Source organism: Hyla sarda, chromosome 1 (assembly GCF_029499605.1).
Source record: "Hyla sarda isolate aHylSar1 chromosome 1, aHylSar1.hap1, whole genome shotgun sequence".
Taxonomy (NCBI): domain Eukaryota; kingdom Metazoa; phylum Chordata; class Amphibia; order Anura; family Hylidae; genus Hyla; species Hyla sarda.
In genome coordinates, this window is record NC_079189.1 from 401136248 (window position 1) to 401189347 (window position 53100).

A 53100-nucleotide genomic window follows, 5' to 3' on the forward strand; every position below is an offset into this window, starting at 1 on the left:
TACCTTTCTTCTTGCTTGCATAGTGCATTTTCCCAGTAGGAGAAAGTGGATGTTTCCCAGCAGGCATGACATCACTGAAGCCTGCTGGGGGACCACTTCTGCCCTCACATTGTTGCAGCATTGTAATGGATAGAAGACCTCAAGCTCTGTGCATGTTTCAGTCTGTGCATATTTCAGTGAGGCTCTCCTGCAGCTTTCAGTCTGTGTGGCTTTCTGAGAGAATCTGTGGAGCATTCACTTTCTGTGCAGCTGACAATCAAGCTCCGTGCCGAGAAACACTTCCTGTGTTCGGACTCCTGTCAGGCCGGCGTGCACTTTTTTGCTTTTATCCCGTCCGGGCTGCAAAATAAAAGAAAACACACTTTCTTTTACCTGCCAACGAGCCCCTGGAGCTCCAGTACACTCCGGTACAGGTGTTCAGTCCCCGGGCTGTATTCTTCTAACTTCCTGTTAGCCCGGCACGTCACACGGAGCTTCAGCCTATCACCAGCCGAGGCGGGACATCGCTGCGGCCGGTGATAGGCTGAAGCTCCGTGTGACATGCCGGACTAACAGGAAGTAAGAAGAATACAGCCCGGGGACCGAACACCTGTACCGGAGCACCGGGGGAGCGTATGCAGGTAAGAGAAAGTGTGTTTTCTTTTATTTTTCCTGACATGGACAGAGGTGTCAGCAGAGAGCACTGTGGAAAGAACTTCCTCTGGAGCATACAGCAGCTGATAAGTAGTGGAAGGATTAAGATTTTTTTAATAGAAGTAATTTACAAATCTGTTTAACTTTCTGGCAGCAGTTGATTAAAAAAAATTTCTCCACTGCCCTTTAACAAGTATCTGCTGCTTCCACTTTTGAAAATTACTTATCTTTTTTCTTATTTAAAACCTCTTATATATTGAACTACTGTTATCAGTATTATTAAATGTCAAAGCATTTACAGTGGTCCTGTATACAACCCTGGTTATACTAATGCATCAAAGCAACATAAAATAAGATAACATAAGCCTCTGTTCTCATGGCCAGGACACAAGATCCAGTGCATTCCTTTGTCCATGAGCAATCTGAGATTAATAGAGAAGAGTTAGACATTAGCAGACAGTGGGTGCAGGGGAATTAGTGAAGTAGAAACAGAGAGACAAAGCAAAGTAGGAAAAACACATAAAGAAAGAAAATCCTCAGGGACTTGAACAATATAACAGTCTTGGATGACCAAGACATGAATGCAAATTTTGTGTAAACCTCTCTAAAGGAATTCGTGGGAATGGAAAAAAAGAACATTGTGAGCTGAAGGAAAGGAGGTCACCTGTTTGAAATAAAGTGACTGGCAGAAAAGGAAGCTGAAACATTATTTTTTACAATGGATCGAAATTGAAATATATATATACATATACTTTGGGTCATTGTCCTTCAGCCCAGTCTGAGGCAAGAGTACTCTGGATCAGGTTTTTTTTATTAAGATTATTTCTGTACTTTGCTCCATTCAGTTTTCCCTAACCCTTACCAGTCTCCCTGTCCCAGCCACTGAAAAACACCCCCACAGCTTAATGATGCCACCACCATGTTTCACAGTAAGGATGGGCAGGTGATGAGCAGCGCAAAGTTTCTTCCAGACATGACGCTGAGAATTGAGGCAAGAAAGTTATATTTTGGTTACATCAGACGAGAGAATCTTGTTTCTAAGAGTCCTTTTGGTGCTTTTCTGCAAACTCCGGGTGAGCTTTCATGTGTCCTTAAATGAGAGGCTTTTTTCTGGCGACTGTGCTAGAAAGCCCAGATTGGTGGAGTGCTGCAGTGATGGTTGGCCTTCTGAAAGTTTCTCGCATTTGCATATGGGCTCTTTGGAGCTCAACTAGAAAGAAAATGGGGGTTTTAACCCTTCTTCCCCTATTGCTTTAGTTTGGTGGGACAGCCAGATCAAGAAAGAGTCCTAGTTGTTCCAGGCTTCTTTCATTTATGTAGGCCACTGTGCTTGGGTACTGTCAGTGCAGCAGAAAAGAAGAAATCCAGCTCTGAAGATGCTAAAATCTTGGCTTTATTTCGTACCAGCACAAATGGACGAGGTAGACAGATTCTGTCTACCTTGTCCATGTGTGCTGCTACAAAATAAAGCCAAGATTTTAGCATCTTCAGAGCTGGATTTCTTCTTTCATTTGTATCGGTATGCTGTCCATTATTTACGTCCATGCTCCGGCCGATATGCTTGGGTGAGCTGGAACTGCCTTGTTCAGAGAATATTGTTATACCCTTCTCCAGATCTGTTCCACCACACAATCCTGTGGTGGACAGTTCTTGTTACTGCATGTCTTGTTTTTTGCTCTGACACATTGTTAGCTGTGATACCTTATATAAACAGGGCTGTGTCTTTCTATATCATGTCCAACCAACTAAATTTTTCACAGGTGACTCCGATCAAGGTGTAGAAACATCTCAGAGATGATGAAGAGAAATGGGAACCCTCCAGAGCTAAATTACAAGTGCCATAACAAAGGGTCTGAATACTTATATCCATGCAAAATGTTAGTTTTTCCTTTTTAATAAATGTGCAAAAAAAATTCTAATTTTGTTTTCACTTTGTGATTATATGGTATTGAGTGGGTATTTTTACATTTTAGCAGAAAGATGCAAAGTAACAAAATGTGGAAAAAGTTAAAGTGACTGAAAGGTTTTCAAATGCCTTGTATATACTGACAAACCATATAAGTTTTAATGCCGGACTGAAAGCCGTGGCAGACCACTGTTTTCAGTCAGGCAACAAACCATGTACAGTCCAAAAATGAGCCGACCGGAGTCACTATCTTGACTTCGTCTGGCTCATTTAAATGAATAGGATGCGGCGCGGGTCTGGCGGGGATACAGTATTGGCCGATTTTTTTATTTTCCCGCAGGATCCAGCAGCTGTATGCCCAAATCGTACTGGGAATGTAGCCTAAATAAAGAACTAGCAATATCTGGAGAGAATAGCTGCATTGTGGCCTGTAAAAGAAAAGAAAAACAGCATTAGAAAGCAGCATACAGAAAGGAAATTAATGCCGAGAATATTTATGTGCAAACACAAACAAGATCGGTCGTGCAGTGTATATGTGTATTTGGAAACATGTAAATAGTCTAATAGTCTAGTTTTTCCATTAACACAAGATTTAATCACAAAAGCAAAACTATATTTTTTAGCATATAAAAGAAGAGAGTAACTCGTGGAATGTAAAGTATCCCCATTGTATGGCGGCCTCTTTGTAATCATTGATTTGCTGTCTTTATCTGTCACATTAGATGTCAAGCTTTTCTGTCTTTCACTGACCTATCCCATATTAATTCTGTTACAAACTATACTTTTCTTGACTCCTACCCTCAATAAGATTCCACATTGTCTAATACTTTCTTTAAAAAATTTTAACCTTTCACTTTTTGACCCTTTAGTGTTTTCAACTAAAGATCAGACCATATTTCTGTCAGCACAATAACAGTCCTGTAGAACTACTGGTGCTTGTGTTCTGTTTCATAATACATGCTTTTATCCGTAGATCCTTAGTACCCGACAGAAGCAAAAACAATGTTATTTTGGCCTCTGTTTTGGCTGTATACACTGGAGTTTGTTTTTATCTGCCATATCAAACAGATTGTGAGGCTTCCTGTAAAAAAGCATACCATGTAATATACTTTTTTTTCAGACACAACAGGAGTCTATTTATAACTGCAAAGATACAAAGTGTTACTGTGATTTAACCCCTTAACGACCAGGGACATAAATTTACATCCTGGTGCAGAGGTACTTCGCGCACCAGGACGTACATTTACGTCCTGTACATGACCGCGAGCATCGGAGCGGTGCTCGTGTCATGCACTGCAGGTCCTGGCTGCTATCAGCAGCCAGAGACCCACTGGTAATGGCGGACACAAGCGATCGCGCTGATGTCCGCCATTAACCCCTCAGATTCCGTGATCAGTACAGATCACAGCATCTGCGGCAATGCACACGTTTAAATAGATGATCGGATCGCCAGCGGCACTGCCATGGGGATCTGATCATCCAACATGGCAGCTGGAGGTCCCCTCACCTGCCTCCGGCCGTCTCCTGGGGTCTACTGCTCTGGTCTGAGATCGAGCAGACCAGAGCAGAAGATGACTGATAACACTGATCAGTGCTATGCCCTATGCATAACACTGAACAGTATTAGCAATCAAATGATTGCTATAAATAGTCCCCTATTGGGACATAAAAAGTGTAGAAGAAAAGTTAAAAATAAAAAAAAATAAAGTTAAAAAAAGTTAAAAATCCCCTCCTCCAATAAAAATGGAAATTGTCCCTTTTCCCATTTTACCCCCAAAAATAATTTAATAAACATATTTGGTATCGCCGCGTGTGTAAATGTCCGAACTATCAAGATATAATGTTAATGATCCTGTATGGTGAACGGCATAAACGTAAAAAAAAATATATATATGCAATATGCAAATGTGGTATCTCGGCATAAGTACAGATCTTGGCGCAAAAAAATGAGCCCTCATAGTGCCATATATGGAAAATGAAAAAGTTGTAGATGGTCAAAATAGGGAGATTTTAAACATACTGAGTTTTGACCCACAGAATAAAGAAAACATGTCATTTTTACTGTAAAGTGTACAATGTGAAAACGAAACCCTCCAAAATTTGGGTTCGCCTTACATTTTATGAAAAAATTTGAGGTGTCATTACAAAGTACAATTGGTTTAGCAAAAAACAAGCCCTTATATAGGTCTGCGAATATAAAATAGAGTTAGTGCAGCTCAATCAATATTCTAACCCGAGGTTAACTGGTATGGTCTAAGAACCCCAAAAGACCAAATAGTAGGCAGAGAAAAATTATATAATAATAAAATATTATATAACCAGTCCTCAAGGGGTAGTGGAAAAAAGAAAAAAGGGAAAAGGAATAGGAGAAAAGGGGGTGACAATAAACAATAAACAGTAATAGTGATAATGAAAATAAAAATGGTAATAAAAAGCCTGAAAGGGTAAAATGAATTAAATAATCTTATACATTTATTACATTTTAATAATACAATCAATACCCGAGCAGGGCCCTTGCTCAGGTATTAAAAATATAGACTAAAATGTCCTAAAATATGATGCTAAAAATTGCCAGCCATCTCAAAAAAGAAGAAAAAATAGTCTATAGTAGCAAAAAATTTACAGCAAAAACTTGACAGATTCCACAAGTTTACATGTGCGAATTGAGGTAGACTTAAATGTCATTCATCAAAGTGTTAAGAGGAGAAGTTTGTAAGATGCCGGTAATTGTATCCAAAATGTAACAAGATTGTGATAGAATGCTGATACAGTTAATGATAGGAATTAAAGCGATACTTTACCGCTGAGTAGACAGAGCTTGTAGGCAGCCGAGTGTCCCTGAAAATGGCAGATTCCAAAGAGCAATAGCAGTAAGTGTCCGCATGGACGATGTCCGGTGCTCAGATGAAAGTAATAAGAAGGGTATATATTAATGAATGAAAAAAGGAATATAGATGTCAAGAATTAGATCACAGTGATATGGATGAATGAAGGGGAAATACTACATTGGTGTGTGGATATGAAAAAATTATGTGAAATATTAAATGAAAGGAAAAAAGTGTTTGAATGATAAATAAATGAATATATATATATATATATATATATATATATATATATATGTCTATTTTTATAATTCAAACACTTTTTTCCTTTCATTTAATATTTCACATAATTTTTTCATATCCACACACCAATGTAGTATTTCCCCTTCATTCATCCATATCACTGTGATCTAATTCTTGACATCTATATTCCTTTTTTCATTCATTAATATATACCCTTCTTATTACTTTCATCTAATTACATTCATTCATTTACAGATATGCGATCATATTCTATTTAATATATCCTTTATCCTTACATTTCTTTCCATCTTTACAATTTTATTCCACACATATTCACATCACCTCTACCTACATTTTTTTCACCTGTCTATTCCGTGTTTTCCTTTTCTCCCACTCACCTTGCAGTGACATCACTTGATTTTGCCTTATTTAAGCCTGCTCTGTATGTACTAGCCCCTCAATATATTTTGGCTACTGAAGAATGCGACACTAGTTGTGAAACGCGTATAGCCCTTGGTTTTTTACTACTGCCATATCCATCTCACTGGCTAATAGCCGCTATACTAGCCCATCCAGTCTTGACAGCGCTGCAGTACCCTGGTTTGAGGACCACTGCAAATCGCGCACATTTCACATTTCACACTGCACGCGGACTCACCTCTGCTGAAACTCCCCCATAGGCCAGCTGCCGATCCGTGCCAAGCAGAGTGATTTTCTCAACGCACAAATATTCAAAGCCGGTTACTGTACCGAAAGCGAGTGCTTGCCGCAGGAGAAGCGCACTCATACATTGCCACATCAAGGTATCCACATGCCCATGCCAGGGCAGTGAAGATCTGAGCACCGGACATCGTACATGCGGAAACTTACTTCTATTGCTCTCTGGAATCTGCCATTTTCAGGGACACTCGGCTGCCTACAAGCTCTGTCTACTCAGCGGTAAAGTATCGCTTTAATTCCTATCATTAACTGTATCAGCATTATATCACAATCTTGTTACATTTTGGATACAATTACCGGCATCTTACAAACTTCTCCTCTTAACACTTTGATGAATGACATTTAAGTCTACCTCAATTCGCACATGTAAACTTGTGGAATCTGTTAAGTTTTTGCTGTTAATTTTTTGCTACTATAGACTATTTTTTCTTCTTTTTTGAGATGGCTGGCAATTTTTAGCATCATATTTTAGGACATTTTAGTCTATATTTTTAATACCTGAGCAAGGGCCCTGCTCGGGTATTGATTGTATTATTAAAATGTAATAAATGTATAAGATTATTTAATTCATTTTACCCTTTCAGGCTTTTTATTACCATTTTTATTTTCATTATCACTATTACTGTATATTGTTTATTGTCACCCCCCTTTTCTCCTATTCCTTTTCCCTTTTTTCTTTTTTCCACTACCCCTTGAGGACTGGTTATATAATATTTTATTATTATATAATTTTGCTCTGCCTTATATAGGTCTGTTGATGGAAATATAAAAGTGTTATGGATTTTAGAAGACGAGGAGGAAAAACAAAAACTCAAAAAAATTAAATTGGCCTGGTCCTTAAGGGGAAAATGGGCTTGGTCCTTAAGGGGTTAAATGAGATATCCAGTCCAAAGTGGGAAAATGAAAACCTTAAATAAGATTTGTTTCAAAATCAGACCCCACAAACAGCCTTTGAAAATCCAGCTGAGAGCTGCAAAAGACTACACAAACAATCAGCCATGTCATCATGTGTGCTAAGAACTACTGGACTTCCTGCTTGGAGAAGCTGAGAGAAACAGGGTATGTGCTCATCAACGGTTTCATTTGTACATTACAAAGTTATATAACTTTAACATGTGCAGCTATATAAAAGTAATTTCATTTGGCTGGAGTTCTCCATTAAAACACTTTCAACATGCCCCATAGACATGTCTGAACTTTGGATCATTTGGGGTCTCAGTGCTGAGATCCCCACCAATCATTAGATATATATAATATGTGTGCAGTTGTGTCCTTCCCTCATATACACATACATACATACATATACATATATATATATATATATATATATATATATATATATATATATATATAATGCATTGAAAACCTTTTAACGGTTTAATTTGTTATGTTGCCACAAGGTGAAAAAAAATGGCCGCCTAATACATTGCAATAGGGGTCACAAGTGTCACTAACTACGAGAACTACTGCGGACGCAAAGCAGCAGGGCGGCAAAAAGATGTATGGGTTTAGAGATTAAAACGCAAGTACACTGCACGTATGTATAGCTTTTGCTTTCGTTTTATTTATTGAGATATAGGGGGATATTTATCAAAACCTGTGCAGAGGAAAAGATTCCCAGTTGCCCATAGCAACCAATCAGCTTGCTTCTTTCATTTTTAACAAGGCCACTGCAAAATGAGAGAAGCGATCTGATTGGTTGCTATGGGCAACTGGGCAACTTTTCCTTTGCACAGGTTTTGATAAATCTCCCCCATAGTTCTGTGTTGCAGTAATCCTTTAAGTATTCAGACCCTTTTCTATAACACTTAAAATTTTGATCTGGCTCCTCCCATTTCTCTTGATCATATCTTAGAAGTTTCTACACCTTGACTGTAGTCACCTGTGGTAAATTCAGTTGATTGACATAAAAAACACAGCCCTGTCTATATAATATCTCACAGCTGACAATGTATATCAGAGAAAAGACATGAGGTAAAAAGTACTGCCTGTAATGCTCAGAGACAGAATTGTGTGGAGGCACTGATCTGGAGAAAGATACAAAGAAAATTCTGCTGGACGGAAAGCACAGTGGACCAAGAGCACAGTGGCCTCCATAATTCTTAAATGTAAGAAACATGTCTGGAGCAAATCAGGCACCGCTTATCACCTGCCAAATACTATCCCTACAATAAAGCATGGTTATGGCAGTTGATGTTGTATGGGTGTATAGTCAGTGGCCGGGACAGGGAGACTGTCAGGGTTTAGGGAAAGATGAATAAAGCAAAGTACAAAGAAACATTTTTGTTTTACCTTTTCAATAAATAAGCAAAGATATCTAAAATCTTTTTTCATGTTCTCATTATAGTGAATTGAATGCAGAATGATTGGGGAAGAAAACGTGACTTTTTTTCTACATTCATTTTAGCAGAAGGCTGCAGCATAAAAAATGAAAACTTTCCATATGTACGGAAAGGAGAATTAATTAGATTCAACAAACATCATATAATCACACCTATAGTCACACCTGTATTTAATAGTTTTTAAACTGAGCTGGTTTTAGAATTATTTTGTATTTACATAGGTCAGTGTAATAAAACAGCAGCAATGTGGAGAATAGCAAGAGATTTGTAATTATTGTGTTACAAGAGAATTACTACAATTTTCTAATTATAACTACAATAATAATCTTTATTTCTACAGCGCCAACATATTCTGTAGCACATTACAATTCAGAGGGTGCATGTACAGACATCATCAGACTGGGTAACAAATGAATAAACATTTCAAACAACAAAGGCCAGGAACCTGCTCACAGGATCTTATAATCTATGAGGAAGAAGGAACATAAGCTTGATCTGTACAATGATCCAGCCTTACAGAATAATGGAGTGGTAATAAAGCTGCAAGGAACAGTAATCTAGCCAGTGTCTGTGTACGTACATTCATGAAGTGCATTAGGATGCAAGGAGTGTGGATGCTACTGCTAAATAAAGCGGGGGTGTACCGTATATACTCGAGTATAAGCCGATTTTTCGTGGTGAAAACGCCCCCCTCGTCTTATACTCGAGTGAACTCTCCGCCTGTCAATCCCTTCTCAGTGGTCTTCAACCTGCGGACCTCCAGATGTTGCAAAACTACAACTCCCAGCATGCCGATGGCTGTCCGGGCATGCTGGGAGTTGTACTTTTGAAACCTCTGGAAGTCCGCAGGTTGAAGACCACTGTGGTCTTTGTCATCATCCAGACCCACCCCCCTTTAGTTTTCTACTCCCCTCCCCTCTGTGGGAAGGAAGAGTGAGCTGGTCCGGGCCAACTGTGCTGCAGGGACCGTCCAGTGGGGAGGGTTAGTCGTTCTGGGCTGTCCATCTTCACCGGGAGGCCCTCTTCTCCTCTCCAGGCCGGCCCCGGACTAGTGACGTTGCCTTGACGACGACGCACAGGGACGTTCAGAGGCAGCCTCCCTGCGTCACTAGTCCGGGGCCGGGCCCGGAGCGGAGAAGAGGGCCCCCCGGTGAAAAAGGACAGCCCGGAACGACTAACCCTCCCCACCGGACGGTCCCTGCAGCACAGATGGCCCGGACCAGCTCACTCTTTCTTCCCACCGAGGGGAGGTGAGTAGAAAACTAAAGGGGGGTCTGGATGATGACGAAAGCCGCACTGGTCTTCAACCTGCGGACCTCCAGAGGTTTCAAAACTACAACTCCCAGCATGCCCGGACAATAGATGGCTGTCCGGGCATGCTGGGAGTTATAGTTTTGCAACATCTGGAGGTCCGCAGGTTGAAGACCACTGATGAAGGGATTGACAGGCGGTGATGATGAAGGGGGGGGGGTGATGACGGGGGTCTGGATGATGACATGGTGGGATGATGTATTTCCCACCCTAGGCTTATAGTCGAGTCAATAACTTTTCCTGGGTTTTTGGGGTGAAATTAGGGGCCTCGGCTTATATTCGGGTTGGCTTATGCTGGAGTATGTACGGTATATGTCAGATTAAGGAATATGGTAGCACTGACTAAAAAAATGAAAAGATGTAAATTCAGGGCACACTCAAACAGATTGATGTGGAGAATAACTCTGAATGTCTGAAGTATCACATTTTGGAGAACGTGTAAGGTGGAGCTTTGAATTTTGAAAGTAATTAGTTTAATTGTCAGAATGTAGAAGCTACGTAAGATGGTAGACAGAGATGGGGGAGGAGGCACAGGAAGGTGCAGCACAGTGGAGAGCTTTGGTGGTGACAGGGCAAAGTTTAAAGGGTTACTGTCATATAAAAAAAACAAAAAAACTTTTCACATGTTGCCCAGTCATGTCAAAAGTCACACCAGGTCTCACTCCTGAGTCCTACAGTGACAGCTAGTTATAACCTGAGAAAGTAAAATTACAATTTTTTGCTGTAGAAGCAAAAGGTTCAAATCTGCCAGCAGGCCAGGGAGTGAAGTTAGAGACCGCGCACTTCCCCGGCTTATAACTTGTGATCAAAACTTTTAACAATGTTTTTTTTTTATAAGAATCACCCTTTAAAGGGTTACTCCGCTCCCCAGCGTCTGGAACTCAATGTTCCAAATGCTGGGTGCGGGTTTCCATGTTCACGCCTGTCCCCTCATGACGTCTTGTCCCCTTCCATAGACTTGCGTTGAGGGGGAGGGCGTGAACACGGAAGCCCGCAACCAGCGTTCGGAACATTGAGTTCTGGAAGCTGGGGAGTGGAGTAACCCTTTAAGGCTGGGTTCACATGCCAAGAAATCTAAAGAAGAAATCCAAGGATAGCATTAGATAGCTACTGAGCATTTTGGATAAAGATGTCACTTACCATATGCCATTTATTATTTCTATGTTAAATATGTTACAAGATATAACCTGCAGGCCAAAGTGTGAACTACATGCATTGCATGTATTTTGGTGCATATTATGGACAAGGGAAAAAGGGTGAAATTGTATTCTAAAGTCAACAGGCAACCCAATGGCTTATAGAGTACCTGTCACTAAATAAACTTTTCTAAACTTACTCAGGCGATGTTCCCTAACTACTCCTAACATCCCCCCTGCCCTTTAAAAAATGTTTAAGAGCATTAAAAAGCTCTGTATCTTTCCTCTCTTCTTGCTCACATAGTGTGAGCTGCCGGCAGGAGAATGTGGGCATGCCCCAGCAGGCTCTGCGTCACTGAAGCCTGCTGAGGGGACTGCTTCCACCCTCACTTCGCCAGGGTGGGAGGCGGGGGGCATTTGCAGAGCCCTGCTTGTCCTCAATGCACAGATCCCTAATTTTTCTCAGTGTAAAGAGCCCTGCTTGTCCTCAGTGTACAGAGCACCACTTGACCTCACTGCAGAGGGCTGCTTGTCCTCACTGCACAGAGTCTTGCTTGTCCTCACTGCACAGAGCCTTGCTTGTCCTCAGTGTACAGAGCCCTGCTTGTCCTCACTGCACAGAGCCCTGCTTGTCCTCACTGCACAGAGCCCTGCTTGCCCTCACTACACAGAGCCCTGCTTGTCCACACTGCACAAAGCCCTGCTTGTCCTCAGTTGATAGAGCCCTGCTTGTCCTCACTGCACAGAGCCCTGCTTGTCCTCAGAGCACAGAGCCCTGCTTGTCCTCACTGCACAGATCCTTGCTTGTCCTCACTGCACAGAGCCCTTCTTGTCCTCGCTACACAGAGCCCTGCTTGTCCTCAGTGTAGATCCCTGCTTGTCCTCAGTGTACAGAGCGCCACTTGTCCTCAGTGCACAGAGCCCTGCTTGTCCTCAGTGTACAGAGCCCTGCTTGTCCTCGCTGCACAGAGCCTTGCTTGTCCTCGCTGCACAGAGCCCTTCTTGTCCTCGCTGCACAGAGCCTTGCTTGTCCTCGCTGCACAGAGCCCTGCTTGTCCTCGCTGCACAGAGCCCTGCTTGTCCTCGCTACACAGAGCCCTGCTTGTCCTCAGTGTACAGAGCCCTGCTTGTCCTCACTGCACAGAGCCCTGCTTGTCCTCACTGCACAGAGCCCTGCTTGTCCTCACTGCACAGAGCACTGCTTGTCCTCAGAGCACAGAGCCATGCTTGTCCTCAGTTCACAGAGCCCTGCTTGTCCTCAGTGTACAGAGCCCTGCTTGTCCTCAGTATACAGATCCCTGCTTGTCTTCAGTGTACAGATCCCTGCTTGTCCTCAGAGCACAGAGCCCTGCTTGTCCTCAGAGCACAGAGCCCTGCTTGTCCTCAGAGCACAGAGCCCTGCTTGTCCTCAGTGTACAGAGCGCCGCTTGTCCTCAGTGTATATAGCCCTGCTTGTCCTCACTGCACAGAGCCCTGCTTGTCCTCACTGCACAGAGTCCTGCTTGTCCTCACTGCAGAGCCCTGCTTGTCCTCACTGCACAGAGCCCTGCTTGTCCTCACTGCACAGAGCCCTGCTTGTCCTCAGTGTACAGAGCCCTGCTTGTCCTCAGTGTAGATCCCTGCTTGTCCTCAGTGCACAGAGCGCCACTTGTCCTCAGTGCACAGAGCCCTGCTTGTCCTCAGTGTACAGAGCCCTGCTTGTCCTCACTGCACAGAGCCTTGCTTGTCTTCGCTGCACAGAGCCCTGCTTGTCCTCGCTGCACAGAGCCCTGCTTGTCCTCGCTACACAGAGCCCTGCTTGTCCTCGCTACACAGAGCCCTGCTTGTCCTCAGTATACAGATCCCTGCTTGTCCTCAGAGCACAGAGCCCTGCTTGTCCTCAGAGCACAGAGCCCTACTTGTCCTCAGAGCACAGAGCCCTGCTTGTCCTCAGAGCAGAGCCCTGCTTGTCCTCAGAGCACAGAGCCCCGCTTGTCCTCAGAGCACAGAGCCCCGCTTGTCCTCAGAGCACAGAGCCCCGCTTGTCCTCAGAGCACAGAGCCCTGCTTGTCCTCACTGCACAGAGCCCTGCTTGTCCTCACTGCACAGAGCCCTGCTTGTCCTCAGAGCACAGAGCTGAGTGGTTCTGTGCACTTAGGACAAGCAGGGCTCTGTGCTCTGAGGTCAAGCAGGGCTTGCTGCACAGAGCCCTGCGGGGTATGCCTGTGAGTACAGTGCTCCCGCCTGTCTGATTGACATGTACTCAGCCAGCGCTGCGATTTCGGACTTTCTGCCAGGCCGGCGTGAGTCCGAAATCAATGAAAAAGCTTGCGGCCAGGGACTCCTAGGGAGACCCCTAGTGGCCACATTTTCAAAATGAAAATACACATAAAAGGAAGCAATTGTATTAATTAAATCCAATTACAAAGTTGTTCTATATACAAACAGCTCTAACATATCAAACTTTTTTTTTTAATGAAAGGTACTCTTTAACCCCTTAAAGACTCAGCCCATTTTGACCTTAAGGACGCAGCCGTTGCTTGCAAATTTGACCACTTTCACTTTAAGCATTAATCACTCTGGGATGCTTTAACTTATTAATTTGATCCTGAGACTGTTTTTTTGTGACATATTAAATTTTTTCTTGGTGAAAAAAATCCATAATTTCATGAAAAAATTGAAAATTTTGCATTTTTCGAACTTTGAAGCTCTCTGCTTGTAAGGAAAGTGGACATTCCAAATAAATGATATGTTGATTCACATATACAATATGTCTAGTTTGTGTTTGCATCATAAAGTTGACACACATTCACATGGCACACTATTTTGGAAACTACACCCCTCAAGGAATGTAACAAGGGGTATAGTGAGCCTTAACACCCCACAGGACGAATTTTCGCTAAAGTTGGACGTGAGAATGAGAAATTATATATTTTTCACTAAAATGCTGGTGTTATCCCAAATTTTTAATTTTTACAAGAGGTAATAGGAGAAAAAACCTCCCAAAATGTGTAACACAATTAGTTCTGAGTATGGAAATATCCCATGTGTGGACGTCAAGTGCTCTGCGGGTGAACTACAATGCTCAGAAGAAAAGGAGCACCATTGGGCTTTTGGAAAGAGAATTTGGTTGGAATAAAAGTCGGGGGCCTTGTGCGTTTACAAAGCCCCCGTGGTGCCAGGACAGTGGACCCCCCCCCCCCCCCCATGTTACCCCATTTTGGAAACTACACCCCTCAAAGAATTTAATAAGGGGTGCAGTTAACATTTACACCCGACTGGCATTTGACAGATTTTTTGAACTGTGGGCTGTGCAAATGAAAAATTTTATTTTTCATTTTCACAGACCACTGTTCCAAAAATCTGTCAGACACCTGTGGGGTGTGAATGCTCACTGTACCCCTCATAACATTCCATGAGGGGTGTAGTTTCCAAAATGGGGTCGCATGTGGGGGGGTTCCGCTGTTCTGGCACCATGTGGGCTTTGTAAACACACATGGCATACAATTCCAGCCAAATTCTCTCACAAAAAGCCAAATGGCACTCCTTCTCTTCTGAGCCCTGTAGTGCGCCCGCAGAGCACTTTACATCCACATATGGGGTATTTCCATACTGGTGTTACAAATGGTGTTACAAATTTTGGGGGGCTTTTTCTCCTATTACCCCTTGTGAAAATAAAAACTTTGGGGTAACACCAGCATTTTAGTGAAAAAAAATCAGATTTTTCATTTTCATGTCCATCCTTAACGAAAATTTGTCAAACACCCCATGTTACGTTATGTGAGGGGTGAAGTTTCCAAAATGGGGTCACATGTGGGTGATTATTTTTTTTGGCGTTTATGTCAGAACTGCTGTAACTATCAGCCACCCCTGTGCAAATCACCAATTTAGACCTCAAATGTACATAGTGCGCTCTCCCTTCTGAGCCATGTTGTGCACCCGCAGAGCACTTTACACCCACATATGGGGTATTTCCGTACTCAGGAGAAATTACGTTACAAATCTTTTTTTCCTTTTACCTCTTGTAAAAATGAAAAGTATGGGGCAACACCAGCATGTTAGTGTAAATTTTTATATTTTTTTACACTAACATGCTGGTGTAGACCCCAACTTTACCTTTTTATATGGGGTAAAAGGAGAAAAAGCCCCCCAAAATTTGTTCGGCAATTTCTCCTGAGTACCGAAATACCCCATATGTGGACCTAAACTGTTGCCTGGAAATACGACAGGGCTCCGAAGTGAGAGAGCACCATATGCATTTGAGGCCTAAATTAGGGATTTGCATAGGGACAAACACGGCAGTGTTTCCCAAACAGGGTGCCTCCAGCTGTTGCAAAACTCCCAGCATGCCTGAACAGTCAATGGCTGTCCGGCAATACTGGGAGTTATTTTGCAACAGATGGAGGCTCTGTTTTCGAAACACTGCCGTATGAGAAGTTTTACATTTTTATTGGGGGATGGGGGGGACAGTGTAAGGGGGTGTATATATGTTTTACCCTTTATTTTGTGTAGGGTAGTGTTTTCAGGGTACATTCACACGGGTGGGGGTTCACAGCGAGTTTCCACTTGGAGTTTGAGCTGTGGCGGAAAATTAGCTGCAGCTCAAACTTAAAGCGGGAAACTCGCTGTAACTCCCCGCCCTTGTGAATGTACCCTGTACATTCACATGGGGGGGGGGGGGGGGGGGGCTAACCGTCAACTGTTGCAAAACTACAACTCCCAGCAAGCACTGACAGACCATGCATGCTGGGAGTTGTAGTTATGCAACAGCTGGAGGCACACTGGTTGGGAAACACTAAGTAATTTGACGCACCAGTGTACCTCCAGCTGTTGCAAAACTACAACTCCCAGCATGCATGGTCTGTCAATGCATGCTGGGAGTTGTAGTTTTGCAACAGCTGGAGGCACACAGGTTGGGAAACACTGAGTTGGGAAACAGACAGTGTTTCCCAACCAGTGTGCCGTCAGTTGTTGCAAAACTACAACTCCCAGCATGCCCAGAGAGCTGAAGAGCATGCTGGGAGTTGTAGTTTTGGCCCTTCAGATGTTGCTGAACCGTAACGCTCAGCATGTCTGGACAGTCTCAGCATGCTGGGAGTTGTAGTTTTGCAACATCTGGAAGTGCACAGTTTGGAGACCACTATACAGTGGTCTCCAAACTGTAGCACTCCAGATGTTGCAAAACTACAACTCCCAGCATGCCCAGACAGCCTTTGGCTATCTGGGCATGCTGAATTCTGCTGCCGCCGGTCCTCCCCGCCGCTGGTCCCCGCTGTCTGCCCCCGATAGCCGCCACCGCCATCTTTGCCCCGCTCTGCCCGGACTTCCAGAGTGGGCAGAGCGGGGATCTCAACTTTGAACTCCCCCCTAACATCCAGTGCAGTAACTGGCACAGGGTAGGGGCATAGGTGTAAAAACCGGACAGATTGAGGAGTCTGGCTGCTGCATTCAGGATAGGTCAGAGAGGGGGGAGTTTTTGCTGTTTCTACAGTAAGAAAAAAAGCAAATACGCGAGAGGTTTTAGAGGTGCTGGTGGCAGATCGGAGCCTAACAATAACCCAAGGCAGCAAGCATGCTATGAGTTATGATGCTATTGTGGTGGTGGGGTGTGTGGTACAGGGCAGATGTTGTTACCCTAGGGGCAGATGGCATTAACCCCTTGTATTCGTGACGCCAGAGCGTGGTTTAGCCTATAACCACCTGAAGGTATACCGCTGGATCCTGGATTTATAGGCACGGGGGCAATAAAGACTCCGACGCCAAGTTACGGACAACGGTAGCTTTACTGAGGGTAGACAGTTGGTACAGTCTATACAGTTCAGCCAGGGCCCAAGGAGGTGACCAGTGATGCATAGACCTTAAGGGCTTGCTGGGACTTGTAGTAGGACTGGACAATTGAATGCAGAGCACGCTGACTTGACAGATGACAGGGACTGACTTCACTCACAAAGCTGTGACTTTAGATTACTTGACTTGATGGTGGCTGCAGGACTTGACTTTGAGGTCTCCAACACTCTGGACACACACACTAGGCGACTGCACTGGACCTCAGCCGGAAGCAAGAGCTCAAAAAGAGAGAGGCTAGCTCCACCCAGGGCTTATATGGGGGAGACTAGCAGGGAGCCCATAGGTCACTCTTGGGATCACCTGGTCACTGGTACCTCCTGGGTGCAATCACATGACATATCACATGGTATAAATCTTAAAGCAACATTACATTTTATAACACTTTACATAGTAAAACATATTTACAATGCGCAAACAAGTGCAGGAGGCCTTGGGGACACTGAAGGAAGCTGCCTGACTGGACAGCAGGAGCATGGGGTAATACCTCCCATACTGGGCAACCACACTAATGTACACTCAGATGGAAAGGTCTGGTTTAGGTAGACAGTAGATGGCGGAAACGAAAGTTCAGTTTTAGAGATATTTAAATTTCAGATAGAGAGAGGATATGATGTTAGAGACAGCTGTACAAATTGTCGTTCAGCAACAGCAACGAGCTGTGCACCTTTTAGGCTATGTTCAGACTGCCTAATTTTTGCAATTCCGCAAAGGTTGCTAAACGTAATTGTGGAACTCCACTGAAATTCAAAGCCCATTGACTTTAATGGGATTCCGCCATGGAATTTTGCATAATTAAACACTGGTCTTTAAATTTTGACGAATTACGGAATTGCCTTTGTGAAAATTCTGCTGTGTGAATGGGACAGCGGAATCCCATTAAATTCTTTGGGGAGTAAATTTCGGCAGAATTTTGGGTGGAATTCTGCCCAGAAATGTTGCCATCTGAACATGGCCTCTAAGGCTATGTTCACACGGCGGAAAATTTCCAGCTGGACATTCCGCAGACAGGGACACTAGGACCTCATAGACGGCAATGCATTTCCAAGCGAAATCTGCAGAAAGAATAGACAAGTCAATTCTTTCTATGGCACAAAATAGAGTCCAAGCAGTCGGCACTCCTGCGCTACCGCAGGTGAGTAATAAGTATAGTGGAAGATTAAGCAGTCCTAATGAACCGCTAGACACTGAAAATCCTTCGGTTCCAAAAACCCATAAGAAGCAAATCCATGCAATACAACAAACAGGTAGAAATGAAGGGCGTAACTTACCAGGAACCAGTGTCACGGATCCTTTATTTCATCGGTGCATAAAGACAGGGTGTACACGGACAATATTCCAGGGATGCAGCTAGTCAGCCATGAGCTGGGTGGCAGCTATTGCGCATGCGTCAGCACACTTCATCAGACCCATTGCCACCATTGCCTCTTGAGAAAGCAGTTGTGACGGCGAAACATGTAGAGGCGGCAATAGTTGATTTTTTAAGAGATACAAGAATAATCAGAGAATTGGCGGCCACTGCAGGGCTGCACTACCATTAAGTGATGAGTGTTCTCTTATTACAAGTTGCATTTAACACTTGATCACCTGGTTATCAGTTTTAACCACTTTTTTGTTGGGATCTTGATATTCTAATCAGTAAAAGTAAAAGTTATGTTTTAGGGGCTGCATTATATAGGGGTTTCATACCACGGGCTAAGGCCCAGGGGTTAAGTATTTTTGGTCTATTGGCTTCTTAATGCCCTCGGGTAGTTTGTTTTGCACAATACTCGTATAGTCATACGTGACTGAAAAAAATCCAACCATAGTTGATTTTTGGCAACAGTCACGTCACAGTGGCGCTGTGTCACAAGTCGCAATGTGACACCAATCGCTAACATTACATGTGGCTTTCAAATCAAAAGTCGCCATGTAGCCGGAGCTGCCATCTTTCAGCAGCTCTTACAGCCTAATAGCTGCCACCCCTTATGTAATGTGCTCAATGTAAAATATTTCACTGCTCAAAAAAATGAAGGGATCACTTAGGCTAAGTTCCCACTTGTTTTTTTTTCTGGCAGTTTTTGGATATCTGCCACTGCAGTTTTTGAGCCAAAACCAGAAGTTAATTCAAAAGGAAATTATAAGCAATTAGCAAGACACCCCCAATAAAGGAGTGGTTCTGCAGGTGGTGACCACAGACCACTTCTCAGTTCCTATACTTCCTGGCTGATGTTTTGGTAACTTTTGAATGCTGCCTGTGCTTTCACTATAGTGGTAGCATGAGACGGAGTCTACAACACACACACAAGTGGCTCAGGTAGTGCAGCTCATCCAGGATGGCACATCAATGCGAGCTGTGGCAAGAAGGTTTGCTGTGTCTGCCAGCGTAGTGTCCAGAGCATGGAAGCGCTACCAGGAGACAGGCCAGTACATCAGGAGACATGGAGGAGGCCGTAGGAGGGCAACAACCCAGCAGATGGACCGCTACCTCCACCTTTGTGCAAGGAGGAGCACTGCCAGAGCCCTGCAGAATGACCTCCAGCAGGCCACAAATGTGCATGTGTCCACTCAAACGGTTAGAAACAGACTCCATGAGGGTGGTATGAGGGCCCAACTTCAACAGGTGGGGGTTGTGCTTACAGACCAACACCATGCAGGACGTTTGGCATTTGCCAGAGAACACCAAGATTGGCAAATTCGCCACTGGTGTCCTGTGCTCTTCACAGATGAAAGCAGGTTCACACTAAGCACATGTGACAGATGTGACAGAGTCTGGAGATGCTGTGGAGAACATTCTGCTGCCTGCAACATCCTCCAGCATGACTGGTTTGGCAGTGGGTCAGTAAGGTGTGTGGTGGCATTTCTTTGGGGGGCCGCACAGCCCTCCATGTGCTTGCCAGAGGTAGCCTGACTGCCATAAGGTACCGAGATGAGATCCTCAGACCCCTTGTGAGACCATATGCTAGTGTGGTTGGCCCTGGGTTCCTCCTAATGCAAGACAATGCTAGACCTCATGTGGCTAGAGTGTGTCAGCAGTTTCTGCAAGAGGAAGGCATTGATGCTATGGACTGACCCACCCGTTCCCCAGACCTGAATCCGATTAAGCACATCTGGGACATCATGTATTAGTCTAGGTCTGGGAGGACATCCCTCAGGAGACCATCCGCCACCTCATCAGGAGCATACCCAGGCATTGTAGGGAGATAATTTTGACTTGTTTTAAGGACATTACATCAGAGTTGGATCAGCCTGTAGTGTGGTTTTCCACTGTGATTTTGAGTGTGACTCCATATCCAGACCTCCAGGGGTTGATAAATTTGTGTGATTTGGTTGTCAGCACATTCAACTATGTAAAGACGAAAGTATTTCACATGATTAGTTCATTCAGATCTAGGATGTGTTATCTTAGTGTTCACTTTATTTTTTAGAGCACTGTAGTATTTGGGATATACACAGCAGCATTTCACAAGGTCTAAAATAAATGTTTTTTAAATCGTGCATCCCCAGCTGTTGCAAAACTACAACTCCCAGTATGGAGACACAACAGTATCGTGGTCCTACTAAGGTTGTACTGACATCTAGTGGGCAATATAAAAACTGCTCTCATAACATATGCAAATATAAATATATATATATATATATATATATATATATATATATAAATATATATATATGGAGCCTTACACCGGGTGAACAACCGCGCCTGACCGCACTACTACACCCATCCTCCACCACAGAACGCAGCATCAATAACCCACCATTATAACATTGCCAGTCTACATCCTATTCTGTGACCAATCAGAGGCCCTCACTTGCCGCCACGGAAAGTCGCACCTCTATTGGATAATTTTTCTCGTCAGTCTGTTTCGTCACTTCCGGCGCTCAGTGGCAACATCCGGTTTTCTTTCTCCCCGTGTTGCAGTCGGTAAAGCGGCGCAGATTTTGACTTCCGTTGAGTGGAGAGGCTGTCGGGGAGGAGGATAGCGCCCCCGGCAGGGCTGCACCATGTCAGACACATGGAGCTCTATACAGGCCCACAAGAAGCAGCTGGATTATCTGCGGGAGAGGCTGCAGCGGAGGAGGAAAGATGTCACCTCTCAGCTGGTCCTGGGTGAGGAGGGTGCTGTGCAGTGCAGGGACATGGAAGTCTATTCACCTCATTTAACCTGTTTCTTCCTCAGATCTGCAGAACCCAGAGGCAGGCCTGGCCCCATCCTTCCGCAGTGATAGCCCAGTCCCCTCAGGGGCATCACAGCCACCTAAAGGAGCCACAGAGGTGACCCCCGACCCCGAACTGGAGAGAAAGCTGCTGCACCACCTGTCAGACCTAGCGCTAGTCCTACCCGCAGACTCCGTGTCCATCCAGCAGGCCATTAATACGGTATATACCTTACCAGCTGCTACTTCTGAAAGGCCCTGTACCTATCACGTATTGGGGCTATGTGCACGGTATACATTACATTATTGGGGAAAAGGTCTTATTGTGTCTATTGCAATGGGCCCATTCACTCTACTTGCAAAACTACAACTCCTAGCATACCCGGACAGCCTTTGGCTGTCCGGGCATGCTAAGAGTTGTAGTTTTGCAACAGCTGGAGGCACCCTAGTTGGGAAACACTGTGCTAGTGACTACTTTCTGTCTATTTCCCTCTGCGTGCTATTGTAGAACTCTCATTATTAAAGCGTACCTGTCAGATCCAACAAAAAAAACATTTTCTTTAATATATCACTCAGTACCTAATCCTGACCATGTTAATCTAATTATGTGTCTAGCACCTTTATTTATTTATTTTATTACACTTTTAATTTAGCTCACTAGTCTGAATTCCTCTCAGAGGGAAGGGGCGTGGCCTCACTGCAGGTCTCCGCCCCCTCCCTCAGAATGTTGTCTACTCACATCTCCCTTAGCATTAGCAAAACTACCACTCCCAGCTTGTCCTCACTGACAGTAGCGGGACACAAGCTGACAGTGGGAGGATTTTTCCTCCAACTATGAGCCCTGCGCTCACAGCTGTCAATCAAGGAAGGGTGTCCATGACGCATGGACACAGCAGGACTAGTATATGTCCAAGCAGGCTGGGGGGGGCAGTTGTTTGATTGCCTTTTACAGTATGAAATACTAAAAAATGTTTAATGATAGCAATTGCAAAAGCTATTGGTTATACATGCTTTGCAACATATGAAAAGTTTTTGTATCTGACAGTGCCCATTTAAGTGCAGGACCCAGAAGAGTGAGTAACAATAGATACTTACCCCATATAACTGGCGGCAACACTTTATATAGGGTAAAAGGTTTATTACTGGGTCGTGTACCATATTCTAATAAGGCATAAGTAGTGGTAGGGGCAAGCAACATTCACCAGTTGTCACTGTGCCACAGGCTGTAATTACTCCTATTCAGGCAGGATTGACAGCCCTGGCGCCGCCAACATCACCGCATTTTGCTGAAAAATCACGCAGGCCCAGAAGCAGTGATATCTTTGGGCAGAAAGAGGCCTCTGGTCCTGCTCGAGATTACAATGCTGGTTGTGTTCTGGCTGTCAATAGTGCCTGAGTAGGCATGATTACAGCCTGGGGCACGGTGACTACTTGGGAATGCCAAAAGCCTAGATAACTACTTGAGCCTCAGGACACTTTTAAAGCTCATTTTCTACATATAGGAGGAGATGTATCAAAACCTGTCCAGAGGAAAAGTTGCTGAGTTGCCCATAGCAACCAATCACATCGCTTTTTTATTTTTCACAGGCCTTTTTAAAAAAATGAAAGCGAGCTGATTGGCTGCTATGGGCAACTCAGCAACTTTTCCTCTAGACAGGTTTTGATAAATTACCCCTATATTATTTATAGTATTTCTTCATTTTGCGGCTGCTCAGAGGACATTTGGACGTGGTTACAAACCTTAATATACCCTATATTTAACTTCCATTTAAAGAAATCCTACCAACAACACTTCTATCCCATCCAGACTATTTGAATAAATGTATGATTGATTATCTGGAGATCTTAAAGCTGGGACCCCAGATGATCCTAAAAAATGGGGGTCCCAAATCTCCAGTCTTGATAGAGCGGTAGTCACATGCAATGATGCTTTATGGTCGGTGGGCCTGCTGGACATAATAGAACACTCCCCTCTGCTATATTTTTGTATGTAATCCTGCATTCCAGTATCAAGCAGCACACTAAATTTCTATTGTCTATTCACACGTAAAGTAACCTGCGCATATTTGATGCACAGGATTTGAAGCTGCAGATTTTATGCTGCAGAGTTCAATGTAAACCAAACGACTGAACTCAGCTTCAAATCCTGCATATCAAAAATGTGCAGTATACTGTACATGTGAAAACACTCTTGGTGCTTATTCACCAGTACAGTATCCTGCATATATTTAATGCACAGAATTTAAAGCTGCACATTTTATAGTGCAAAGTTCAATGCAAGCTAATTGACTGAACGCAACTACAAATCTGCAGCTTCAAATCCTGAGCATTAAATATACATGGAATATACATGTACATGTGAATACACCCTAAAAGTACGTTCACACATGTGGATTTTTTAGCGGGTTTTCCGCTGCGTATTTGAAAGTGGGCGGGCTCATCTCGGCTGTCCGCAGCAGATTTTCTGCGGCGGAATATACACTGCGGAAAATCCGCCGCAAGCCCTATTGAAGTCAGTAGGGACTGTGGCAGCGTAAATTCCGCTGCGGAAAATCTGCTGCGGACAGCTGAGAAGAGCTTGCCCACTTTCAAATACGCAGCGGAAAACACTCTAAAAAAATCTGCGCGTGTGAACGTACCCTAAAAGGGTATTCTTGAACTTTAATATTATCCTTGGGACATGCCATCATTATCAGATCAATAGGCACCCTACTAGCACCCAGTATTCCTACAGATGTTTATTGTCAGTTCCAAGAAGACTGTGCAGAGGCAAACATTGAGAAACATTCACTGAACTTTTAACACAAAATTACTTAATGGGGTACTCCGCCCCTAGACATCTTATCCCCTATCCAAAGTATAGGGGATAAGATGTCAGATCGCCGTGGTCCCGCTGCCGGGGACCCTGGGGATCGCTGCTGCGGCACCCCGCTATCATTACTGCGCAGAGCGAGATCGCTCTGCACGTAATGACGGGCAATACAGGGGGCGGATCATCGTTACGTCACGGCTCCGCCCCTCGTGATGTCACGGCCCGCCCCCGTCAATACAAGTCTATGGGAGGGGGCGTGGCGGTCGCCACACCCCCTGCCATAGACTTGCATTAAGGGGACGGGCCGTGATGTCATGAGGGGTGGAGCCATGACATCACGCTGCTCCGGCCCCTGTATCGCCCATCATTACGCACAGAGCGAACTCGCTCTGTGCAGTAATGATGGCGGGGTGCCGCAGCAGCGATCCCCAGGGTCCCCTGCAGCGGGACCACGGCGATCTGACATCTTATCCCCTATACTTTGGATAGGGGATAAGATGTCTAGGGGCGGAGTACCCCTTTAACTTCACTTTAATGTTCTCTTTATATTTGAGCTAAAACTGTAACCTGTAGCCTTAAAAGAAATCTTTTTAATCAAATTTTTTATGAAAATAAATGATGTGAAATACAATTTTTCTTAAAGTGTAACTCTGACCCTTTTTTATTTTTATTTTTTTACCATTGTAGCCAGACTTGTCTGTTTCCAGGCAGGCTGTAGAAAGTCTTTTACAGAAATTTGCTGCTCAAGAGCTGATAGAAGTGAAGCGCAGTGAGCATGAAGATGATGACAGACCCACTGTAGTAACCTATGCCGACCACTCTAAGCTCTCTGCTATGATGGGAGCCGTCACTGAAAGAAAAGCCCCAACCACTGCACCTGGAGCAAAAAAAAGAAGAATTCAGGAAAGTGATTCTGCCGCATCCTCATCCTCCACTTCTGCTGCAGGTACTTCAAAGGAGAAAAAAGTATCAGAGCCCCAGAAGAAGGCAAGAAAACACGCTTCCCACGTGGATCTGGAAATAGAGAGCCTGTTAAGTCAACAGTCCACTAAGGAGCAGCAAAGCAAGAAGGTGACAAATAATATTTTTTTTTTAAACGGTCTGTGCTAACTGTAGTTCTTGATGGAAAACTGTGTCCCCTTCTTAGTTTGGTCTAACACCACATTTTAGTACAGTGGGGCTTGTGTATCACTGATCTCACACACATTTATAAAAGTCTCTATAACCGTTATACATCTGACAGACTAAACAGCGCTGACTATTATTGAATTGGAGCTTTGCGCAGGCCGCATGGGTCCAAACGTGGTGATAAGTTTCAGAAAGACTTTGGCATCCTCAGGTGATACTGGTGCACAATTTCATTTGCAGCTATAGAGCCACAGTGTTTATCCAAGACACTGAATGAAAGAAAGCAAAAAATAAGATAAGTTTGCTTTAAAAGAATAAACATTGCATCTCTTCTAATTATCAATATTTTATTTTATACTATTCATGTTGTAAAATGCTAGGTAAGCCAGGAAATCCTTGAACTTCTGCATACCAGCACAGCAAAGGAACAGTCTATTGTGGAGAAATTCCGCTCTCGGGGCAGGGCTCAGGTCCAGGAATTCTGTGACTATGGGACTAAAGAAGAATGTATGAGAGCATCTGGGACTGATGCTCCTTGTAAGAAGCTGCACTTCAGGTAATATTGAGTAATGTGACACTGGCACTGTGTTTATCATATATATGTAAAATATATATATAAAGTAGGGATCGACCGATTATTGGCCGATAATCACGATTTTGGACATTATCGGTATCGGCAATTACCCCACCCAGAGACGACCATCGCCGCCTCTGCCCCATTGCCTCCCCCCATCCCCGGTGTTATAATTACCTGTTCCCGGGGGTCCGCGATCCTTCTGGCTCCTGCACTATTGCTGTGCGCTGCGTAATGACGAGTGACTTTCCCAACGTGACATCACCGTCAGTATGCACAGTGACAGTGCAGGACGCTGACGGAGCCAGAAGGATCGCGGACCCCCGGGAACAGGTAATTATAACAGCGGGGATGGGGGGAGGCGATGGGGCGGCGGCAGTATGTGGCCAGAGGATGGGGGGAGGCGATGGGGCGGCGGCAGTATGTGGCCAGACGATGGGGGGGAGGCGATGGGGCAGTGGCGGCAGTATGTGGCCAGAGGATGGGGGGAGGCGATGGGGCAGCGGCAGCAGTATGTGGCCAGAGGATAGGGGGAGGCAATGGGGCAGCGGCGGCAGTATGTGGGCAGAGGATGGGGGGGGAGGCAATGGGAGAGAAGCGGGCATCGGTCTCTGGCACCGCAAATATCAGCCCTAAAAAATCGATATCGGTCGATCCCTAATATAAAGTCTGCAGCAAACAAAGTGAAAAATAGTCAAAAGAGAAAAAGAAATACAAAAAAACTTTCAACCTAGCCCAGGAACATTGGCACACTTACAGGCATATATTTAAGACCTTATTAATGCTGCTATTTTTTGCTTTAAAAAATAGTGTGTATATGCTTTTATATTTCTTTATACACTTGTACACATAAAAAGTTTCCAGTAAGTCCTGGTACTTAATGCACCAGGATGTACCTTTTCCTTTAGCGGCATTCTGACTATGCTTGTTTTGTAGACGGCAGGAACCAGCTACTATCAGCAGCCTGGACATTGCCAGTAATGGCAGACATCAGTGATCATGCTGATGCCATTAACCCTTATTATGCCGTGATCAATACTGATCACAGCATCTTAAAACCATTCCGGGGGACCGATGAGTGAAAATGGCGGCTGGAGCTGTGCTCACCTGCTCTTTGGCCCTCTGGGGAAATTCTTGTATAGTCAGCCCACAGAGGCAGGCTGTACAGGTAGGTCACAGATATTACTAATAATGGCTATGCCAATGCATAGCACTGAAGAGTAATAGCAATTTAAAGATTTTTTTTGTTTTTTAATGGGAATGCTTCTTCCACAATACAAAATTGAAATCACCCATTTAGAAGGAAAAAAAGCGTAAAAAAAATAAATAAACATATTTGGTATTGTCGTGTGCGTAAATGTCCGCACTATTAAATGATGTTAATGATTACATATGGTGAATGGCACTAAAACGCACAAATGAAAATTGTCCTTAAGGGGTTAAGAAATTAATGCTTGGTTTACGTCTGCATCAGATGTTCCAATAGACAAAATTTTGTCTAGTGATATTCTGAAAATCCAAAGGACCCCATTATAGTCAATAAAGTTCATAAGGTTCCGTAGTGGATCCGGCAATGGCATCAGAACAACACATTTTAAAGAGATGTGAACAAGACCTTACTGAGCTCATTCCTCATGATGCAAAGCTTGTTTTTTTTTTTCCCCACAGGCGTATTATAAACATACACACCGATGAATCTCTTGGTGACTGCTCCTTTCTCAATACCTGCTTTCACATGGACACTTGTAAATATGTTCACTATGAGATTGATGCATATGTAGAGCCTGTAGGGATTGCAACAGGATCTGAGTCTACACCAAACCAAGATATGCCTTTGGTTAAAGGTGTGGGAGACACAAGTGTAGGACGTCTGTTCCCTGCACAGGTAAGATCAGAAGGCAACTTAACGGCCTAGGCCATAGGGAACCTCTCGCTATAAAGCAATCACTGTTGACTCGCCATTCCCAGCATTTGCAGCAGGTTCCCAGCTGTGTATTAAGCTCGGTTCGTACTGCTTGTTTGCTTGGGAGTGTCACTGTGCCAACACAGTCAGCCCAAGCTCTCCTTAAGTTAAAATGTACTGGCCATCCATTAGCCCAAAAAGAGGTTAGGCTAAGGCTTGTTTCACACTAGCAAATTACTCCGTTTAGCAAATACGTCCGTTAGAAAATCGCATTATAGTCTATGGGATTTTTCTAATATCTGTTTTAATCCAATATAGTACGTTATTGATAACGGACGTTATTTTGTGACGGAAGATAGTACGGAAGAAAATAGTTTGTGATCTTCCGTCACAAAATACTGTCCGTTATCAATAACGGACTATAATGAATTAAAACGGATGTTAGAAAAATCCCATAGACTATAATGGGATTTTTCTAACGGACATATAGGATTTGGTTACTGCCGGTCACAGCTGATTTTAGGCGGAACTTGCTAAACGGAGTAATTTGTTAGTGGGAAACAAGCCTAAGCTGTATGGAGCACATAAAAAATTATGAAATAAATAAATTAGACACAAAAAAAAAAAACTCCAGACATAAAGATTAGTGGAATATCTGGATTAGAGGGCAAAAGTAGAAAGGTCAATGGAAAGTAGTACAAGAACTGGAAAACACACAATTAGTGCCCACAATGCATGCATACACAATGTCACACACAATTCAGCTAATAGTGGGTGTAAACTAAAATGTAACAGGGCAGACAGATGTGTCAGATTTATGTCGGAGGAAAAGAACAATTGCTTTCAGTCTTTACTGCAGATTTCAGCTGGTCACTGGAGCAGGACACCCTGTGACCAAATATCTTTTGGGAACTCTTCTAAAAGGGTTGTCAAAATCAGACAACCCCTTTAGTGATAATGCTCCTGACTGAACAAATAGGAAGGTAGGTGTTTTGACATCCCATAAAAATCGGTGGAATTTATTAAAAATAAAACAATATTCTTCAAAATAAAATTTACTAGCAGGTAAATTTTGGAGCTATTAATCTTCCCCTTTAAAAAAAAACCCACATTTTTAAAGAACATTTTCATTACATTACAGACAGAAAATATGGAATCAAAGAAACATGTGCACAATTTAGATGTGAAAGAATAACAAATCTCGTAAATCTGCCAACAGTCAACAGGTTGCACAGAAGACAGACAACCTACGGACTTGCCCACAGTGCCACCATGGTGTCAGAGGATATGCCAGCTCTATGTCTAAAAGAGGGCACAAAAGGTTCATTTAAATCTGCCACTTTTTAAATGAACCTTTTGTGCCCTCTTTTAGACATAGAGCTGGCATATCCTCTGATGCCATGGTGGCACTGTGGGCAAGTCCGTAGGTTGTCTGCTGTCTTCTGTGAATCCTTCTTGGATTACGCAACCTGTTGACTGACTAATTTCTTGTCCTGACACAAAATACTGCAAATACCGTATATACTCGAGTATAAGCCGTGTTTTTCAGCACTATTTTTCGTGCTGAAAACGCCCCCCTCGGCTTACACTGGAGTGAACTCTGTGCCTGTCAATCCCTTCATCAGTGGTCTTCAACCTGCAGACCTCCAGATGTTGCAGATCTACAACTCCCAGCATGACCGGACAGCCATCGACTGTCCAGGCATGCTGGGTGTTGTAGTTTTGAAACCTCTGGCGGTCCGCAGGTTGAAGACCACTGCGGCCTTCGTCTTCATCCAGCCCCCCCCCCCCCCCTTTTGTTTTGTACTCACCTCCCCTCGGCGGGAAGTTAGGGTGAGCTGGTCCGGGCCATCTATGCTGCAGGGACCATCCGGTGGGGATGGTTAGTCGTTGCGGGCTGTCCATTTTCACCGGGGGGGGGCCTCTTCTCTGCGCTTCGGGCCCGGCCCCGAAGTAGTGACGTTGCCTTGACGACGACGCACAAGGACTTTCATGCGCAACGTCCCTGTGCTTCGTCGTCAAGGCAACGCACTAGTCCGGGCCCGAAGCGCAGAAAAGAGGCCCCCCTGGTAAAAATGGACAGCCCGCAACGACGAACCATCCCCAGCTGCAGCATAGATGGCCCGGACCAGCTCACCCTAACTTCCTGCCGAGGGGAGGTGAGTACAAAACAAAAGGGGGGGGGGGGCTGGGTGATGACGAAGGCTACAGTGGTCTTCAACCTGCGGACCTCCAGAGGTTTCAAAACTACAACACCCAGCATGCCCGGACAGTCGATGGCTGTCTGGGCATGCTGGGAGTTGTAGTTTTGCAACATCTGGAGGTCCGCAGGTTGAAGACCACTGGTGAAGGGATTGACAGGTGGTGATGATGAAGGGGGGGGATGATGACGGGGGTCTGGATGATGACATGGGGGATGATGTATTTCCCACCCTAGGCTTATACTCGAGTCAATAACTTTTCCTGGGATTTTGTGGTAAAATTAGGGGCCTCGGCTTATATTCGGGTCGGCTTATACTCGAGTATATATGGTAGATTCTTTGCAAATTAAAAGTTCCTCAAATATACCTAAAATATAGGTAAAATCTTTAGATGTTTATATACTTTTTGTATAGTTTGATAGGAACAGTTAAAGGGGTACTCCGGTTAAAACCTTTTTTCTTTTAAATCAACTGGTGCCAGAAAGTTAAACATATTTGTAAATTACTTCTATTAAAAAATCTTAATCCTTCTAGTACTTATTAGCTGCTGAATGCTACAGAGGAAATTCTTTTTGGAAAACTGATGACATCACGAGCACAGTGCTCTCTGCTGACATCTCTGTCCATTTTAGCAACCGTGCATAGCAGATGTATGCTAAGGGCAGCATGGTGGCTCAGTGGTTAGCACTGCTGCCTTGCAGTGCTGGGGACTTGGGTTCAAATCCCTCTAAGGGCAATAAATAAAGAGTTATTTATTATTATTATAATGACATCAGCAAAGAGCACTGTGCTCGTGATGTCATCAGAGAGAATTCCAAAAAGAAAAGAATTTCCTCTGTAGTATTCAGCAGCTAATAAGTACAGGAAGGATTAAGATTTTTTAATAGAAGTAATTTACAAATCTGTTTAACTTTCTAGCACCAGTTGATTTAAAAGAAAAAAGGTTTTCACCGTAGTACCCCTTTAACACAATTTCACACACATTGCAGTGTAGTACTCAGTCAAGCACCTGATTTCAAAGCCACATAAGAAATTCCATCGCCTTATGAAAGTCCTAGTCTAGCATGTTTGTTGTAAAATGATACTGCATTTACTTGTGCTCCAAAAAGTAACTTTTACCTCTATCATGCATCAGTGGATCCGTTGTGATATTCGGTACTTGGATATGAGCATATTGGGAAAGTTTTCAGTGGTAATGGCTGACCCACCTTGGGATATTCACATGGAGTTGCCGTATGGAACTTTGACTGATGATGAGATGAGGAAGCTCCAGATCCCAGTACTGCAGGATGATGGATTCCTTTTCCTCTGGGTCACTGGCAGGTAAATGACACTTCTAGAACGAAGATGGAAACATTGTAGACAGTTACAACCATATAGTAACTACAATGATAATTCCAATTTATTTTTCATAATGTGCTATAATTTTATAGTAATCCTTTTATTACGTATTTAAAGGGGTATTCCAAAAAATTTTATTTAAAGGGGTATTCCAAGCTAGCCACAGTGTTATGGTAATCTCACAACATAGCCACAAGCTCAGATCCTTCCTAAGCACATCCACTACTGTCTGTTAGGTATGTACTAAAATCACCTTATGGTGGATAACCCCTTAAAGGGAAAAACTTTTTTTATATATATCAACTGGCTCCAGAAAGTTAAACAGATTTGTAAATTACTTCTATCAAAAAATCTTAATCCTTTCAGTACTTATGAGCTTCTGAAGTTAAGGTTGTTCTTTTCTGTCTAAGTCCTCTCTGATGACACCTGTCTGGGGAAACGCCCAGTTTAGAAGCAAATCCCCATAGCAAACCTCTTCTAAACTGGGCGGTTCCCGAGACACGTGTCATCAGAGAGCACTTAGACAGAAAAAACAACCTTAACTTCAGAAGCTCATAAGTACTGAAAGGATTAAGATTTTTTGATAGAAGTAATTTACAAATCTGTTTAACTTTCTGGAGCCAGTTGATATATATAAAAAAAGTTTTTCCCTGGAATACCCCTTTAAGGGGTTATCCACCATAAGGTGATTTTAGTACATACCTAACAGACCATAGTGGATGTGCTTAGGAAGGATCTGAGCTTGTGGCTATGGCTATGTTGTGAGATTACCATTACACTGTGGCTAGCTTGGAATACCCCTTTAAATAAAAATTCTTGGAATACCCCTTTAAATACGTAATAAAAGGATTACTATAAAATTATAGCACATTGTGAAAAATAAATTGGAATTATCATTGTGTGTATATATATATATTCGCCTCGTCTTCAAAAAATCTTAACTTTTTTATATTTTCATCCACAGACTAGTATTAGGGCTTGTTTTTTGTGCGACTAGTTGTCCTGCATAAAGACATCACTAATTTTACCATAAAATGTATGACACAACCAAAAAAATATTATTTTTGTGGGAAAACTAAAAAAGAAAACCGCAATTTTGCAAATTTTGGGATGTTTCATTTTCACGCCGTACATTTACGGTAAAAATGACGTGTTCTTTATTCTGTGGGTCAATACGATTTAAAATTATACCCATGTTATACACTTTTCTATTATTGTTGCACTTTAAAAAAAATCGCAAACTTTTAAACCAAATTAGTATGTTTAAAATCCTTCTATTTTGATGACCTCTAACTTTTTTTTTTTTTTTTTTCCGTATAAGCGCCGGTATGAGGGCTCATTTTTTGTGCCATGATCTGTGTTTTTTATACATTAATACCACATTTGTGGTATTTGTGGTTATTGATTCCACATTTGTGTATATAAAACTTTTATTTATTTTTTTAATAAAATGTTACAAAAAAAGCAGCAATTTTGCGCTTTTATTTTTTTACGTTCACGTTGTTCACTGTAGGGGGATCAATAACATTATATTTGAATAGTTTGGACATTTACGCACGCGGCGATACCAAATATATGTATTAATTACTATTATTTATTTTTTTTCACTTTATGGGGGGGAAAAAGGACATTTTAATTGGGGGAGGGGATTTTTCAAATATTTTTTTTTTTTACTTTTAATTTAATAGTCCCATAGGGATCAGATCCCTGCGGCAGCACTGCGGGCTATCCCATCATCCATTTAACACCTTATCATTATTCTGTAGGTCCATACGGTTAAAATGATACCCTACTTATATAGGTTTGGAAAAAATCATAACTACGTGCAGGAAAATTTATACGTTTAAAAATGTCATCTTCTGACCCCTATAACTTTTTTTATTTTTCCACGTACAGGGCGTTATGAGGACTCATTTTTTGCGCCGTGATCTGAAGTTTTTATCGGTATGATTTTTGTTTTGATCGGACTTTTTGATCACTTTTTATTCATTTTTTAATGGTATAAAAAGTGACCAAAATACACTTTTTTTGGACTTTGGAATTTTTTTGCACGTACACCATTGACCGTGCGGTTTAATTAATGATATATTTTTATAGTTCGGACATTTACGCACGCGGCTATACCACATATGTTTATTTTTTTTACACTGTTTTATTTTTTTTATGGGAAAAGGGGGGTGAGTCAAACTTTTATTAGGGAAGGGGTTAAATGACCTTTATTAACACTTTTTTACATTTTTTTTTGCAGTGTTATAGGTCCCATAGGGACCTATAACACTGCACACACTGATCTTTTACACAGATCACAGGCGTGTATTAACACGCCTGTGATCAGTGTTATCGGCGCTTGACGGCTCCTGCCTTGATCTCAGGCACGGAGCAGTCATTCGCCGATCGGACACCGAGGAGGCAGGTAAGGGCCCTCCCGGTTTCCGGTCAGCTGTTCGGGACGCCGCGATTTCACCGCGGCGGTCCCGAACAGCCCGACTGTGCAGCCGGGTCACTTTCGCTTTTGACCGCCGCTTCTAAAGGGTTAATACCGCACATCGCCGCGATCGGCGATGTGTGGTATTAGCCGCGGGTCCCGGCCGTTGATGAGCGCCGGGACCGACGCGATATGATGCGTAAATATACGCCCTGCGTCGTTAAGGGGTTAAAGCACCGCACTGCCGCAGATCCTATGATCTGTATTGATCATGGCATCTGAGGGGTTAATGGCGGACATCCGTGCGATCGCGGATGTTGGCCATTACCAGCGGGTCCCTGGCTGCTGATAGCAGCCAGGACCTGCCGCGCATGGTCATGGCGGAGCGTAAATGTATGCCATGGTGCATTACGTATTGGTGGTTGTCCTTGAATGTGTTTATACACTTCCAAACCTAAGCTCTCCCTGTTTTTATATTTTAACTTTTAAACAACCCTATCTCTCATTCCAGAGCTATGGAACTAGGCCGGGAATGCTTAAAGTTGTGGGGGTAAGTAAAGTTTAAAATAAAAAAAATAATAATTTTATAACAGTGCTTGATAACCCAATTGACATCTGCATTTCTTCTTATATTACATGTATACAGATATGAGCGAGTGGATGAAATAATTTGGGTGAAAACTAACCAGTTACAACGGATTATTCGTACTGGGCGGACTGGCCATTGGCTTAATCATGGCAAGGAGCACTGTCTGGTAACAATAGTTGTCAAGTGTCATTGATCATACTAAGTCTTTATAGAGTGCCAACATACTCCGCAGCACTTTTACAAATCAAAAAGTTAATGGATACAAAAACAAATAAGACATTACAGGGTACAAACTATTCAACAAGTTAGGTCGGGGTCAAAGGGGTTATTCAGGATTGGACAAACACACTCCTGTGTGTGTGTGTGGTATTAAAACTCTACTCCATTTACTTTAATGAGGCTGAGCTGCAATACCACACACAAACTACCGTATATACTCAAGTATAAGCTGACCCGAATATAAGCCGAGGCCCCTAATTTCACCCCAAAAACCCAGGAAAAGTTATTGACTCAACTATAAGCCTAGGGTGGGAAATACATCATCCCCCCCCCCCCCCCTGTCATCATCCAGAACCCTGTCATTAACACCCTCATCATCATCACCGCCTATCATCATCCCCCCCTTCATCATTACCCTGTCATCAATCCCCCCTTAATCATCACCGCCTGTCATCATCCCACACCCCCCCTTCACCATTACCCTGTCATCATCCCCCCCCCTTCATCATCACCGCCTGTCATCATCCCACACACCCCCCTTCATCATGACCGCCTGTCATCATCCCCCTGTCATCATCCCCTTGTCATCATCCCACCCCCCCCCTTCATCATCACCACCTGTCATCAGCCCCCCCCCCCCCCTTCATCATCACCGCTTGTCAATGCCTCGCAGTGGTCTTCAACCTACGGACCTCCAGGTGTTCCAAAACTACAACTCCCAGCATGCCCAGACAGCCATCGGCTCTCCGGGCATGCTGGGAGTTGTAGTTTTGAAACATCTGGAGGTCCGCAGGTTGAAGACCACTGACTGGGCAGAGAGTTCACTCGAGTATAAGCCGAGGGGGGTGTTTTCAGCACGAAAAATCATGCTGAAAAACTCTGCTTATACTCGAGTATATACGGTAAGCACAAAAATGGTACTGTTTCTGAAAGAAAGCAGCCATGATTTTCTAGTCTTGGATAAACCCTTCTCAGACTCTGTTACAAGCATCTACAATCTGAGAAAATTGTCCAAGGTGGTGAATTCCAGAGAACTGTTTTAGCACACGAATTCGTGGAGACAAGAGTAGGAGATTTGGATAATGAAGATATTAGTCTTGGTATGTTGGCAACATGTAATGCACAGTTAGGTTGGTAGAGACTTATGAGGGAGGAGATGTGCAGGTGATAAGTGTGTTGTTGTGTTTTTTTTTTTTCTTTAATCAAATGTCTTGAGTGTCTGCCTTCTGCCTAATTTATGCACTGTGTTTATTATGCAGGTTGGTGTAAAAGGAAGCCCTCAAGGATTTAACCGGGGTCTAGACTGTGATGTTATTGTGGCTGAGGTGAGATGTTTATGTGATCCATCTTTTCAACAATTGTTTAAGGCAGAGATCTCTAAACTGTGGTCCCAGCTGTCCGGGCATGCTTTGAGTTGTTGTTTTGCAAGATGTGAAGGACCAAAGTTTGCAGACGACTGGCTTAAAGCGTAACTCCGGTGCCAGTAATAGTCTGATGTAACAGAGACATGTCACACCTTTTAAAAGAAAAAAAAAATCATATTATTAAAGTGGTATTCCAGGCAAAACCTTTTTTATATATATATATATCAACTGGCTCCGGAAAGTTAAACAGATTTGTACATCACTTCTATTAAAAAATCTTAATCCTTCCAATAGTTATTAGCTTCTGAAGTTTTCTGTCTAACTGCTCAATGATGATGTCGCGTCCCGGGACGTGAGTCATCAGAGAGCAGTTAGACAGAAAACAACAACTCAACTTCAGAAGCTAATAACTATTGGAAGGATTAAGATTTTTTAATAGAAGTCATTTACAAATCTGTTTAACTTTCCGGAGCCAGTTGATATATAAAAAAAAGTTTTGGCCTGGAATACCCCTTTAACTTGCAGATGTGTTCTGGTGCCACAAATATACGCATGGTCTCTGTTCACTACTGAATGACCTAAAGAAGAAATTTATTAAATGGATCACCATTGGCCATTCCTCTAGGTCCGTTCTACCAGTCACAAGCCTGATGAGATTTATGGGATGATTGAACGTCTTTCTCCTGGCACTCGTAAGATAGAGCTGTTTGGACGTCCACATAATGTGCAACCGAATTGGTTAGTGTTACTTGTTTCTTTCATACTTGTTCATCAGTATGGAGCCCCTAAGGCTGCATAAATGGTGTTTTAGTCAATATTTTTCTCTCATTTTGCAGTTTGCTTTGGACTGTGCTTTTAAGCAAAACCAGCGTAAAACCAGACACATGTAAAAGTTATAGTGGAAAAAATTTGCATTGCATAGCTGGTTTGTACTGCAATGTATTATGCCTGTCAGTGTTACACTGACAGGAATAGCAGATCAGGGGTCACTGGTCATTCAGAGGTCGCTGGTTGCCATGGCTACCTTTGGGATCCCGCAATTGCATTGCAGTGTCCTAATGAAGAGCAGTGGAAGTTCACTCTGTCTTCCCAATAGATGTTGCGGTCACACTGACTGCAGCATTGAAAGGGGTTAACTGTCAGGATTGAAGCTACCCTCCATTTCTGACAGGTGCCCAGCAAAATCCTGCAGCTGGCTTCCGACAGATCACTGCCCGCACAGCTGCAGCACCATGATCTTAAATGGAGATAGATAATCTATCATATATATTATATATATATATATGTCATAACGGTTCGGTCCTGGCGGCTGAGGAAAGCCGGGACCTTGGGCTAATAGCGTGCAGCACCGATCGTTCTACATTGCTCTATTGACCCATTAGCCGTGTCGTTCAAAGTTGATCGCTGCATCTAAAGTAACAAAAATACACTCCCTGCAGCACAGTTAAGCTAATTGAGACCATCCCCGGGAAGTCGCCATCAGCTAGAACGCGAGAAGAGGGTCCGTTCCCTGCCTCCGGCGCGTCCGGTCGGTGATTGATTGCTACAAGCCTGAAATCCAGACTTGAGCAATCGACTGCCGATAACACTGAGCAATGCAATGTTAATGCATGGCAGTGATCTATGTAGAAGATCAATGTGTGCAGTGTAATAGCCACTAGAGGGGAGCTATAACATTGCAAAATAAAAAGTGTAAAGAAAAAAAAAGTTAATAAAGGTCATTTAACCCCTTCCCTAATAAAAGTAAGAATCACCCCGCTTTTCCCATTAAAAAAAACAACTGTGTAAATAAACATATGTGGTATTGCCACTTGTGGAAATGTCCGAATTATAAAAAAATATATCATTAAACCGCGCGGTCAATGGCGTACACGTAAAAAAAAATTCCACGGTGCAGTAAATGAGCCTCACACTGCCCCGTACGCGGAAAAATAAAGTTATAGGGGTCAGAAGATGACAACTTTAAAAGTATTCATTTTCGTGCATGTAGTTATGATTTTATCCAGAAGTACGACAAAATCAAACCTATATAAGTAGGGTATCATTTTAACCGTATGGACCTACAGAATAAAGATAATGTGTCATTTTTACCGAAAAATGTACTGCGTAGAAATGGAAGTCCTCAAGTCACAAAATTCAATTTTTTCTTCAATTTTGTCGCACATTTAATTTGGTGCAAACATAAGCCATAATATGGAATTTTAGGTGCAAAATTAAAAGGGTTATGATTTTTAAAAGGTAAGGAGGAAAAAACGAAAGTGCAAAAACGGACTGAGTCCTTAAGGGGTTAAGTGTGTTTGTTCTGCCTCTCCAGTCTAAGCATTGAAAGTGTGATCTCTGAAACTTAGTTTGTGATGAGATAGCCGTAGCCTCCAATCTTAGTTGAATTGGCTGACAGTGACCCGATCCAAAAGACACCTTGTAGATTGTGAGGGTTTATTGCAAACTGCAGATCATACACTGAACAAATGGATAGGTCAAAAGATCATGCTGAGAGCAGCTAACGGGTAACGTGGATGAGATGAAGGATGAAGCAAAAAGACAAGTGTGAAGGGAGGGGAGGAGTCAAAACTGAGAATGAAGGGGAGAGAGAAGGGACACACAAGATAAAAAGGCAAACCATGCATGTGTAACATGACCGTGTTTGTCATCAGAAATTGGAATATGTAAATCTTGCATAGGAAAAAAATCCCCATGTTTATTGCAACATCTAAGTGTTTTTTCTATTTCTTCCAAAGGATCACTTTAGGAAATCAGCTGGACGGGATCCATTTGTTAGATCCAGATGTGGTAGCCCGATTTAAGCAACAATACCCAGATGGAGTGATTTCAAAACCAAAGAATATGTAAACACTTCCCCTGTCCTAGGATGACACCCCCCCCCTTTTTTTATATGGTTTTATGTTCCTTGGCTGATATTTGATTCATTGTAAATAGTGACTGTATGATGACTTCCTCTTGCATTTAAAATATAAGAAATACAACAGATCTCAGCCTCGCTTACTTACTAAGAAAAACAATAAATCCTAAAGACGGGTTGTTACAGAGGAATATTGAAGACAAACCTGAGCAATGCAGAGGGCTAAGGCATTTATGTACATTTAAACATTTTTCACTGATGCATTCTGGCCCTTAAACGAGATGTTAAACTTTAGTTTTTTAACCTGCCTAGAGTGCTGGTATTTATATAAAAAAAAAAAATATATATATATATATATAAATAAAATATAATATTTGTGTCACCACATTTCAAGACCCTAAATTTATATTTGTCTTTATGGAGCTCTCTGAGGGATTGTTTTCTATGGAAAAAGCTTACCAGAACACACCCAATGCACTCATTGGCAACAACTAAAAAATATAATAATAATAATAATAATGCACCAAGAAGTAGTTGTTAAAATCAAATTGAACTTTAAATGAAGTTAATGTAATGATGATATATGTAGAGTTACAATATCAGAGCAAAAGGTTAAATGGTTACTGTCGGATATAAAATCGTTTAATATGTTGAGCATCTTAACAAAACATTAACCTTTCTAATATACTTCAGAAGAAAATTTTGTCCAAGCTGAAGCGCAGGAATGGGCAAAGTCCAGTAGAAGGTGGGCTAGCACTCCTCTGTGCTCTCTCCTGTCTGATAGCACTCCTCTGTGCTCTCTACTGTCTGATAGTACTCCTCTGTGTTCTCTCCTGTCTGATAGGACTCCTCTGTGCTCTCTCCTGTCTGATAGCACTCCTCTGTGCTCTCTCCTGTCTGATAGCACTCCACTGTGCTCTCTTCTGTCTGATAGCACTCCTCTGTGCTCTCTCCTGTCTGATAGTTCTCCTCTGTGCTCTCTCTCCTGTCTGATAGCTCTCCTCTGTGCTCTCTACTGTCTGATAGCACTCCTCTGTGCTCTCTCCTGTCTGATAGCACTCCTCTGTGCTCTCTCCTGTCTGATAGCACTCCTCTGTGCTCTCTCCTGTCTGATAGTACTCCTCTGTGCTCTCTCTCCTGTCTGATAGCACTCCTCTGTTGTGCGCGCTCTCTCCTGTCTGATAGCACTCCTCTGTTGTGCACTCTCCTGTCCTATCAGACAGAGGAGTGCTAGCCCACCCTTACGTACTGGACTTTGTCCATGTCAATGCTTTAGCTTGGACAAAGCTATGATTTTATAAGCTGTTACTAGCTGAGTACCCGGTGTTGCCCAGTTTTTCCTTCCTAATCCTTGTTGGGGAGGAAAATCAACAAATAACTTTTGCTTTTGACTTCATATCTTGTCCTCATATACTGGCAGTTGATGACTTTTCCTGCATAAATGAGTTCAGCTTTCAGGTGCTCCCGTGGGCTGGAAAAGGTGGATACAGTTCTAGGAGACTCTTTCCTAGGACTGTATCCACCTTTTCCAGCCCACCGGAGCACCTGAAAGCTGAACTAATTTATGCAGGATAAGTAATCAACTGCCGAGCCGAGAAGTTCGTGACGAATCAAATTTACTGTAAGTTCGCTCATCTCTAACTGTATTGTTGTCAGATCTCAACCCCATATCCCGACCTCCTATCTATCTCGACCCGTAATATGTGTACCAGGTATTGAAATATCTCCAACCGTACGGAAGTTATTTGGGAACATACATTTTCCATTGATTTGCATGGGACTTTAACCCCTTAAGGACTTAGGACGTACTCATACGCCCCCGTTTCCGAGTCCTTAAGGACTGAGGACGTATGAGTACATCCTGTCCATTCCAGCTAGACAGAGGTGATCCGGTGCCCGATACCTGCTGATATCGTTCAGTAGGCATCGCGGCATATCGCCCAGGGGGTCATGATGACCCCCCCATGTCGGCGATGGCCGCAGATCGCTGTACAATTCAGCCCAGCGATCTGCAGCGGTTTCCGGGTCTCCGGTGACTCTGACGGCCCCGAACAGCCATAGCCAGCTGGGGTGAGGTGGCACTGGTGCCACCTCACGATCGCCCTGATTCGTCGGCCAGTTTACCGGCCGACCAATCAGGGCACCTGCTGCGGGTGTCACTCCTGCAACCCGCTCCGCCCCTCTTCCGGAGGACGTGAGCGGGTGCGGGAAGAGGACCCCGGCAGCTGGGGACCCCGATCCCTGGCGTCCCTGTTGGGTTCGGGGCCCCAGGAGCGGCGGCGACGAGGGACTGACCTGTGCGCAGGAGCAGCAGTTGGTGGTGAGTGACAGCCTCCTGCTGTTGCTTAGCAACAGCTCCCAGCATGCAAAAAGGACATGCTGGGAGCTGTAGTTATGCAACAGCAGGAGGCAGACCACCACAACTCCTAGCATTCCCTTATGGGCATGCTGGGACTTATAGTTTTGCAACAGCTGGAGGCACATTTTTTCTATGGAAAAGTGTACCTTCAGCTGTTATATAACTACAACTCCCAGCTTGCACAATCAGCTAAAGTGCATGCTGGGAGTTGTAGTGGTGCATCTGCTGGTTGCATAACTACAACTCCCAGCATGCCCGTTGGCTGTCGGTGACTGCTGAGAGTTGTAGTTTTGCAACAGCTGAAGGCACACTGGTTGTGAAACACTGAGTTAAGTTGCAAACCAGTGTGTCTCCAGCTGTTGCATAACTACAATCCCCAGCATCCCCAGCCAAAGTAGTATGCCTCCAGCTGTTGCAAAACTAGAACTCCCAGCATGCACTGATAGACCGTAGTTTTGCAACAGCTGGATGTCCCCCCCCCCCCCCCCCAATGTGAATGTACAGGGTACAGTAAGTATACGGCTGCAAGTTTGAGCTGTGGCAAATTTTCTGCCGCAGCTCAAACTGCCAGCAAGAAACTACTGTGAGCCCCCGCCCGTGTTACTGTACCCTAAAAACACTACACTACACTAACACAATAAAATAAAAAGTAAAAAACACTACATGTACACATACCCCTACACAGCCCCCCTCCCCAATAAAAATGAAAAACGTCTGGTACGTCACTGTTTCCAAAACGGAGCCTCCTGCTGTTGCAAAACTACTCCCAGTATTGCCAGACAGCCACTGACTGTCTAGGCATGCTGTGAGTTTTACAACAGCTGGAGGCACCCTGTTTGGGAAGGAATCACTAGCGTAGAATACCCCTATGTCCACCCCTATGCAAGTCCCTAATTTAGGCCTCAAATGCGCATGGCGCTGTTTCGCTTTGGAGCCCTGTCGTATTTCAAGGCAACAGTCTAGGGTCACATATGGGGTATTGCCGTACTCGGGAGAAATTGTGTTACAAATTTTGGGGGGTATTTTCTGCTAGTACCCTTTTTAAAAATTAAAAATTTTTGGGAAACCAAGCATTTTAGGTAAAAACAAAATTTTTTACATATGCAAAAGTCATGAAACACCTTCCCCGAGGGGGTCTAGTTTCCAAAATGTAATGCAAGTTTCTGACCACTTATAAAATGTGTCAATGTGCTGCCCATTGTGTTGGATTGTCAATGCAACCCTCTTCTCCCACTGATAGCAACACCGCAGGAGAAATGCTAGCACAGGTTTCCAGTATCCGTAGTTTCAGGTGCTGCACATCTAGTATCTTCACAGCATAGACAACTGCCTTCAGATGACCCCAAAGATAAAAGTCTAAGGGGGTCAGATCGGGAGACCTTGGGGGTCGTTCAACTGGCCCACGATGACTAATCCACTTTCCAGTAAACTGTTCATCAAGGAATGCTCGGACCTGATACCCATAATGTGGTGGTGCACCATCTTGCTGGAAAAACTAAGGGAACGTGCCAGCTTCAGTGCATAAAGAGGGAAACACATCATCATGTAGCAATTTCACATATCCAGTGGCCATGAGGTTTCCATTGATGAAGAATTGCCCCACTATCTTTGTACCCCATATACCACACCATACCATCAATTTTTGTGTTCCAACAGTCTTGGAGGGATCTATCCAATGTGGGTTAGTGTCAGACCAATAGCGGTGGTTTTGTTTGTTAACTTCACCATTCACATAAAAGTTTGCCTCATCACTGAACAAAATCTTCTGCGTAAACTGAGGGTCCTGTTCCAATTTTTGTTTTGCCCATTCTGCAGCACCTGAAACTACGGATACTGGAAGCCTGTGCTAGCATTTCTCCTGCAGTGTTGCTATCAGTGTGTGAAGAGTGGGAGAAGAGGGTTGCATTGACAATCCAACACAATGGGCAGCACATTGAACACATTTTATAAGTGGTCAGAAACTTGTAAATAACTCACGAAAGAATAAAGTTACATTAAAACCAAGCACATCATTGTTTTTCTTGTGAAATTCCCAATAAGTTTGATGTGTCACATGACCCTCTTCCTATTGAAAAAACAAAAGTTGGATTCAAAATCCTGCTTGTCTACCCTCACTTCCTATATTTGGACTCCTCATAGAGGAGGCAATAGCTGCAGGGACAAAAATATACATATTTCTAACCAATGTATATTACAAATCTACACTGCTCAAAAAATAAAGTTAACACATACTAGATCTGAATGAATGAATGAACTAATCGTATGAAATATTTTCGTCTTTACCCATGTAGGTCTGGATATGGAGTCACACTCAAAATCAAAGTGGAAAACCACACTATAGGCTGATCCAACTTGTATTGTCCTTAAAACAAGTCAAAATGAGGCTCAGTAGTGTGTGTGGCCTCCATGTGCCCGTATGACCTCCCTACAATGCCTGGGCTCCTGATGAGGTGGCGGATGGTCTCCTGGGTGATGTCCTTCTAGACCTTGACTTAAGAATCTGCCAACTCCTGCACAGTCTGTGGTGCAACGTGGCGTTAGTGGATGGAGTGAGACATGATGTCCCAGATGTGCTCAATCGGATTAAGGTCTAGGGAACGGGTGGGCCAGTCCATAGCATCAATGCCTTCCTCTTGCAGGAGCTGACACACTCCAGCCACATGAGGTCTAGCAATGTCTTGCATTAGGAGGAACCCAGGGCCAACCGCACCAGCATATGGTCTGACAAGAGGTCTGAAGATCTCATCTTGTACCTAATGGCAGTCAGGCTACCTCCGGCAAGCACATGGAGGGCTGTGCGGCCCCCCTAAAGAAATGCCACGCCACACCATTACTGATCCACAGCTAAACCAGTCATGCTGGAGGATGTTGCAGGCAGCTGAACATTCTCCACGGCATCTCCAGACTCTGTCACGTGCTCACTGTGAACCTGCTTTCATCTATGAAGAGCACAGGGTGCCAGTGGCGAATTTGCCCTTCTTGGTGTTCTCTGGCAAATGCCAAACGTCCTGCAGTGTTGGGCTGTAAGCACAACCCCCACCTGTGGACGTCTGGCCCTCATACCACCCTCATGGAGTCTGTTTCTGACCGTTTAAGTGGGCACATGCACATTTGTGGCCTGCTGGAGGTCATTTTGAATGGTTCTGGCAGTGCTCCTCCTTGCACAAAGGTGGAGATAGCGGTTCTGCTGCTGGGTTGTTGCCCTCCTGTGGCCCCCTTCATGTCTCCTGCTGTACTGGCCTGTCTCCTGGTAGCGCCTCCATGCTCTGGACACTATGCTGACAGACACAGCAAACCTTCTTGCCACAGCTGGCATTGATGTGCCATCCTGGATAAGCTGCACTACCTGAGCAACTTGTGTGGGTTGTAGACTCCGTCTCATGCTACCACTAAAGTGAAAGCACCGCCAGCAATCAAAAGTGACCAAAACATCAGCCAGGAAGCATAGGAACTGAGAAGTGGTCTGTGGTAACCACCTGCAGAACCACTCCTTTATTGGGAGTGTCTTGCTAATTGCCTATAATTTCCACCTGTTGTCTGTTCCATTTGCACAACAGCATGTGAAATTGATTGTCAATCAGTGTTGCTTCCTGAGTGGGCAGTGTGATTTCACAGAAGCGTGATTGACTTGGAGTTACATTGTGTTGTTTAAGTGTTCCCTTTATTTTTTTGAACAGTATACATATAATGGTATTATCTACATTATATAAAAAGTTTTTATTGACGACAAGTACCTTCTTAAACCAGGGTAAGTTGGTACATGGAGAGATAGGCCCCTTAAAAATCTAGAGTCACCATAACATCTCCAGGGTCAAGAATGTTGACCACAGTCTGCATGGTTTCCATCTAGAAATACTTCTTCCATACGAACTGACTGAGAAACCTTAAATTTGTTATCATTCTTCAGCTTCCGGATGTTTTGGGTACGAGAAAGACTGGAGTGGAAAACCATGTTCCATGTCCTGAAAGAGTAAACATCCTTGAGTACCTTTAAGAAGATACTCCTAAATGTATTCTTCCAAGATTGCCTGAGGTAGGAGTTTTGCTCTTTGGAGGGATGAAAGACAGGTCTATAACATAACCATCTGTTAAGACACTTTAGAACCCAAGGGTCCAGGGCGTTTTGAGTCTGAACCTCCTACTAGGAAGAGGAGGGGAAGGAACAGGGAAGAGAGAAAGGGACAGAGATGGGGGATCAAATGGAAACCCACAGCTTCTAGGAGGCCTGTAATCATAAATCAATCTGCTTGTCCTTGGAACCACAGAGACACTTTAGAACTCTTTGCTGTGTTTCCCAGTCCATCTGGGGTCCGGGCTGTGGAGAAGATCTTCCTGTTCTGTTTACCTCGACCACAAGAGCTGTTGGGGGAAGATTCTTCCATTTTTATTCGACAGCACCTCCGTAATTTAGTCAAGCTCTAAACTTTTTTTTTTCAAGAATACATTTTTATTAAGTTTTCACAGTATACCAAACCGGGCTTCCCGGTAAACAGGGAGTAAACAATCAGGAAACAACCTGAGTAAAGAATAAACATATGCAATCCGTCTAAACAGTCTCTCAAATGAAATCTTGCAAAGTCCATGACCTGTGGGAGGAAATGTAACTCAGTATTGACATGTCACATAATAAGGAAAGAAAGCCAATGGCACCATCAATCCGGCTGTGTCATCCCCAGGCCCTCTACTGTGGGCACCTATTATACTAGTATGTTGGATGAAGGAGAACAGAGGAGGGGAGGAGGAGCAGGAGACACCAGGCAGATAGATAATGGAGTAGGGAGAGGGGGAAAGGAGGGAAGGACGATCCAATGAGGTATGGAGCGTGAAGCTAGATTACGGGATGCTAACATATGGGGAGGATAGCCACTGTGCCCAGACTTCCAAAAATTTGTGATATGAGGAATTACCCAGGGAAATAATCTTTTCATACGAGCAAGTTAGGTTCATAGCTACTATGACATCTTGAATGGACGGAACTATAGTGGATTTCCACTGTCTCGTCAGCACCAACTTAACTGTGGCACATAGAATACATAAAAGGCCTCTAAACTTATGCTGGAGTTGGTCAATCCCTATTAGGAGTAAGACCTGCTGCGGGGACCAGTTGTCATAGTCCGGTATGACCTCATGGAATAATGCTTTACATGCCTCCAAGTAATCTGATAGAAGAGGGCATGACCACAGAATGTGTAATAAGGAGCCCTTACCCCCACATTTCCTCCAACATTCCCCCGAGGAGCTAGGATAGATACGAGCTAGTTTCTCTGGCGTGTAGTACCAGCGGAGTGTAGTTTTAGTGATCGCCTCAATATGTGTAGTGCACTTCAAATATTTCGAAGACATCTTGAATGCAGATGTCCACTCGTCGTCTGAGAAAGTAATATTTAAATCTAGCTCCCAGCTCCTCAACGTGTGGAACTTGTGGAAACGAGCAGTATGTAATAAGATGTTGTATAAGGTTTTCAGACCCCTCTTACCTCTGGAGATGTGTATATATGCGATCGGGTCCCTACAGAGGGGGGATTGTGTGATAGAGTCTATTAGGTGTCTAAGTTGCAGGTATTTAAAGTCGGAGCTGGGGAGAATGTAGATGTCTATCAATTGAGAAAATGTCATAAGTTTACCCTCCACCATGAGGTCATTGACCGAGGAGATGCCTTTAGCGGCCCAAGGTCGTAAGTCAGTAGCTGCGAGCAAGGCTTGTATGAAGGTAAAGGGTAATGCTTGTTTCAGGTGAGAAATGTTGGAGTCAGCCATTGTGTGGTATGCAATCCAGGCTTTTAGAGAGGCCGTGACTACTGGACCCATGTTGGAAGGTGTTGGAACCCGCCAAAACGGGGTGAGGAGTATGTCGGGTAGGGAGAAAGGCTGTGCCATATGGCGTTCCAATTGAATCCAAGGGACAGTGTCATCAAGCAAAAACCAGCCAGAAAGGACAGACACCATAGTGGAGAGATAATAACATTTCAAATCAGGGAGGCCTAGGCCTCCAGCTCGTTTGTCTCTTGTAAGAATGGAGCGGGCTATACGTGGCCTCCCCTGTGCCCATATGAAGTTAGTGAGCATGGAATGGGCATGGTTAAAAATTGCGTTTGGTATAGAGATTGGTAACGATTTGAACAGGTATAAAAACTTGGGCAATAACAACATCTTAAAGGTCGCTACGCGGCCCGTCCAGGACACATCTTTTGTAGTAATCCTGGTCAGTTCTGCTTGGGTGGTAGAGAGGAGGGGGAGATAGTTTAGCTTATAGAGGTCCGAGGCGGATTGGGTTAGAGTAATACCTAAATATTTTATTCCCAACGGTTGCCAGTCGAAAGTGTATTTAGCACGTAATTTATGCAGCAAATGGGTAGGTAGATTTATGGGCAGGGCTTGAGTTTTGGCTGAGTTAAGGTGGTAATAAGAAAGGACCCCGTATTTTTCTATGAGGGATGTAACTGCCAGTAAGGAGCTTTCTGGGTTGGTGAGGGTAAGGAGCACATCATCTGCGTACAGGGATATGGTGTGCTGTCTACCTCCAATCTCCACCCCAGTTATCCGAATATCCTCTCTAATCGCTTGAGCCAGAGGCTCCATGGCCAGAATAAATATGAGGGGGGATAGGGGGCACCCCTGACGGGTACCATTCGTAAGGACAAATTCAGATGAAAGGGCGCCATTTACATACGCCTTGGCGGTGGGGTTTTGATACAGAGCCGATATGGCAGTAAGAATGGGGCCGCTAAACCCCAATCTAGCAAGTACCGAGAAGGCGAACGACCACCTAAGGCGGTCGAACGCCTTCTCAGCATCCAGGGCCAGAGCCAACATCGGAAGACCACGAGTGGCTGCGTGATGCACCACGCCCAGTACTCTTCTGGTGTTATAATAAGCCTGTCTGCGGGGAACGAAGCCTGTCTGATCAGCAGCTACCAGGGAGGGCAATATGGGGGCTATGCAGTTAGCAATGATTTTAGCAAAAATTTTGGCATCTGTGTTTAAAAGGGAGATAGGGCGAAAATTTGGGGGGCAATTGGGGGATTTTCCAGGCTTAGGTATGGTCACTATCAGGGCTTGCATATTTTCTTTCGGGAAGGTGACAGAGTCGAGGACGTGTTGAAAGAAATTGCACAGGTGAGAGGTTAGAATATTGGAGAAACATTTATAATAGTGGTTGGCAAAGCCATCCGGGCCTGGGGCCTTGTCCCTGGGGAGCTGTTTGATAGTTTGGGCTACTTCTTGTGGTGAAATAGGAGTGATTAAAGCGGAAGCCTGTTGAGGGGTCAGGGAAGGAAGATTTATGGAGGACAGGAAGTTGTCTATCATGTCAATAATATTAGGAGGGGATGGTAAGGAGTCACGTAGGTTATAGAGGTCTGCATAATAGTCTTTAAACCCTTGTGTGATCGCGTGGGGAGTGTAGACCTTACTTTCAGTGTGTGGGTGAATGAGGTGTGGGATTCGAGATTTGGTATGTTGAGTTTTTAGGCGGGCAGCTAGTAGTTTACCAGATTTGTTGCTAAGGGAATAATAAGTAGCTCTGGTTTTGCGGTACGCCTTTTCATAAGAGACCAAGAGGAGAGTTCTAAGTTCCTGTCTGAGGGCTGTCAATCTTTCAGCTGTTAATTTGGAGGGGTTATCCATGTTTACTCTCTCCACCTGACGCAACTCCCTTAGGGTTGCATCCAACTTAGCGGATCTCTGGCGCTTGAGCAAAGCCCCCTGTTTAATAAACGAACCCCTAACACAGGCTTTGTGTGCATTCCAAATAGAGCTCGCTGGAAGTTGGGGCAGGGAATTCAATGTAAAGTATTCCAGCAAGTCCCTCTCAATATGCGATCTGGAAGTGGGATTAGAGAGGAGGAAGGGATTGCTGCACCATACGTATGTGGGAGGGGGGTTGAGGTGTTCATCTAGAGTTAAAGTGATAGCGGCATGATCAGACCACTGGATGGTTTCGATGGAGGATTCCAGAGATACTGGGAGAACATGTCTATCCACCAAAATCAAATCTATTCTAGAATATACATTATGCACCCCGGAGTGGAACGTATAGTCACGTTCTTGCGTATGATGAGAACGCCAAATATCATATAAGTCCTCCCTCCAGAGAAGATCTGCCAGTGGTGTGATATGCCGAATCCTCGTGGATGTGGTGTCTACCAGGGGATCCACCGAGATATTAAAGTCCCCACACATAATCAACCTTCCCTCACGGACTTTATGAACAGAGCGTAAAAGAGCTTTTAAAAAGCGTACCTGAAAGGTGTTCGGGGCATACAGTGCGACTAGAGTGTACAATACATTATTCATAGTGCAGATCAAAATCACAAAGCGCCCCATAGGATCAGAGATTTCATGTTTGACCGAGAAGGCCACTGTATCCCTGACAGCTATTGCCACCCCTCTCGATTTGCTGTGAAAGTGGGAGTGAAAAACTTGCGGGAATAACCTGTGAGATAGTCTAAATGCATCTTCGGCTCGTAGGTGGGTTTCTTGTATACAGACTATATCTCCCCCCAATGATAATGCTTGTCTCCACATATGGGATCTTTTCATCAGACTGTTAAGGCCATTAGCATTTATACTGATAAGTTTAAGTACCATTATATATTAATATAAACAATAGAACAAGAGATTCAAGCGGGTGGTTTCTATGTAAGGAAGGAACACCTCCCAGTGAGGGTGCCCCTCCAGGTACTGCAAAGGTCAATTGGTACAATACAATACATTGACGGGTAGCATACTCCAATATAGGAGAAAAAACAGGTAACTGACAAACAACAAAAAAACTAAGTGCGGTAGAAAGGATACATAAGAGGAAAACGAGAGATGGAGAACCATCCATCTGTGTGGGGTTAATGTCTCGTCTGCAGCCTTTTGCCGCAGGCATCCAAGCCGGTACGGACTCCCGGGTCAAGTAAGGTCTTACTGTTCATCTAGCCAGCTTCAAGCAGTGGACCATTCGTCTTGAATCTTCGCCGGAGTCGAACTCTGGGGAGCAGGTATTGGTAAGTTCCAAGTTTTCAGCAGGAGCTTGCCCTCCTCAATCGATTTAATCACATGTAGGTCATTTTTGTGATGCACCAACAAACGTACTGGAAATCCCCATCTACAAGGAACGCTGGCATTGCGAAGTGCGGTGGTAATAGGATGGAATGCACATCTCAATTGCAGGATAGAAGCAGACAAGTCAGCATATACCATAATCTTGTGAAACGGTGCAGGCAGGCCTCCATTTTTCCTGGAACCCTGAAGAAATGTATACGAGCAATCACATCTCTCGGCACTGTGGCAGCGAGGTGTTTGGGCCTGGGGACCCTATGAGCCCTGTCAATCTCTAGGTCAGTCAGAGGTAGGTCAGGTAGGGTGGCCTGAAGGAGAGAGCGGACATATTGCGGAATGTCTCTGGGGGGTACAGTTTCCGGGACTCCGCGTAGTTTCACATTGTTCCGTCTCCCCCTGTCTTCCAGGTCGGCCATCTTAGCTTTTATGCCCGCAACTTCATCCTCTAGGGAGTTATGGGCGTCAATAAGCTCATTATGTGAGTTGGCAAAGTCCCCCAGTTTGCGTTCCAAATGGTCAACTCTACCACCCAAATCTCTTATATCAGAGTGGAGAGGGTTAATAAGAGACTGAATGTCCGACAAAAAGGACTGGCGCTGGAGCAGCAACATCTCCTTCATGGTAGTATCAGTGAGCGGGACATTAGCCACTTGTAGGGATTCTCCCCCCGGACCAGCCAGATCAGTGGTTTGTAGCTGAGAGCTGTTACAACTGTCTCTGTGCGGAGCGTCCAGTGCAGGGCGCTGCTTGTAAGGACTGCACGGCGGAGACGTGGGTGAGGGGGCACAGCGTCCCGGTGTAAGGATTGAAGCAGTATGATGGTCACTCACCGATAAAGAAGAGCTGCGGAGGCCAGGTGAGGAGCGAGGGCTACAGTCAGCTGGTGGGTCGTCACCCATGGGATCCCGCGGGGATAAAGCAGGGTCCGATGTTGAGCGCCGTAGGAGCGGAGGAGATGTCGCTCGGTGTGAGGAGGATCGCGGGCCGCTTGCAGAGCTGCTCCCGCCCCTCTCTTCTCCGTCGGCGCCATCTTGCGGAGGGCCCGCGGTTCTAGTAAAGTAAAATTTAGCCAGGGCGGTATGCCCATTCTGTTTCCTTCTCCTCCCAGGCATGCTCGGGTGTTTCACCTCGTGGTTGGGTGACAGATTTTGCGGCTAGAAGTGGTGAAAAGTCGCTATAATTGCTCCGGGAGTCGGAGCTCTCAGCTCAGGCGTGCATACAGTTAGGCAGCCAGACCACGCCCCCAGTCAAGCTCTAAAATGAACAGCCTCCCAGGTTTAAAAGGGAAGGGAACAAAGATTATATTTGAACAGGTTGTCTGCCAGCCTTGTCCAAAAGAAGCCAGAACACCATCTTTTTAGCAGGGTTTACTGTCTACTTTGTATACATTTAGAATTTTTTGTATTTTTATAAACTTGTTTAAAAGGCCCTAGATTTACTATTATAGAATAAGCATCTTTCTCTTCTCAAGTTCAAATGATGACCAGTACCCCATTTTTGCATTAGAACCCCAAAAGGATTTTTGTGATGAGAAAGCAAGAGGTGCACTGCCAAACAGAGATCATTTTAAATATTATCCAATCCAAGAGTTGTTTGCTATTTTTTACCAGACATTAGGAAAAAGTGTTGCAGTGTGCTGTCTACCTGACTTGGGAACCAGGCTTTTTATAGAGTAGGCCAGGGGCTAGTTAAACATGAGACCACTGCTATTCTTAGAAAACCTCCATAGCCCTAACTGGTCTCTCCCACACTTTTGGTTACCTTCTATCCCCCAAAAGCAGAAGGACCAGTTCTCTGTCTATACCCAGCAGGAACTGGAAAACCATTTTTCTTTTCACTAGCCTTTTCTGGTACATCTGTTAAAACAGAACCAAATAATGACTCACCCTTGCAGGGGATTGTATAGAACTTATTCTTTTAGGTAATATTTCCAAACCAATTCTTGAGCCATAAGGCTCTTCTGGCAAAGTTAGTCAACAATACAGAATGGGCAGATAATCTGAGGCTGTCCAATGAAGAGTCCGCCAAGAATATTACCCCTTTTTTATCCTTTGGTATAGAACTCAAAAGCTGTTCATGTGATACTTAATTCGGATTAGCAGGCAACTGGCCTAGCTAGAGTAGAACGGATCTTGCAATACATATACCAGCAATACTTGGTTCAAGGATCTTATAAAAAAAAAAAAAAAAAAATCTGCCTTTTTCTCCACCTGGTCTTTTACGGCCCCATTGGTCATCAAATGGCTCTCATATCCATCTTCTCCAAGGGGCTCAAGTTTCAACAAGAATTCTCCAGCCATGAACAAAATAAGATGACAGGTTTCACTTAGGGACAGGGAACCACTAAAGCTGAAGAGGAGGATACTTTTATATTCTCCAAGGTTTTTCTGTCCCTTGAGGGAGAAAATGGTGGACATTGTAGATCCCATAGCCTCACATTCACTATTGTAGAGTGCCTATGATAATACTTTCAATTGTGCCCTGGCAGTTTAGCATCAGCCTATGGACACATACTACATGAACTGTATTTCATCAAAGGAGGACAACTCATACAGAAATAAAAGTTTTTTCAAAATAATTTATTGTTGCCCAAACGTTTTAGAACTTTTTTGTCCTCTTAATATCTCAATGTTTCCACTGAGGCATACTGTGTAACCAAGTAAAAATTAGGCATGGTCTAATTGGATGGAGACAACTACACCAAACCTTATGTATTGGGTCCTGCAATTTAAAATAGCTTATAATTAAGACAAATACAAAATCAGTCCTCAATGTTAAACACTAAAGTTATTTTCTCCACAAATCCTTGTGCTACCCTTAAGAATTGCTGACTACTTAACGCCATGTACAGACATTTTGCATTGTTCCATTTGGCAACTTTCCAAATAACCTTAATGAAAAATATTCTTCTATTTGTATCTACAGCTTATACATGGCCCTTTGTGTTAGAAACAAAATCTGTGCAATCTGTCCCTGCAAATCATGTGTTATTCCATTGTTCCCTATTGAATGTAAATTAGTAGGAAATGGAAGACAGATGAAAAGGAGTATTAGGGTGAGTTCACACCATGTTTTTTCAAGTACAGTTCCTGTATACGTTTTCATTATAGAAAACATATGGAACCGTATTGAAAACCGTATACAAACAATTGGAAACCGTATGCTCCCGGATGCATCCGGTTGCGTACAGTTTGCTTGAAATGC

The 53100-nt window shown here is 43.8% G+C and overlaps 1 protein-coding gene across 2 annotated transcripts; it reads left to right on the forward strand.

Moving 5' to 3' along the window:
- Positions 1-20791: 20791 nt before the first annotated feature.
- METTL3 (methyltransferase 3, N6-adenosine-methyltransferase complex catalytic subunit) lies at positions 20792-38617 on the forward strand. 2 transcript variants are annotated; one of them, XM_056527750.1, is made up of 11 exons: positions 20792-21026; positions 21097-21296; positions 24573-24956; positions 25394-25569; positions 27256-27472; positions 30827-31014; positions 33969-34007; positions 34104-34212; positions 35525-35590; positions 36255-36367; positions 38368-38617. In XM_056527750.1, the coding sequence occupies exons 1-11, from the start codon at positions 20921-20923 to the stop codon at positions 38477-38479; spliced, it is 1710 nt and encodes a 569-aa protein (XP_056383725.1). In that variant the 5' UTR covers positions 20792-20920; the 3' UTR covers positions 38480-38617. The 2 variants fall into 2 exon arrangements, with proteins under 2 accessions (XP_056383725.1, XP_056383736.1); XM_056527761.1 differs by lacking the exon at positions 38368-38617 and having other exon boundaries at positions 34104-34195.
- The last annotated feature ends 14483 nt before the right edge of the window (positions 38618-53100 follow it).

Bases quoted from the DNA above. Each gene is read 5' to 3' on its own strand.
- METTL3 (XM_056527750.1), top strand. From the start codon at position 20,921: ATGTCAGACACATGGAGCTCTATACAGGCCCACAAGAAGCAGCTGGAT. The intron at 21,297-24,572 runs GTATATACCTTA...TTACCATTGTAG, and splicing joins TCCAGCAGGCCATTAATACG to CCAGACTTGTCTGTTTCCAG. The intron at 24,957-25,393 runs GTGACAAATAAT...GTAAAATGCTAG, and splicing joins AGGAGCAGCAAAGCAAGAAG to GTAAGCCAGGAAATCCTTGA.